This window comes from Bidens hawaiensis, unplaced genomic scaffold (genome assembly GCF_021521415.1).
Source record: "Bidens hawaiensis isolate Kalapana, Puna unplaced genomic scaffold, B.hawaiensis_p1.1 tig00002307_1, whole genome shotgun sequence".
NCBI lineage: Eukaryota > Viridiplantae > Streptophyta > Magnoliopsida > Asterales > Asteraceae > Bidens > Bidens hawaiensis.
Window position 1 is genome coordinate 3,359,018 of NW_027491124.1, and position 72,089 is coordinate 3,431,106.

Consider the following 72,089-nt stretch of genomic DNA (forward strand, 5'->3'; position numbering starts at 1 on the left):
GATATGCCGTACTCATGTCCAAGCGAGTTCCTAGCGCAAATTGGAGAGATTTCCAAAAGCGAGATATAAAACGGCCATCGCGATCGGATATGATGCTCAAAGGAGTACCATGGCGGCAGACAATTTCCTTGACATAAAGCTGCGCGAGTTGCTCAACACGGTAGTTTTCACGAATGGGCAGAAAGTGAGCAGACTTAGTCAATCGATCCACTATTACCCAAATGCTATCATGTTTGCTTGCTGTCAAAGGTAACTTGGTAATAAAGTCCATCGCTACACATTCCCATTTCCACGTAGGAATTTCTGGTTGTTCGAGCAAACCAGATGGGCGTTGGTGTTCAGCTTTCACTTTAGAACAAGTCAGACATTTAGCTACGAACACAGCAATATCCTTTTTCATACCGGGCCACCAATAAGTAATGCGCAAATCCTTGTACATCTTATCAGCGCCGGGATGAATAGAATACCGAGATTTGTGCGCTTCACTCAGGATATCTGCGCGAAGATTCTCATCAAAGGGAATCCAGATGCGATTAAGATAACAGAGAATTCCACTCAGATTAGGGACAAAGTGCGCTTCCGCGCCACACGCTAACTCGGCGCGAAGGTTACCATTACTGATGGATGCGCGCTGCGCGTCACGAATACGCGATTCAAGGTTGCTTTGAATCGGCGCGAAGTGAAGCTGGGTGCGCGGCAAGATACAGTTAAGCTGGCAGGGTTTTCGGCTGAGCGCATCGGCTACCACATTAGCCTTACCAGGATGATACCGGATCTCACAATCGTAATCGCTGATGAGTTCGTTCCATCGGCGTTGCCTCATGTTAAGTTCCTTTTGATCAAAGATATGCTGAAGGCTTTTATGGTCAGTGTAGAGGATACACTTAGTACCATAAAGGTAGTGTCTCCAGATCTTCAAGGCAAAAACAACTGCACCAAGTTCGAGGTCGTGAGTTGTATAATTCTTTTCATGAACCTTAAGTTGCCTCGATGCGTAAGCGATAACCTTGCCTCGTTGCATAAGAACACAACCAAGACCTTGGTTGGATGCATCGCAATACACGACAAAATCATCATTACCCTCAGGTAGCGCAAGAACAGGAGCTTCACACAACAAACGCTTGAGCGTTAGAAAGGCTTCTTCTTGCTTCGAGCCCCAAATATACGGTTTACCTTTGTGCGTTAGAGCTGTTAAAGGCAAAGCGATCTTTGAGAAGTTCGAAATAAATCGCCGGTAGTAACCAGCTAAGCCCAGAAAGGAACGGATCTCAGAAGGAGAGGATGGCGTAATCCAGTTCTTGATTGCTTCAATTTTGGATGGGTCGACATGAATACCCATCTTATTTACAACATGGCCAAGAAACTGTACTTCATCCGACCAAAATTCACACTTGGAAAGCTTAGCATAGAGTTGCTCAGCTCTAAGCTTTTGCAACACCAACCGAAGATGTTGCTCATGCTCGGCCTTGGTCTTAGAATACACCAGAACATCATCGATAAACACAATCACGAATTTATCCAAGAAAGGCCTACACACCCGATTCATTAGATCCATGAAAACAGCGGGTGCGTTGGTTAGACCGAAGGACATGACCAAGAATTCAAAATGGCCATAACGAGTTCGAAAAGCAGTCTTCGGAACATCTTCATCGCGGATGCGCAACTGGTGATAGCCAGAGCGGAGATCAATCTTCGAGAAACAAGAGGCACCTTGGAGTTGATCAAAGAGGTCGTCAATACGCGGTAAGGGATACCGGTTTTTAATGGTGAGTTTGTTCAACTCGCGGTAATCAATACACATGCGAAACGATCCATCTTTCTTTTTAACGAACAACACCGGAGCACCCCAGGGCGAAGAGCTAGGGCGAATGAATCCTTTAGCAGTCAACTCTTGAAGTTGGCTTGCCAATTCTTGCATCTCAGCGGGTGCAAGACGGTAAGGAGATTTAGCAACGGGGGAAGCACCAGGGACAAGATCAATACGGAACTCGACTTTACGAGCGGGAGGGATACCAGGAAGATCATCAGGAAAAACTTCAGGAAAATCACGCACAACAGGGATATCGCGAAGCTTCTTTTCTTCAGCAGGTTTAACCACATGGGCTAGAAATGCAATACACTTCTTCCGCATGAGTCTTTGGGCTTCGGCGCAAGACATAAGTTTAAGACCGCGGGAGGGTTTTTCGCCGTAAATGTGAAGGTCACCATTTTCTCGAGGAATGCGAATCAACTTCTTGGCGCAAATAACTTCGGCGCGATTCTTTGAGAGCCAGTCCATACCAATAATAACATCAAAGCTTCCAAGAGGCATGGGGATGAGGTCAATCAGAAAATCGTTTTCGTTAAGGTTAAGCGTGCAATCTTTAATCACCGAGTTAATTAAAACAGTTTCACCGTTAGCCAATTCAACTGAAAAATCTTCTTTTAAATCGTTGCGCGGTCGCGCAAGCTTCTGCTCGAAGGCGCGAGAGATAAAACTTCGATCGGCGCCAGTATCAAAAAGTACAGAAGCATAAAATCCGTTAAGCAAAAATGTACCATTAACTACGTCATTATTCGCTTGCGCTTGGTGCGCGGTTATGTTAAAAGCTCGTCCACGCGTCACTTGGTTTGAAATCTGGTTCACCGGATTCGCTTGTGTGATTTGCACTTGTAGTCTCGGGCACGCGTTCCGGAAATGACTGGGATCACCGCAGTTAAAGCACGATCTGGGTCGTGGGTTTTGGTAGATTGATTGTGGGTTCTGCGGGTAGACTGGTGGTGTTGGCGCAATTGGATTGGCGGGAAGGACTCTACAGTTCTCAGCAGTGTGACCAGTACGGCCACATCGGTTACAAAGTCGACACGGGGTTTGGGTTGGGTGGTGAAATCTACAGGTTGGGCAAAAGGGATGGTTTCCTGTGTAAGGTTTCTTAGTTGGCGGGGCAGGGAGTGCTGGATTGGTTAGGGCATAGTTGTGAACTACAGGGGGAGTTGGGTAAGCTGACAGAGGGTTAGGCGTGTAAACTGGGGGTTGGTATGCGGGTTGCTGGACAATGGGCGGGTTGGTAAGCGCATAGGCCTTGCGCCTGCGCTTGAGGTTGTTACGGTTTGAGGGTTCAGGTTTGGTTTCTGTTGGTTCAGGGACAGTCTTGGTGAGTTTGGTCTTTTCTGTTCCCCGCAGGAACAGGGTTCCTGCTCTGACATGGTTGTCGCTGAGCACAGCGGCCAATTCGATGGCGTCAGAGAGGGTAACTGGGTTTCTGGCCCATACAGAATCTTGAATTTCCATGGGGAGACCCCCAAGGAATTTCTCTATGGCTCGGCGGGAAGGGGTAACAAGGTGAGGGACAAGCAGGCTTAGTTCATGGAAGCGCGTCGCGTACTCGCGCGCTTCTCCGCTGTATTGCTTCAAGTTCCAGAATTCTTCCTCCAGGCGCTTAACTTCGTTGGGAGGGCAGAATTCTCGCGTAAGAATTTCCTTGAATTCCTCCCATGTCATGCTAGAAGCAGCCTCTGCGCCACGCGCATGAGCTACTCCATTCCACCATGTAAGCGCTCTGGATTCCAGGACACTGGAAGCATATAGGGTTCGTCTGTCTGAGGGGCATTGGGTATGGAGGAAAGTGTTTTCAATCTTTTCGAGCCATTGGAGCATCACGGTGGCTCCTTCAAGACCTGTGAACTTTGGAGGGTTACCCGCGTTAAAGGACTTAATGTTGTAACTGGAGGTATTGTTTTGGCTCAAGGCTTGGGCTATCGCGGCGGCCATTTCCTGGGAACGTTGCTGTCTACGCATGCGCGAGGCTTCTCTTCTCTGAAATCGGCGAGATAGCGGAGGCATTCTATAAAAGTTTTAATTTTAGTTAATATCTTGGTTTTATCGCAAAGTATAACTTTATAAAGCTTGGTTTCGCAGAGTTAGATACTATCAAAAGTTAAAGTAAAATAAATGACTTTAAATGCAGTCTTAATAAAGGTAACAAATTCGAATCAAAAATCGACAATTCATGTATCACCATGACTTTCCGAATTCCCAATTTAAAATATACGAGCAAACGAGTATTGGAGATTGACGATTCATGTATCACCATGACTTTTCAATCTTCAATATAAAACATACAAGAAAATGAGTATTGGAGGTTGACAATTCATGTATCACCATGACTTTTCAAGTCTCCAACCTCAGAACATAATCGTAAATGGAAATTGAAAATCAACTATTCATGTATCACCATGACTTTTCGGATTTTCAATCCCAACAAACGAATATGTAAGTAAAATCAATAAAAATCGAAATTCAGCAAAAATCGAAACATCGCGAAATAAAACATAAAATCATATACTGCGCAAGTGCGAGCATATTCATAAATAACGAGTAATTAACAATAAGCGTGCAAACATGAGATTTCTCTCATGCGCGAGAAGGGACTCTTAGGTATTCTAGGCCGTTACGTCTAACCACCTATCCTAAAGTCAACGAGCTCTGATACCAATCTGTAACACCCCGACCAAAGGCGGATTATACATCGGGGCGCCACATATTGCTTCATTACTCGCGACACTATTGGTGTCAATATTTATTAATACACATTTTATCGCGCACGCGCAGCGGGGAAAATAAAGAACATAAATCAAACATAAATCAATATATTATAAACTATAACATTCAAACAACATTAACTTGTCTTGATACATTTTAATTCTAGGTCCAAAAGTAAAAACTTCCTACGTGTCCACAAGCTCCAAAACAGCTACTGCAAACCTGAACATGTGTTAAAATAAACGTCAAACACTTGCGTGTTGGTGAGAAATCAAGTTTAATACAATACATAGATAACAATAAATCTGCGCGCAACATGTGTATGTCTGGTTTTCAACAAGGGTGTAATCTGATCGGGACCAACTCTAAGAGACAATACTGCCAGTGCTCACAATTGAGCTCACAAACAAGACTAACTGTGCAAGTGTAACAAAAGAGAAAATCATAAACGATAGTTCTCCCGTGTTCATCTAATGGTACCATGAAAACTGCGGAATAGACCGACAAGACGGTTAATGATCCACACATACAAATAAACAGCCAAGTCTACGTCCTCAACACATGGGATACTGCGCGACTAAAGTTCATAAACAAGTTTAAGACTCTAAGTTTGTATGAACACATGAACATCCCAAAACATTAAAAGCAAAAAGGGATTAGATACGAGATTACTCACTTGATAAACGATGCGGTGTAAGATAAAGCAAGAACCAACTTTAAACAAGCACAAGTTAACCTATAAATAAGATTATTGTTTTAACGATCGGTTTTAAGTCTTGATTACAAGTTAGCATAATTAATAAGTAAATTATTATATATATATATTACCGGAAAAGCAGGGCAGATCAGGGAGGAAGACGGAGGCAGAGAGGGAGGCGGCAGAGAGAGCAAGGAGGAGGTCAGGAGAGAGTAAGTGTTTTGTGTGTGTAGTGTTAGGAAAAATAATACTATTATTTATAGAGAAACCCTAGGAGACATAAATCCAGAAAAAGGGGAAAAGATTCCAAGACAAACAGAACAAGACAAAACAAAAGATAACAAAAGATATCAAAAGATATGGCAGCTGCAGGGGGCAAGATAAAGCTGTCAGGGAACAGTAAAAAAGGCATGGGCGGTTCAGATAAAGGTACTGGTCAAGCATGGCAAAAGCAGATCTCAAAAGATAATGTCAGTCACTTTTTCTACCAACCAATGGGGTTGGTACGCATGCTGCGCCGAAAGTAACTATTCAGACATTAGATAGGTTAGGTCAACAGCTCAGAAGAAAAGACATTACAAAAGCAAACGGCTAGAATAAACAGAAGACTAGACTAAAGGGTCAAGCGCGAGAAGGCTGAGTGCGCGAGCGCGAAGGCTGGCACAACAAACCTTAGCGTGCTGCGGGAAGAATCACAAATCCTTAGCGCGCTGCGTGAAGAACCTGGAATTCTAAGCGCATCGCGGGAAGAACATACATTCTTAGCGCATTGCGGGAAGAACATGCATTCTTAGCGCGCTGCGAGAAGAGTTCTCTTCACGCATCGCAGGAACAAGATGTCTTCACGCAGGCTTCCATGTAAGGAGTCTGGCGCGTGGAGCTGCAGACATCCTTAGGCGGGAAGAACCAAAGGACAAGCAAAGAGTTAGAAGAAAGAGGGAAACAAGGCGTAAGGGCGGGACGGCGACAAGAGGGAAAAGAAGGCGGAAAGAGAGAAGGAAGAGGGAGGGGACGGCGGAAAGAAAGAGAGAGAAAGAGGCGGGAAGGAAATATATATTATTATTATTAAAAATAAAATATAAGTATAAATAAATATTAAATCACAAAAGAAAGAGATCGGATAAGAGAAACGGGTACCTGGGTCGGGTCGGATCGGGTCAGATGTCACATATATTGTTTTTGAAATTTAGGAATAAATATATTAATAGGTTTAGTTGAAGGTGATATTAAAATCATAATAACTTTAAATATTTATAAATGCTTATTAAAAAAATCCTTTTTAATTAATGTAACATCCTAAATATTATAATGTTAAATAAAGAAAGTTACATTTAGTGATTTCGCGTTATTAATTAATTAATATCGAGTAAAGAACGGATCATGGACTTAGATTAATTAAGATGGGTTAAATGAGAATGGGCCTTAGGTCCATGGGCTTTAAGGGATATAAATATCCCCTAAACCACCATAAAACCCTAAACCTCATTTCATTCCATCTTAATCTCTACACACTTAAAAACACACACATACACTTACACCTACATACGGCCGGCGGCAGAGAGAGAGAAACGAGCAAGGTCCGAGAAAGATTAAACGTTAGTTGGTATTAGATCTTTATCACACGAGATCTAGAGTGCATAAACAAGTTAAACGAGATCCAAACGAGCACAAAAGGTATGTTCTTGACCTTTAAAGTTTATGTTTTATTGAACGTCCTTAAGCTTAAAGATCCAAGCTTTATAGTATATACGGGATATATATACGAACGAAACGGTTAGGGAACGTTAGTGGGTGATGTCGAACCATAACAAGGGTATTAAAATCGCCAAAATGCTTGATAAAAACCAAACCCGTAGCTGAACTGATAACTTCGCCTGCAAAAGCTTAACTTCGCCTGCAAAAGCTTAAACTTCGCCTGCAAAAGCTTAACTTCGCCTAAGGCTAAGTTCGCCTAATTGACAACTTCGCCTAAGGCTAAATTCGCCTAATTGACAACTTCGCCTGGCATAAGTTCGCTTAAGGTGTAACTTTGCCAAGTTTGAATATAAAAACCCAGCTCGACCCCAGCCAGGGGCTCTGCCCCTTGGACCCTGCTAGGGGCTGCCGCCCCTAGACCTCGCTGCCAGGGGCGCTGCCCCCGGACCCCCGTTCGTCGTGGGTTATATAAAGATAGAAATACAACATGAGTAGTAGTAGTTAATTGATACATATAAATATTATACAGTTAGCCGTGCACAGCTCAAGAAGGGAATAACGATTAACGGAGAGCGTAACAGGATTCAGGTGAGTTTCTAGCCCCACTTCTGTGTTATGTTTTCGGGGCTGTGTGCATACTCTATATGTTTGTTAATACACTTATCCTAAGTGATAAGTGTATGCCTTATATGAATGATGTGAAATGTATGAATGATTGCTTGTTAGTACGTGAACGATCTTCGGATATTGCACGTACTGTCAGGTTGTAACGCTATGTATAAGGTAAGTATGATATGTATGCTTATGTGTATGAATGTGATAAAGTTAATAAAAGAAGGAAAGGATGGTTGTATGGTTGTATGGTTACGAAGAGGGTACCGGGCCCTAATAATACTCGAGGTATGATGTATGGTTGTATGGTAACGAAGAGGGAATCGAACCCTACTAATATTCGAGAACTAGGGAACCGAACCCTACTAATATTCGAGGAAAGAGGGTACCGAGCCCTAATAATACTCGAGGAAGGAGGGTACCGAGCCCTAATAATACTCGAGGAAGGAGGGTACCGAGCCTAATAATACTCGAGGAAGGAGGGTACCGAGCCCTAATAATACTCGAGGAATGTAGGGCGTAATGCTCTTTATAACGTAAGATATGAAAGCAAGTTAATACAAAAGAAAGTATGAAAGTATGAAAGTATGAATGAAAGAATATAAGTTGGTGTGTATTGTATAATGTATGATTAACTAGAACTCACTCAGCGTAGCTGACTTTTAGTATGCACGCAGGTGAGTAGGATGAGGCAGCTCGCTTGAGGAGACACGTGGCACTGAATAAGAGGCTGGCATCGGAAGACTCAAGACGTTTAAGTTTAATGTTTCGGTTATTTTGAAAGACAAGAGGATGTTTTAAGACAAGATGTGTTTTGTTATGAAATGTTTTATGAAAGCTTTTATATTCCGCGAATGTTTTAATTAACTCTGATATTTAGAACTGCGTTTATGAGTAAATCCAACACGAAAATAGGGCTACCGGTAACGAGGCCTTACAATTAAGGAATGAATTTTGATAAGTTATTAGATGGTTTATAATTATGGATAGTATTACACAAATTTAAAAGTTTATCAGCCTCAATTATGAAATGGTTAAATTCATTAATGTTCGGTTTTGCATAACTGGTGAATATCAAACTATATTATCTTATTCAATATTTTATTTATTTATGTAAAATATAATATAAATAGAAATGATAACAAACTTTTACTTATATATAAATAGAATAATTGATGTTGTTACCTTAATCTATTTCGTGAATTTCTTTTAGGAAGTATGAACGCTAACTTGTAATTCTGTAAGATACATATAAATAGTAACAGCCTTGTAAAGTATAATTTTTTTAGATAATAAATTTGTAATTGCAAATCAAGGTAATATTTTTAGGAAAATTTTCAAATACCAAATTAACACTCTTCAATCTCGTTTAATTTTAAATTTTCGAATACCAGATTAAGATATTCACGTTGACTATCAAGTAATTAATTTCAAATAATTCAAATTAACTTTAAAATCGGTTTGTTTATAAATTATGGAAAGTCAAAGTATATAAAATTTGTTAATGGGACTCGAAAAGTGAAACCTTTCGTTAATATTAATATTAATATTTTTTAAGTAATTTTTGATATATTTATTATTATCTAAATTTATGATAAAAATTTTCAAATTAACTTATACCAAAAATAAATATAAGAATAATAGTTTTTAAATTATTTTAGTCAACATATACCAAAAATATATGGATACTTATTTTTCAAATTAAATTTAATATTTTCAAACAACTTACCATAATTCGATTAAATATTTACATATTTACTTATTTTCAAACGACTTATCTAAATTTACGTATTTACTTTAATAATAACATTTTAAAATTAATATTTGAAGTAACGGTATAACATTTGTAACAAAAAAATTGTAATTTATAATTTGTACCACGAAGTATGATTATATACCAAAACAATTATTGTTATAATAAAAATAGTTAATTAATATTAACGTTAAGTATAAAGTAATCAACTTGTAATTGGTAATTTGTACCACGAAGTATGATTATATACCAAAAAATTTATTGTTATTATAAAAATAATTAATTAATATTCACTTTGACTATAAAGTAATTAATTTGTAATTTGTAACAAGAAGTATGGTTATATACCAAAAATATATGGATTACCTTAATTCAAACGAATTTAAATTTATTATTCAAAATATATGGATTACCTTAATTACCAAGAAGTAATTAATTTAATGTATTTAAATTTAATATTCAAACGAATTACCTTAATTCGTATAATGAGTTACATATTTCCTTATTTAATTATTCTTTAATATTAACGTTTAAACTTTAATATTTGAACTAACAATATAACATTTTAATTAATTTATTGTTATTATAAAAATAATTAATTAATATTCATGTTGACTATAAAATAATTAATTTGAAATAATTCAAATATACTTTAAAATCGGTTTGTTTATAAATTAAGGCAAGTCAAAGAATATAAAATGTTTTAATGGGATAATTAAATTACAATATTTATGTTAATGAAGTTATTTAAAATAATAAGGAAAGTCAAACAAAATAAATGGTATTAATGAGATAATTCATATAATATTTGAACTAAGAATAAAACATTGTAACATCCTAAAAATTTTAATGATGAATAAATGAAGTTATGTTTAGTGATTTCGCGTAATTAATTAGTATCGGGTAGGGGGCGGGTCTTGGACGTGGATTAATTGAGATGGGTTAAATAAGAATGGGATTTCAGGGATATAAATACCCCCAAAATCCCAAAAATATCTTCATTTACATCTATTTCTTCACACACTCAAAACACACACATTCTAACCGATCAAGATTCGAAGCCGAGACCCGAGATTTTGTTGATAGATCTGAGTTGGTAAGGTAAGAACAAATCCAACAAAGCTAATATTACTGAAAATGGTTAGGATTGGATGGGTTAACCGGACCCGAAACCCAAACTGCCCAAATCGGACCCCTAAAACGTCGATTTTAGGCCGATTTGATGGTTGGGATTTGTAGGCGCCGATCATACGATTCCGTGGGTACCAAAATCGAGTTATTTGGCTAAGAAACGAAGGATTTATGGGCAAACAGATCTGCAGCGCGATAACTTCGTCTGCAAGATTAAGTTCGCCTGATGAACTTCGCCTTCAAGCGTAACTTCGCCTTCAAGCGTAACTTCGCCTAAGGATAACTTCGCCTACGGCCAAGTTCGCCTAAGGATAACTTCGCCTGAAGCCAAGTTCGCCTAAGGATAACTTCGCCTGAAGCCAAGTTCGCCTAAGGTTTAACTTCGCCTGAAGCCAAGTTCGCCTAAGGTTTAACTTCGCCTGAAGCCAAGTTCGCCCGAGGTTTAACTTCGCCTAAAGTGAAGTTCGTTTAGAAAATAAATTAAAAACCTAATGGAAAATGTGTTAAGACAGTTAATGGAAATAAAATTTTTCCAAGCTGACCTGGCAGCTCGACCCCAGCCAGGGGCTCTGCCCCTTGGACCCTGCTAGGGGCTGCCGCCCCTAGACCCCGCTGCCAGGGGCGCTGCCCCCGGACCCCCGTTCGTTGTGGGTAGTAATTAAGACTAGAAAGATGTTATAAGTAGTGATAGTTAAATTGATATGTATACTTGTTATACAGTCAGCCGTGCACAACTGAAGAAAGGGATTACGATCAACGGAGAACGTAACCGTGTTCAGGTGAGTTTCTAGCCTCATTTATGTGTTACGTTTTCGGGGCTGTGTGCATACTCAATATGTTTGTTAATACACTTATCCTAAGAGATAAGTGTATGCCTTATGTGGATAATGTGAAATGTATGAATGATTGCTTGATGGTACGTGAACGATCTTCGGATATTGCACGTACTGTCAGGTTGTAACGCTATATATAAGGTAAGTATGTTATGTATGTTTATGTGTATGAACATGATAGAGATAATAGAAGAAAGAAATGATAATGTATGGTTGTATGGTTACGAAAAGGGTACCGAGCCCTAATAATACTCGAGGTATGATGTATGGTTGTATGGTAACGAAGAGGGAATCGAACCCTACTAATATTCGAGAACTAGGGAACCGAACCCTACTAATATTCGAGGAAGAAGGGTACCGAGCCCTAATAATACTCGAGGAAAGAGGGTACCGAGCCCTAATAATACTCGAGGAAAGAGGGTACCGAGCCCTAATAATACTCGAGGAATGTAGGGCGTAATGCTCTTTATAACATAAGATATGAAAGTAAGTTAATACAAAAGAAAGTAAGAAAGTATGAAAGTAAGAAAGTATGAATGTAAGAAAGTATGAAAGTATAAAAGTATGAATGAAAGAATATAATGTTATGTGAATGGTATGATTATGTGATTATCTAGAACTCACTCAGCGTAGCTGACTTTTAGTATGCACGCAGGTGAGTAGGATGAGGCAGCTCGCTTGAGGAGACACATGGCACTGAACAAGAATCTGGCATCTGAAGACTTATGATGTTTTAATTTAATGCTTTAATGTTGAAAGACAAAGGATGTTTTGAGACAAGTTATGAATTATGTAAAGTTTTATGAAAGTTTTATTTTCCGCGAAAATGTTTTAATTAACTCTGATATTTAGAACTGTGTTTATGAGTAAATCCAACACGAAAGTAGGGCTACCGGTAACGGGGCCTTACAAACATTTTAACTAATTTATTGTTATTATAAAAATAATTAATTAATATTCACGTTGACTATAAAATAATTAATTTGAAATAATTCAAATAACTTTAAAATCTGTTTGTTTATAAATTAAGGAAAGTCAAAGAATATAAAATGTTTTAATGGGATAATTAAATTACAATATTTATGTTAATGAAGTTATTTAAAACAATAATGAAAGTCAAACAAAGTAAATGGTATTAATGAGATAATTCATATCGAATAAATTATAACACGCCGGAAAAAAAATATAGATCAAACTTATCTCGGATCTCCGATATACAATGGTATTTTATTTTTTGTAAATACAATAAGATGAATATACATGAATATTAACAAATTAACAAAATAAAATATACATCAACATTAAATTTAAAATCTATACATACTATAAACTCATAATCATTCCGTGAAATTAAATTATATGAGTCGACAATTACCTGAAATAATAAAAAAGAATATTAATATTGATATTATGGATTATTTTAATTATAACTAATAACAGGAAAATTTTAAAGGTGTTAACGGAAAAACGAAATTTAAAGATGTTACCGGAAAAAAGATTTTATAAGCTGTGACACTCACCGGAAAATGTTACCGGAAAATGTTACCTGAAATAATAAAAAAGAATATTAATATTGATATACGGAAAGTGTTACCGAAAAACTTACCGGAAATACTTACCGGAAAAACGTAACAATGGAATATAAGATTTTGATTAACAAACTAAAATGAAATCCTCAACAAATTAAACGGGTAAATAACCCGAAATAATGTAAAATAACCATTGTTATAGGTATAAAAAATAGCCGGTAAAAATTTAACGAAAAATCTTGTCGGAAATACTTACCGGAAAAACGTAAAACATCCACATATCACCTTCATGGCCGTTTATAATTTACAACCTAAACTGATTTTAATAAAATCAGTTAACAATGAGAATAAACATAAAAAAGTTAGCAGAAACAATAACCGGAAAAAAAAGGTTGCCGGAAAAAATAGATAAACAGTAGGAAGTTTATTATAAAATACAAACTTACCGGAAAATTGATACAAATGTTGAATGATATTCGCCGGAATATATTAATAGGTGAAAGAGAGAAAATGTTGAATATGGTAAAAAATTAAAAAATGTTATGGTTTAAATATAGGTTAGTGGGTTGAATGGATATCCAAGACCCGCGAGAAAATAAGCTTAAATGGGTTAATGGGTTAAATGTGGTTTAATTGCTGAGTTGGAATGATTAAGTAAGAAAATGGATGACACGGAGGTGAGGTGGCATCCTATGTGGACAGCCTAGAATGATGCTATGTGGAAATTGTGTCCTACTTTAATAGTATGTATAGATAAACGTATTTCTTCATATTCGATTTTTCAAATTATAAACTAACGGTTTATGAACACCAAGCATACGCCACCGTTTAACAAACGAATTAAGCAAAACGGTAAATAACTTTACAAGAGATCTAAATAATTCAATCCAATGAGTAGTCTCCCGATTCGATCTTGACTTCAACTTTGTCTCAAACAAGAAAGAATCACGAACTCACCTATAATCTTTCGCTTTGTCTTTGACGAGAACTTAAAACCGCGTCTTATATGATACTTCACTATAAGAATAAACAAACTGTTGTTGTTGACAGTTGTTGCTAAGGATTATTGTTTAACACGTGTCCCTTAAAACAGATTCCACTCCTCTACTTTAATTAGAGACGAAAAAACTCTAATCAAGTGACATAAAACACTCTGATCAATCATTAAGAAATAAAAACTCTACTCAAAATTTAGTATTTAATTCACTACATGAGGAGTCTCATCTAGTAATTTCATTATATTTCCAACGCTATGCTAAGGCTGTAAACGAGCCGAGTCGAGTCGAGCCAGAGTGTGCTCGAGCTCGAGCTCGAACTTAATCGAGCTGGCTCGAGCTCGGCTCGTTTTCTATATCGAGCTGAAAAATCGAGCTCGAGCTCGGCTCGTATAAAGCTTGAGCCGAGCTCGAGCTCGTCGAGCCGGACTCCTTTAAATTTTTTAATTTTTTTTATTTTTAATTTATTATTTTTTTATTTTATATTTTACAAATTTTGATATATAAAATACAAAAAATATAACTTTAACATACATATTATATAAAATTTATAAACTAGAGAATTTATAAATTTATTTGCTTTATTTTCGTTATTCTTTTATAAGGTTTTAGGTATCGAGTGACATAATATATGTATAATTTTTATTTATTTATTTCTTGGTATGATATTATTATATACAGATATTAAAATTTAGGGTTTAATCTAAACGAGTCAACAAGCCGAGCTAACGAGTCGAGCCAAGACCGAGCCACGATCCGAGCTAACCCTGGCTCGAGCTCATTTAGAATCGAGCTTTTTCGAGCCGAGCTTTTTTCGAGCGAGCCACGAGCTGCGAGCTTTTTGAACAGCCCTACGCTATCCACAGATGAACAAACATAAACAAGCAAAGACCAGTTAAAAGTAAGCATGAACATCAATCCAAACTAAATTGTAATCCATGATATTTTAACTTCATAGAACTAGAATAATCATATTAGACCTAAAATGTTAAATGACTAGTTTTGCCCTCATATGTTAACCACATGTCCTGATTTAACTTGAAACACCAACAGAGTTAGCCATAAATGATGAAAAGTGAAACAAAAGTTAAACGTAAAAGATTCAAACATAAAAGATGTTTTTTTTTCATAATTTTATCTTTGTTAAATAAACGAACTTCCCGCCAGACATCTCATTTGTACACCTAAAATATTAGGTTTGGCGAACTTTGTCTTTGTTAAATAAACGAACTCCCACCGAACTTCCCACAAGGAATGTCTGGCGTCAAATATAACCAATACAAACAATATTAATTGATATAGGAATTTAGTTTTGTTAACTTGCACTAGCTACTAGATACACTTATACCAGGTTCATGATCCAATTTAATGATCATGTTGTACTAAACTGCTAGACATTATCAATCAATTGAAGAACATTTTGATAGTGTTCAACTGAAAATAAGCTTATTAACATTATCATTATCAAACAAAACTGATCTACCTATTATAACTCAGGCCTTCTGGATTTCTTTCGCGATCCTAATACACTCTGACATGGGACAATTTGTCTTGATTGCATTGTTGGCAATATGTGATCTACTAACACTGTATCCCTCCTAAAATAACAATATGCAAGCATCTTATAAATAGTAAATATAAAAAAAATGATAAATAACAATATGCAATTATCTCACAGAAGTCAGAAACTACCTTCTTGATGGCACTCATTATTGTCACGAGACGAGGAGAATTGACCTTGGCTCGACTTGCTATCTATTACGCATATGAAAAGCATTATATCCCGCAACTTACAAAACTAAGAAAATAACATGTTAGCTGCTACAAATATAAAAATATATAATAACCTCATCAAGTTGGATGTAACCAAATAGTAAATTGGGATCACTTTCATCAATCATCCGGCATAATAATTTATCAAGATCATTTTTCACACCATCGCCCAACCACCCCCACTTAGACGTGCACAAATCGGGTTCAACTGGAAAACCCGAACCGGTTCGAAACCGGTTTTTTCACACCGGGTTGTAAAATGGCACCGGTTCCAATCAAGAACCGGTTCGGTTCCTGACCCGAACCGATGCTCAGATATGCTAACTTTTAAGAACCGGGTAGGGTATGAACCGGAACCGGTTTTTACGTAAAAACCGGTTCCACCGGTTTTTTTTGAAATTTAAATATCATAGCCGTTAGGAACCGGTTCCAACGGCTATATAGCCGTTTTTGACCGTTGGAACCGGTTTTTTAACTATAAATAGGTTATTTTTTACTCTAAATAGCAAGGTTTGTTTGTGTACTTGTTAAACCACTTCCAAAACTATAAAACACACTCCAAACCACAATTAACCTTAAACCGACAACAAATGGCAACTAATGATGACGTTGTTATGGTGATCGAAACAACAAGATGCCCCGATGTTTGGGTTCATTACGATTTGTGTCTCATGACCGACTCACATGAGTTGGCACGTTGCAAATATTGCTCGAAGTTTCTTAAAGCAGGGTTCAACTCGACATTACGAAAACATACGAATAAGTATTGTCGAGAGAAAAGAAGGTTGGAAGCTAAAAAAACGGAAGTGGGAGAGTCGTCCGGCTCTACAACCCAAAAATAAGTATTCCCGGATTAAAACGACGGACTTTGTTTTTTATGTTTTAGTTGTTATGTTTAGTATCGTTTATGTTTTAATAATGTTTGTAATAGTTATTTTTTAAATAAATAAAATGTTCGTCGTTATTAAAAAAGTAACAAAAATTAATCATGAGTAACAAAAGTAATTATAATAAAACAAATCAAAACTAAATATTAGTTGAACAAGTTACAAATAATTTTACCAAAACAAATAATTACAACTCTTCTTCGTCTTCATTCTCGTCTTCACCCTCGTCTTCGTTATCGGAAGAAACCCCGTCCTCCGCCTCCTCATCATGAATATGACGCTCTATTGGTATTTCGTCTTCAAAGTTCGCATTGTGTTGTACACGATCCACCGCATCCAAATGGTCCTTTAGGCAAATGCAAACCTCTAGAGACTCGGGAGTTAGTTTTGTTCTTCGCATAGATAACACCCTCCCACTAAGAGAAAAAACCGATTCGGAAGCAACCGTTGAGGCTTGTACGGCAAGCAAATCACGAGCCATGGCGGATAGAATGGGAAATTCGTTTTGTTTACCTTTCCACCAAGCCAACAAATCAATATTGCGAATTTCGTCGACCGTTGCGCCCTCAACATAGTTTGCTCCACTATATCGACCAAGTTCGCTACTTGGTGTGTTTCCTCTTTGCCTCTTAGATGCCGATTCACGAATCCCATTCATCAAGTTTATAAGTGGGTCATTGCACGGCCTACTAGTTGTTTTTTTCACAAAAGACGATTTCGTGCTTGGACCATACATTTGAAAATAATGGTCATAAAGGTCTTGAAGGTTTTTGTTGAACTTGTCCTTCGCTTCCGTCGACAACTTCGGGTCAATCTCGTGCATAACTAAGTTGTCGAATATTTCCTCAATCGTTGTTTCAACCCCATTAACATTCCAATAGGGGTTTAATGCGGCGGCACAAGTAAAGACCGGCGGTATGTTATCAAAATATTTTATGAACTTTTCTTTCATCACCGCAACAATATTTTCGAAGAGTTTGTTCTTCTCCGCAAAGCTTTTAAAAACACAAGACATATAGTACAATTCTTGCAAAACGTGCATTTCTGCTCTCCCACCAAAGCGTGCATTTCTGCAAGATATGACGCACAATGAAGTGGGCCGGTCCATAAAGGCCCAGAAACAATAAGTGAATCAGGCACCTGACTATCATATAATATTAGACCATATAAGGAAACTAATGATCTAGAATAACACAAAAAATAAACTTAAAAACCATACATCTGATCCACAAGGGCACTTAATATGACCAAGTTTATCCCAACAAATAGGTTGAGAGTGTCCACATGACTCACAGTAGCAAATAAACCTATAATGACTGATACAAAAAACATATTTAGATATATAATTAGTAAGCTTTTATGAAACTTTAATAACGTAAAGTAGAATAAATCAACAAACTGTAACCGACAGTACATGCCATGTGGCGATTTTCCACGGTTAAGGCGTAACAATACTCTAAATACGGGCCCGTGATACGAATAATATGAGAATAGTGGTGAAATGTAATATCCCAAAACCGAAGCTTCCCGCATTGCTCCACCTATAAGCATCCTCAAGCCGATTTCATTTGAGTATGGAAGAGGTTGGATATATGCTCCGTATGCTGCTAGAGAACTAAACAATAAAAAACAGGTCATAAATTTGACAAAAAGCATTTCAAATATGCTTGTGAACGAACCAAACGAACACGAACGAGGCATGCTCGTTCATTTAACTTTAACCGAACAAACGATCATACACAAATAATTGAACAAACAGTGTGTTCTTGTTCGTGTTTGTTCATTATGAAAATGAGCATGTTCGTGTTCGTTTATGTTCGTTTGTTAATAGTATAAACGAATGGTTCACAAACATAAAAGAACACAAACATATGAACATACATAAACAAACATAACCGAGTGAGTATCAATAAAAAGTAAACGTTAACATCAATTTGTTGAGCCTAAATTATAATATAACTAGACTAAATTGTAAGAAGTGATACTTTCATTTCATAGAATTAGACTAGCTGTAATGAGCAATTATTTCAAATGAACATAAACATAAATGAACATTCACAAAGATAAACGAGCGAACGAGACGTGTGTTCATTCCAAGTTAGTTCATTTAACTATATAAAAAAAATCATTTCAGTTTGTTTATTAAATTAACGACCATAAACGAACTTCCAGCCTAACGGTTGACGAACTGTTAAGTAAACTTTTAATTCATTTACAGACCTAATTTCAAATAATTACAGATCAATTCACTGAATCTTAAGTACAAGTTGTTGCTATCAAACATCAAGCATCATTATCAAAAACTCACTGGTTAGGCCGATGACCGCCGGAGGAAAAGCCGTCAGTCGACGTAACATAAAGCAATCCACCAAAATTCACAGTATCAAACGCCAATCTAAAAAAACTCGAATCACTCCCAAACGAATCAACATCAACAAAATCAAACAATTCCCTCTCCACATATCTCTCCGCGAGAACTCGATTCGCAACCGCATGACTCACTTTCCACCTCCGCTCATCCTCACTCGAAACACTCAACAAATTTGACACAATTACACTATTACATTCCTCATTCGCATCATTAGCCAATACAAAATCAGCCTTGGCCTCAGCTAAGTACCGAAGCGATCGAATTCCGCAACCGCACATCGCGTCGAGGACTCGGAGGTTATTGTTGGTTTTCTTGTATAGAGCGGCGGCAAGGACGCCTTCTTTCGTGGCGGAAGAAGGTGTTGCCGGTTTGGAATTGGAAGCCTCGTTCGGTTTCATGGTGAGAATTGAATGGTTTGTGGTTAGGGTTTTGGGGTGAATTGGGGGTTTTTGGGTGGAAAGAAGAACAAGATAGGGTTGTTAGATAGAGGGATCTCATGGCGGGAAAGGAAAAAGGGGGTTTATTTCATTTCAATGGGTTTTTAAAGGGTTTTTATATTCAAACACCGGCCCCTACTGTGTAAATAACATATAGTCCTCGATTATTGACATACGTACGGATGTTACAATGTGACAGCTTTTTGCATTCTATACGAATCGTATAGATTTACTTACCTTATCTGACCTATATGAACTTTATAAGGCTATACGACTCATATAGATAGCATGCCAGCCTGTACTTTGACATGAGATTTATAACTATTTCTTGGTCTATACAAGCCGTATAGATAGTATACGGCCCGTACAAATCATGCATAAACTTTTTTGCTCCAACCATGTAGTATTGGTGTGTTGCTTTGTAAGATTATACGAAAAGTTGTTTGTAGGTTGTTTGATTAGCAAAATATTTACTTTTAACCTACGTGTTTATATTTTATAATCAACTCGGATGTTATTTTTAATGTGTTGTAACTTTAAAGTAACAAAAAAGCCTATACGAGTCAAATAGCCTCTATATGAGTCGTATAACCCTATACGGCTCGTATATGGGTTATACGATACAAGGGAACAAGACCTGACACTCTCTTACAGAAAATGACATAACTCTACGCCTATACGACTCATATAGCCCAAATGAGTGGTATATGCTCTCATGGTGTTTGAATAACCTGCCTGGTGTGTGTATAACCCAAGCTTTTTTATAGAGGGCTACATAAAAGTGTAAAGCACGGGGTAGCTTGTATAGGCTACGCGTAACTAATAAATATACGCAACTTTTTGTGGCCTATATAGGGCTTTAGCAGCGTGTATAGAGCCAGACCAAAAACACAAAACCTATATGAATAGTATAGGATTTAAACAACTGGTATAGAACCAGTTAGCATTATAAATTTGTGTCTATAAGAGCAGTATACTTCTATACTATTTGTATAGAGCTATATGAGGCACCAAAAACAAAACTTGAAACATGCTGGCATAAATGACACGATTCAGGTCCTATACGACTCGTAGATGGCCTAGAGGCCTATACAAGGTTTAGAATACATACACACTAGGAATTAATATTTATGAAAATTATAAGGTTTAAAGTACATACACAATCATAAATATAAAATAAGAGTGCAGCTAAAAAGGGTATGGAAGGATTTTGGCCGGAGCCATTTGCCAAATCTTGAGAGACACCTTCACACTCGTACCCGTGGAATTGTTGAATAAGAACAACTTTGCATCTTCGTATATTGCCTTTGTCGGATACACCCTTGATGTTATAACCGTCCTTCCTCCTTGTGCAAACCCCTCCACTATCGAATGATCCACCTTTTTAATTTAAATAAAAGAATATATAATGTTCTCATTTTTCATATCATAAAGTAAAATTTTATGTACAAGAAACAATAACAAATTTTACTTACCAATACTCTCATTGTGAGTTCTTCATCATCTGGAAGAGGTACAGTGCTCCCATACACCACTTTCTCTCTATCATAATCCAATGTTGACCTGTACTTATATTTTCCAATCTAGAATTAACTAATTCAATTTAATATTGAAAAACAAAAATACTTGCATATGGAAATTTTCGTTTATGTTACCTTAGCTTATCTGTACAAAAATGCGTTAACACGCCCACGCTAGCAGTTTTAGCAATGTAGAAATAAACTGGAGTTAACTCCGAAAGTGTTCCATCGGCTAGAACCACAATACCAAAAGGTCCCAAACTTCCCCTTTTGGCTGCACCCGAGCTCGTGGTGCAATTATATTTATCATCGGTTCCACTTGCCGCTTCCAACGAATCTTTATCTACTTCAAATGTTGCAACTATGTCCAACTACAATCCACATACATTATGCTACTATTTTCTCAAAATAATGTTGGACCAAAAGTTTTTATAACATGTTACATTAAACAATAACTTATAATAAAAGTATAAAACATTAGAACCTGTGAGGCTGTTCCTATGTCGAGTGGAACGATTGATCCCGGCTCTAGTTCGATCTCTTTAAACTCCCGACCGTTGTATCTCAAACTCTCGATTTTTTCAACGGGCCAATGAAGTAAATTGGTCCCAGTTTTTCTATCTAGTACAATAGTTCTTGGAACATTCTATTAGTATATTCTTAACATCAGAACATTTGTCATCTTACTAAAATTAAAAGGGTCAATAAAATTGAAACATAACTTACATAAACAGTAGCCCATCCTCTTAACATGTCTAAGTCTACAGAATCTGATTCATTAACATAAGCCCAAGTGACCCTCCTTTTCTTTAGAGGATCAAAAAGACTCTTTGATGCAAAAAACATCCCGTAATCGCACCGCAACCCGATACCAACATCTAACTCCGGGTTATCAGGAGTCCATTTATCGTTTATCGCGTCATACGTCCCAATCGAATACCAATCCATTGCACGCCCCTCCCAACTTTCTTTAACCACGTGTTTGATCCCTGACCGATAGGCAGCGATATCAAGAGCGCTATCATTGGTCAACGAAACTGGGTAAAAGTCAACACATTCCCACATGTCTGTATTGGGAACCGAGTGCAACGGTTCATCCTTCAACATGTAGTTTGTATAATCCGTCGTATAGTAAATAAGTACAAGCCCCGTACTACCACGTTTAGATCCAATGATCATCCTATGCTTCCCATCAGGACCCGTCCAAACCACTGACGGGTCCCGATAATCCTTTAACCCAATCCATGGCGGAGTATACAGGATTGGGTTACCGTCATATTTAACCCACTCGACAAGGAGTGGGTCAGATAAGTTCACGGGTACCGCTTTGCATTGTAACTGAGAAAAATCATTAGCGTTCCCAGTATACAATGCAAATATTTGCCCGTTGGGAAGGACTGTGATGGACCCGGATAGCACACCCTCAATATCGTACCATTCGGTCGGCACCATAGCCATTGGTAGCTCAAACCAGTTAACCATGTCTTTCGACACCGCGTGACCCCATGACATATTGCCCCAAACCGGCGCGTAAGGATTATATTGATAGAACAAATGATACCAGCCCATGTGAAACAACAAACCTAAAGAATTAACCATTATTTATGATAATAACAATAATAAATTAAAGGATAATGACCAAAATGCCCATTTGACTAGTCAACGTTGACAAAATGTCCATTCGAGTAACCATTTCTCAAAATGTCTCCCCTAAAACTCATCCACCCAAAACACTTTTAACCATTACTCGACTAGGTATTTAACTAACCAGATTTTGTCACGCGTCATAACACTGTCGAGTTGCTAGATTTTTTATCGACGAAGCCGATGGAATTATTTAGGCGTCCAACAAAATTTATTTTGACATCCACAAGTTTTTTTTTTTCCTGACAAGCGGCTGAATCTAGTTTGTTAAAATCGTGTCGGGTAATGATTAAAAAAGTCAATGATTTTAAAGGTGAACATTCTAGGAATTGATTTGTCATTTTTGGCATTGGGCTTAGGCTGAGGGGTGTGGGGCTTCAACGGGGGCGCTAGAGCCCCTCCGCTCGCGCCCCTAGGCGCTAACACCACACCACCAGGGTGCTAGCGGGGGCGCTAACGGGGCGCTAACGCGAAAAACAATGCAGGCGTGAGCCGGTTAGCGGGAGAAGAGAGAGGGCTGCACAACTTTTGATGGTTTTTTGACCGTTGGGAGCCGAACAAACCAAAAAAAAAATATTTTTCATATATAATTATACCCCATTTCACCCATTTTTATACCAAAACTTCAAACCTTCACCCAAAATCAATTCATCTTCTCAACTTTTTTTTAAAAAAATGGCTGGAAATTGGTTCCCAAACCTTGATTCATATTATCTTGATGATGATTTATGGTCGTCACCGAACCAACCGATGTTTTATTCGGAGCCGCAAGAATCATCCGGCTTTCAACCATCCAACACACAACCGTCTCCTAACTTTGTTGTTCCGGAGACACAAGAATCACACGGTGAAGCTACGGGACCAAAAAGACTTCAGTAACCTAAATCCGGTCGATCAAATGCTAATGGAAAAGCAAAAGGAACGTATCCGAAAGAGGTTGATCGAAGAAGACCAAGCCGAAGAATAAGAAGAATGTTTTTTTTAGTACTTTAATTTTTATTTTATTTTTAGATATTAATGTGTTTTTTTATTAATGTGTGTGTTTTTTAATAATTTATGAGTTTTTTTAATAATACGTTGTTTGAATATATTTATAAAAAAAATAAAAAAAAAATTCGCTGGAGCCCCTGCTGGAGCCCCTCCACACCAGGGCCAGGGGCTCCAACGGGGGCTCCAACACCCCCCTTATCCAGTTTCTCTCTCTGCCACACGTCATAATATTATTGGTTGGAGCCCCCATTAAAGCCCCCATTAAAGCCCCCACACCCCTCAGCCTTATCAAATGTACATTTTGGATATTTTCTCATAAATTAATTATAACAGATAGTAATATGATTATTTTCCAAATGTAACATAATATTACATACCATTAGGATCTGAAAAATATAGCGTCCAGAGATGTACATTAACCATAATCATGAAACAATTAACGTGAAAAACAAAACAAATTAGACATGTCTAAAATATCGAAAACGTATCGAATTTAATCGGATAATTATGGTACCGAAAGGGAAATTCTTGGCGGGTTGGAAATGGAAAGCCGTTCTTTGCCACGCTTCGGCAAGGGAATACTGCCCGAATGATGGTGTATTGTTGGAATATTGTCCGTTGAAAAACATAGAGACCAAGAGGATGATACAAGACATAACAATGATAAATATGGGCTTTGTCTCACTCTCAACAGGCGGTGGTGGTGGTGGTGGTGGTGGTGGTCCCATAATAGGTCGGTAAAGGGTTCTGGAAGGTGTTTCATGGTGAAGGTAAATGTGACTGAGTTCCGGAGTTCACTTAAGTTGGTGCACCTTGCTTTCATATAAGTGAAAATTCTAAAGTTCTTTTTTTTTATTCTTACTAGATATCTTTATAACATTTTGGTAATCTGGTTGGTTGATTTTAAATATTTTAGTCCAATAGTTAACAATTTGAGTCATCAAAGTTTTATTGTGTAATGATTTCAGTCCAACTAACAAACGCCATCCAACTTCTCCGTTAAAACCCCTCACGTTTGCCCTACGTGAGAGGTATTTCGTCCACACATATTTCCCTCTTTATTAAGCTTACAACAAGTTCAAATATGTTATATATTAACTTCTTTTTTTAAAACATATAAATAAACTTTTGTGTAGCATTTCATGCGCATGACTATCATAAAGAGTGGGATGGAACATTTTGATTGAATGAAAAATAGGTTTTTGATTAATCAATGGAATCGAATCAATGATTTCACAAGAAACCTTATCTCTAAGCACATCAAAAACATTCATTCATTCATTCATTCATTCCCACTCCATGTTTTTTTTACATTCTCTCTTTCACCCTACTTTCTTTACACCACAACCACCTAGTCATTAACAACACCATTCCCACGAGCATCGCCACCTAATCATCACCATCACCTGACCACCACCACCACCACCACCACCACAGCGTTGTCGGCGCTACCCTGTCACCCCATCATGAGTGCCGCCTGAAGAGGTATGTACCCGCCTCAACACCAAGCAAGGCGGGTCAACCCACAAGATAAAGACATTATGAAGGCACAAAGCCAAAACCCAGGCGCATCGCGCATACAAAACATGCTCAGGCATCATATGCTCGCGCATCACATATGCGCGCGGCGCATATCGCATGCTCTTGCACATCACATATGCTCGCGCGTCACATATGCGCGTGCCGCACCAGAGCGCGGCGCATATCACACGCTCGTGCATATCACACCTGCGCATGAAATATCTGCGCGTGAGAATAAAAAGAAGACTTCGCGCATTCTCAGGATGGGCGCATATCACACGTACACATAATCAACCTCGTCCTTATCCAAATCAGGATCAGGGCAACCTTGATTGTGCACGTCAGACACTCTTCTAGAAGGCATCTTTTTAAGGAGTAAGAATATGCTGATGTTGACAGCTGCCAAATGAAAGGTCGACAACTCAGCATGACACATGTGCTACCACATGATTACAACCAACGAGAAAGCGCCAGGTGTCCCAGAGGACACGTGGCGCAGTGCGATTGGAGGAGGCCAACGAGGCTGAGCCCAGCCAGTGGAAACCCTAGCACTATAAATACAGCATCAACTCCACTTTGATGACACATTCATTCACACTCAATCATTGACAGTTACAAGCAGTGATATCACATTCAATCATATTGAATTATATTCACTCACAGTCAGTTAGAGAAAACACACAGTCACACAATCAAGAGTATTCAGCGATTCAGCAATACTCTTGAGATTTCACTGACTCACACTTTATTATCTTCTCCACAAAGATACTGATTCTCACGCCGGAGGGTTACCCCAAAGAGGACCCCTCTGTCCCTTTCTGAGGGGTAAGTAACGGCGCTGTTCATTTTGTAGGTGGAAGAACACGGATTCAAAGGAACCATCGGTGAAACAGTTTAATCATACCCGAGGAAAGTAGATCTGCTACCAGTGAGTAGATCCACGTTTCTTCACCGCCATTACCATGTTTTTTATTACGATAGTTTTTTTTAAACAAGGGTGTTTTTGTTATTTGTGTTGCATTCATCTTTTCATATCTACCAAACAATATAAAGTAATGATTTATTTTGTTAATTTTGTTGCAAAGTTCATTCGAAATTGTATTCAAAAGAATAAGTGTTTTTTTTCATTGTTATGTTATCAGTTAATGTAATATTTTGTGTCGAATCTAAACAATACTAATCATAAGTCGCAGTTTCTTTTTATTTGTGTCACACCCCAACCTAATGCGGAAATGCCGGGGCGTGAACTGATTGCCACAGCTCACAAGGTACTATCAAGCAATTGTAAAGCGACAATATCTAATTAATTTATTAATTGTCAACGAACATTTAATACAACAAAAATAGAGAAAATTACAATACAAACCAACTATTCTTGTTTATGTTTAACATCCTAAGGTCATCTCTACGTGAACTTCAGTTCGATAAGCAATCCAATCTATAACCTGCAAATGCGTACAAAATATGTATATTTGTCAACAACACATGTTGAGTGAGTAGATTCACTAGTTTTGACACGAACAAAATGATAATATATAATGATATAAATAATAGAGTAAAAATAAGCAAAACTGTTATCTGTGAGTATAAGCAATGAAAGTGTTAAACAAGTAATGAGTGTCGGTGAAACCATTGCCAATGCGATCGAGCTCCGGCCACTACGACGGCCGTATGATCATACTATAATGAGATTATGTTGGACCTCTCCGAATGCGATTCAAGTAAGCAAGTAAGCAAAAGCAAGTAACAAACAGTCATTCAATTGATACACAACACGAAGATCACAGTTTGCGTTTGAGAAATAATAAGATAAATATTTCGATAAACGGTACGCAAGTGTCCCCAAAACATTTGAAAACAAGTAAAATAGGGGAGTGATTACTCACCTGATCGGATGAACGAAACGAAAATGATGATGTGAGAAAATGATGAACCCTTCGGGATACACCGATAAGGATTCCTAGTTAAATATAAGTAATATGAATTAATTAATAATGAGACAACACGTATAATGAATTAAAGTGTCGAAGTGAATTGAATTATGGTTTTGATTAAACGTTATTGATTGAAAGATTGACCTCTACAGATTATTTGTTATTGCGAAAACAATATTATTAGTTATCATTTAATTACAAGAATCGTTTCCTTACCATATATTCTAATTTACGAATAATTAGTTTGCATAATTACGAGTTGCAATATATTATAGTAATAAACGTTTAAATAAATAATTATAAAAAGATTTATATTTTAGAATCTTTAACGAAACCCAAAGGAAAAATATAGTTAATTCGTCTAACACGTTTAATACGTTTTATTATATCTCCGTTTATAAAAGAATATTACAAATACATAATATATATATATATATTTAGGAAATTTGTTAAAAAAACGATAAATGACGAGAAAAGTCGATAAGATGTTCGGATTTTAGTAAAGTAACGTTCATCCTATTATTAGTATTTAATTATAATATATATATATATATATATATACTAAAATCTTGTAACAAAATTAGTTGACACGAAACGTTAACTTTATGATGTCGATTTAAGATAATGTTTATTTTATATTAAATATTAATTATAATACTCTATAAACATCTTTAATATATTTAAAACAATAAACAAAGAAACAAAAAGAAAATAAAAGGCAAAAGGGGTTGGCCAGGACTCGAACTTGAGACCCTGGCCGGCACCCTATTAGACAGACACCAAACTACCAGTTGAGCTAACAAAACAATTGTTTAATATCTGAAAACAATAATTTATAAACCACAGTTTATTAACCCCAAACTAATATAAACCCTAATTATCTAAATCGTTAAATCTGTGATGTTATAGGTTAATTAATGTTAGGGCTTTTGATAAGCACGTTAGCGCGAATTGATTACATGATTCAATTACCTCATATTATGATGGATTGATGGTGAGCGGCAGATTAAAGCGACGGCCAAAACGAGCAGAACACGATACCAGAACGCTGTTATGTAAGGCCCCGAACCCGGTAGCCCTACTTTAGCGTCGGATTTACTCATAAACACAGTCCTTCAAATCAGAGTTTATTAAAACTTTTCGCGGAATATAAAACATCAATCATTTGTTACAAAACATTAAATCTTTTCTTTGATACCATAACACAAAACTTTATATTCAAAACATCTTTACTTCTTTCTTCAGATGCCAGCCGTTCAATCCATGCCATGCGTCATCCTCTTGCTAGCTCTGTAATCGGCTCACCTGCGTGCATACTAAAAGTCAGCTACGCTGAGTGAGTTCTAGTTAATCAGGTATCATACAATTTATTCCCATATATTACTTCCCGTATCCGAAGACACATATTACTACCTTAACCTTGTATAAATATCCATAGGAGGATCGTCACGTAATATTTATTAAAAGAACCATTACCATTACCCTACCATATATAATTTCCATAGGAGGAACACTATACTATCCATAGAAGGAACACTTTACTATCCATAAAAGGAACACTATACCTTCCATAAAAAGAACACTATACCTTATTATTTAATATCCATGTAAGGAGCTAGTCACTTCCCTTGACGATACGTGCAATATCCGAAGATCGTTCACGTACCGTCAAGCAATCATTCATATATTTCACATTATCCATATAAGGCATACACTTATCTCTTAGGATAAGTGTATTAACAAACATATTGAGTATGCACACAACCCCGAAAACGTAACACATAAATGGGGCTAGAAACTCACCTGAATTCTGCTTCTTTTTCTGATAGCTGTAAATCCCTTCTCTAACTGAGCTCGGCTGACTGTACAAGTTACACGTATCAATACTCGTCTGATCTAATCTGGTGGCCTAGTATTAGCTTACTTTAACTTATCGCTTTATAATTTATTTTTTAATCAAACTTGGCTTCAGGCGAAGTTAACCCTCGGGCGAACTTAGCTCTAGGCGAAGTTAACCTTAGGCGAACTTAGCTTTACAGCGAAGTTGCCATCAGGCGAACTTGGCTTCAGGCGAAGTTGAACCTTAGGCGAACTTAACTTTACAGCGAAGTTGCCATCAGGCGAACTTAGCTTGCAGGCGAAGTTCATCGCGTTGAAGGCGAAGTTGCCCAGATAAAGGCGAAGTTGCCCAGACGGCCGCTGTTCGGTTTCTTTCAGCATTTTGAGCGATTTTAACACCCTTGCTATGGTTCAATATCACCCACTACGCTTCCCGACCATTTTTGGTCGCTTATACACTAAAAAGCTTGGATCTTTAAACCTCAAAGATCAAGAATCATACCTTTTTGAGCTTGTTTGGATCTCGTTTAACTTGTTAACACAACTAATCGCTCTCTCTCGGACCTGCCCGATTCTTCCCTTGGCTCAGCCGGTTCCGGCGAAGTTAGTGGGTATGTGTGTGTTAGGGAGTTTGGTGAAATATGAAAGATATTTTGGGGTTTATGGGATATTTATATCCCTGAAATCCCATGGACCTAAGGCCCATTCTTATTTAACCCATCTCTATTAATCCAAATCCATAACCAACGTCCATTACCCGACACTAGCCCGACCCATACCAACTCCTATTCTTTTATTTATTTCCTGATAACCCGAGTAAACTTTCCCTCTATTATTAAGTAATATAATTAATATTATCTTGAAATTTCGGGATGTTACAAGTCTTCCCTCCTTAAAGAGGTTTCGTCCCCGAAACCTAACTTATTCCCTATAAAAGGAAAACTTCTTATATTTACACGCTTTATTGAATCGCCTTCGTTTTCTGAGTTACCCTTCTTACTTCCGACTTTGCAGTTATCGAATGGTGGTCACGTGTATTAGCTATTTAAGGTAGCTTGTCCATGAGGCCCTCAATGTACCAAGTCTCGTTTCGATCTTTAAGAGGCTTTGTCTTATATCATATTAATGCTAAAGCCTAAGTCGACACTCTATCACAACACGTCAATTTATCATGACTAACATGCATTCAGACAATTCGTACCATAATTAATAAACACCAGTCTAAATTTCAACATAAAACAACACGCATCGAGTCATCAATAAGTTACACATAGATTTAATACTTATGGCTAGCATCTAGCCTTCTTGAATGTCTTGTCTAAGCATACGGAGGAATCTGTTAAACCTCAAGCACTCCTCTCTCCTTCATGTCCTCCCTTTGGCTTCTTGCAATCCCTTGCTAGGTGCCCACGTCCTCCACAGTTGTGACACCTATGGTAATCATTACATTTCCAAGAGGAATGTCCTGCTCTTCCACACCTGTAGCAAACACCTAATCCCTTTCTGCACTCTCCGGGGTGTCTCTTCCCGCATTTTTCACAAGCAGTGAACCCCTCTTGCCTTGCCTTCTTTTTGCGTGGATCCACCTCATTGGCTTCCTCTGGTTCTGGGGTTGGGTTCTTTTTCTTCGGTTCCATCTTCTCCCCTTCACAGTTGGCAAGGTCCTCATAAATCATCTCGGCCAATTCCACGGCCGAGTCAAATGTTGCGGGCTTACTAGACTTAACCAAAGTGCGAACATTCCGCGGAAGTCCCCTTACGTAACACTTGATCCTTTTAGCTTCGGTGTTCACCGTGTCAGGTACCAACCTAGACATGCGGTTGAATTCAGTAGTATACTCCCGTTGTGTCATCTCTCCCGCTTTCAAATTCAGAAACTTCATCTCCACTCTTTCAACTTCTGTATCAGCGCAGAACCTCTTCATCACCATGTCCTTTAGGTCATTCCAACTCATCGCCTTGATCTCTTCACGGGTCTTCCTCTGCTCCACACTCTCCCACCAATACATAGCCTCATCTTCAAAAGATTGAGTGGCATAACCGACAGCTTGGTCAGGACGGCACTCGCTAATGCGGATAACCTTATCCATGTCGGTTATCCACTGAAGAGTAGCGATTGCGTCTCCTAAACCAGTCAGCTTAGGCGGGTCACAACCTTTGAAGGACTTATAGTTGCAACCGCCTCGGCCCCTCTTCCTATCATCATCTTTCACAGACTTTACCTCACTCGAGTCACCCCTTTCCCTCTCGTCATCCTTTCTATTATTACCACCTGCCCCTTCAACGGTTCGTTCATGGCTTCCAGCAGATCCTTCGGGATTCAGGTTCTTAACAGCAGCAACTACAGCTTGAACAATGGCTGCTTGAACCGCAGGGCTAAGTTGAACTTCTTCGTTGTTGTTCTGGTCTCCTCCAGCGGCGCTCCCTTCATCTTCGGTGTGGGAAACTTCTTCTACCGAGGGTTGCCGGACAAGACGAGGCCTGCCACGACGTCCAGTGCGACCCCCAGTTCCCACAACTTCTCCAGCTCCAGCCATCAGTATTCTTAAAGGGACAACACAAACATCATCACTCAAGGAACTATTTAGTACAAGGATAGCAAGGCTAACAGGTAATAACAGTGGCCAGCTGTGACTAGCTGATCACGTTGCTTTCCGTGTCCTATTCGCTTCCCTTTATGAGTCTATTTGTGCTGGTTCTACTTAAGCCGTTAGTCAAATCAAACAATCAATTACTTCTATCCTTATCGTTCACGTATCTTTTCTTTCTCATTAACATATATCATTTAATCATACACCTTACCTTTACTGATTTTTTGCTTGAGCGACACATGGCATTCTTGAACTGGCATCTTCTTTCTTTTCTTACTTAAATCCCATTCTCTGTTCGAGTCTAAGCATGTAGGATGCTTAAATCTCTCGAACTTATGCTCTGATACCAACTTGTAAGGCCCCGAACCCGGTAGCCCTACTTTAGCGTCGGATTTACTCATAAACACAGTCCTTCAAATCAGAGTTTATTAACACTTTTCGCGGAATATAAAACATCAATCATTTGTTACAAAACATTAAATCTTTTCTTTGATACCATAACACAAAACTTTATATTCAAAACATCTTTACTTCTTTCTTCAGATGCCAGCCGTTCAATCCATGCCATACGTCATCCTCTTGCTAGCTCTGTAATCGGCTCACCTGCGTGCATACTAAAAGTCAGCTACGCTGAGTGAGTTCTAGTTAATCAGGTATCATACAATTTATTCCCATATATTACTTCCCGTATCCGAAGACACATATTACTACCTTAACCTTGTATAAATATCCATAGGAGGATCGTCACGTAATATTTATTAAAAGAACCATTACCATTACCCTACCATATATAATTTCCATAGGAGGACACTATACTATCCATAGAAGGAACACTTTACTATCCATAAAAGGAACACTATACCTTCCATAAAAGGAACACTATACCTTCCATAAAAGGAACACTATACCTTATTATTTAATATCCATGTAAGGAGCTAGTCACTTCCCTTGACGATACGTGCAATATCCGAAGATCGTTCACGTACCGTCAAGCAATCATTCATATATTTCACATTATCCATATAAGGCATACACTTATCTCTTAGGATAAGTGTATTAACAAACATATTGAGTATGCACACAACCCCGAAAACGTAACACATAAATGGGGCTAGAAACTCACCTGAATTCTGCTTCTTTTTCTGATAGCTGTAAATCCCTTCTCTAACTGAGCTCGGCTGACTGTACAAGTTACACGTATCAATACTCGTCTGATCTAATCTGGTGGCCTAGTATTAGCTTACTTTAACTTATCACTTTATAGTTTATTTTTTAATCAAACTTGGCTTTAGGCGAAGTTAACCCTCGGGCGAACTTAGCTCTAGGCGAAGTTAACCTTAGGCGAACTTAGCTTTACAGCGAAGTTGCCATCAGGCGAACTTGGCTTCAGGCGAAGTTGAACCTTAGGCGAACTTATCTTGCAGGCGAAGTTCATCAGGCGAACTTAGCTTGCAGGCGAAGTTCATCGCGTTGAAGGCGAAGTTGCCCAGATGAAGGCGAAGTTGCCCAGACGGCCGCTGTTCGGTTTCTTTCAGCATTTTGAGCGATTTTAACACCCTTGCTATGGTTCAATATCACCCACTACGCTTCCCGACCATTTTTGGTCGCTTATACACTAAAAAGCTTGGATCTTTAAACCTCAAAGATCAAGAATCATACCTTTTTGAGCTTGTTTGGATCTCGTTTAACTTGTTAACACAACTAATCGCTCTCTCTCGGACCTGCCCGATTCTTCCCTTGGCTCAGCCGGTTCCGGCGAAGTTAGTGGGTATGTGTGTGTTAGGGAGTTTGGTGAAATATGAAAGATATTTTGGGGTTTATGGGATATTTATATCCCTGAAATCCCATGGACCTAAGGCCCATTCTTATTTAACCCATCTCTATTAATCCAAATCCATAACCAACGTCCATTACCCGACACTAGCCCGACCCATACCAACTCCTATTCTTTTATTTATTTCCTGATAACCCGAGTAAACTTTCCCTCTATTATTAAGTAATATAATTAATATTATCTTGAAATTTCGGGATGTTACATGTTACACTTCAATTGAACTGGAGGGTTTGATTCGAGATATTGAAATGCATGTGTACGTATGTTTAATTGTTTTTTATAATGTTTACATAGCTATACACAAGTTGGGTATAAGACGGTGCGTTTAAATTAGAAATTCGTATCAATCAGATCGTTTGACATAATTACGAGTGTCGGCATCGTTTATTAAGGTAAGAAGATCATAAATCACAACTTGATTCCTATATTAGAACGAGAATTGTGGTTCAAGCAAAAGGTTTGGGTATCCGGGTTGCGATATGGGTCGGATAAACGGGTTTGGATAAAATATTATAATAATGATTTTACATATTTGCTATTTAGCCCCTATAGTTTCGAAATGGATACATTATCTGTTAAAGTTTGGTTTGGGGTTCAAAATACATATAAATGAAAGTTTGTTTATATATATTTTAATATTAGATATATATAATAAACAATTAATGATATAATAATGATTACTCCATTAACGCGGTATGTATTAATAAAATTTTCCGAACATAAAGGCATGTCGGGTAACGGTTAATAAAGTAATAATATAAAACTTCGATTTGTTACAGTCTCCCCTACTTTAGGGAATTTCGTCCCGAAATTAAAGAATACATTAACAAAACCATTAAACTCTAAGAAAGAGAAAATTTTAAAGTAACTAAAAAGATTTTGAAATTCATCGTAACACAGAATTTTGAATAGTCAAAATAACGCTCCAAATGAAAATCTGATAAGGGCACTTATATATAGGATGTACCAGCGGCGTATCCACCGTGTCTTTATCATCTTTACATTTGTACCATTATCCCAACTACTTTCGATTCTATATTATGACACACAATTGCACGCATTATGATTTCCATGCGAGGACTTCGATAATTATGTAGGCCTCCATAATTACCTAGATCGTCGAATGGACCACATAACTCGTCCCATCATGTGGGTTACAAAATATTTGAAAGACATGATTTTGTGAGAAAAATTATTAATTTATTATAAATACTAGGAAAGTGTTAACATATTATAAGATCATTGGGAGTTGATTTATTATAAGTGTAAAATCAAAAGATTATATAAAATATTTCTAATAACGGAATTTAGGTGAACTTTCAAGTTTGATTAATGAAATTAGTGAAAATTTTAAAGTAACTAAAAAGTTAAAAGAAACGGAAACATTGAAGTTGGGATATATGATGCGTCGACCAGATCGATTGTGAAGAAAGAGGGTGGGATACGAGCCAACTAACAAATTTACGTGAACTTACCAAAAATTCTATGATTGCAAGGATAACATCAACAAAAGTTTATGAAGGAACTAATTGATAATTATAGACAAATAATAACCAGTGAAAATTTTAAATATTGCAACATTCGAGGTAGAATTTATAAGACCGTGAGTACAAATTTGAACGAGATTAAATGAAAAATTTGAGGGATTTAGTTTAATTAAATGAGAAACTCATGAAATTTAAAGAGAACTTTATACAACATTGAAATATCGCAATTGTGTATTTAAGGTGAGGTAACTTATAATATTAAAGTACCGGTAGTAGTAATTGAGAATGCAAAAATATTAATGCAAATATTTATGTATACAAACAAACTGTAAATGAAATTGGGGAGCGGATATTCACAAATCACCGAGATAGTCCTATTCCAATTAAATCATCATGGGAATTCAATGAAATTCATATTTTTTAAGTGTGAAAATTAACTTAAAGAATGGAAAATAAGATTCTATAGCAGAAATAATTTTGTTTAAATAATGACAAGTTTAATTAATAATAGAACTATAACAATTCAATTTCAACGATAAAAATTTATAAGATGAAAGGTAAATTGTAATTCATGAGATCAATAAACACACGACGTACACAAATGTTAAAAATCAAAGTTGAGAGTAGAAATTGACACGTTGTCAATAATTTAATAAGCAAACAAGGTAAATGAGAAAATACAAATTAAATAATATGGTCAACTAATAACTGACTGTCGAAATTGTGTCTTTTATAAATAAATAAATAGATAATAAATAAATAAAACTTATTTCGATTTATGAGGATCTAAATATTTTGATCAGTTGACGAAATTTTAATGAACCAAATCCTATAATTTTTTATTAAGTAAAACCAAAAGTATAGGTAAGTACGACAACCAACGATATTGATCTTTGAAAAGATAAGAAATTTTATTTTATTGTACGCGAAAAGGAAAACACTTAAAATGATGGATTTTTCAAGTTGGGTTTGTTCCAAAATAACTAATTTAGACAAATAATCGTTTAAGGTATAATTGAATACAAAATACGTTTAGACGAAAATGATGAAGACGATAAAAATCTTCTTTGTGGAAACATAACTACGATTGGTTTAATTCAAACACCTTTGTTAATTGAGCTTATGAAAACTTAAATAATTGAGATCGAATGATTTGGGGCACCTTGAATTGGTTTGTGAAAACGAGGTTTGACTAAGGTAAGCTTGATGAAATTAAGTCTTGCGGGTCTAGAATCGAATAAGCGAGAACGACTTTGTTACATGAAGAAAGCCTGAGAGACATAGGGTTGGTAGGTTTAAGCTAAAGAGCATGGGTAGTATGGTACGGTGCCGGTATAATTTGAACTCAACGTGAATTAGTAAAGAACAATGTGTTGCGTAGGTGATTAGGGTCTCCATAATTGTAGAAGGCATGCGCAACAGGTATATAAAGCTAAGTCGACGACATAGACCGTTGTGGTATGTCTTGTAGTACGTAGCAAGTATGAACAAGATAACCGAACGATTACATCGGGTACAAAACGATATGAGGATTGGATTGAATTGAATAGTGATAGTTGCAAGTGAAGCGTAACAAGTGGAATTTGACGTAACGTGTTTTGTTTGAGACGCTATGATTTTGTTGAGATTGATTGTTAATTTTGATTGACAGCATGTAGTTGATGTTTATGTTGGAATCGATCTGCCCAAGACACATATTAGAGTTGATGTGGCTAGTACGTATTGATCCAAGTCGGGTCATATCCAATAACAAGCTAGACAAACGCCATGATATTTATTATTAGTTATGATCTAGTTAATAAATATCAACACTTATAATATTTGAAAATGGTTTTCTAAATATTTGCATTTGTGTGTTAAATAAATTATATAGATAATTTATATTTTGAGAGATGTTATTTAAATTGGTTAAATAACATATTGCATGTTACTTATGATATGTTTTATAACATAAATATTATAAGTAAATAATTGTAAGTAACTAAAAGGGGATTTGAAATTTGGGTGGGAAAATTCCTCCCTCTTCTTTCTCCTCCTTTCATTTCTTTCAAGACATGCAAGAGATTCTATTGGAAGATCATTATTCTTGGGTGAATAATAATTTACACCTTCTCTCACACACACATCTCTTCTCTCTTTCTCTCCTCATTTGAGCCGTGAACAAGAAGAAGAATAAGAACAAAGGTTGTTCTTGCATTTAGTGTTAGGACCCTAGCAACCAAGGTGTTTGTTGGAGCTCGTTGGGTATACAAGCTTGAGGTTTCCTCCATTGGAAGCTTGCCATTCATATTTCATCCTCTTTATCTTTCAGACTTGAATGTATGATTCATGGAACACCGTATGGTTGTTTTGATAGCATGTATTTCGTATATGGATCCGAGCATTGGGTTAATCTATATAAAATCGGTTTTATATGTATTGGTAAACAATATTTAAAACTAATTATTTTCGCTGCGTTTTTCTATATAATGGGTTATATGGACTTTGATAATCTTGTTAAAACCCAACAGTTTAGACTTGTGTTTGTTATGAGAATGAGTAGGGGTAAATGATTGAATATATTAGCGAAAAGGTTAATGAACAAGGTTGCATTTATGTTTTAAAAATTGAGTTGGTATTTTAGAGATCGCGGGAGCTATCTACTTGACTAACATGTGGCCGTGAAGTGGTTATATAAAATAAATGATGTGCATTTGGATGTGCATTTGGATGTTCATAACCTAGCCATTTTGGTCGAAAGTTTTATGGGTAAGAGGGGAACCATTTTGGTCTTCTAAGACCTTGCATATTTGGATGTGCATTTGGATGTTCATAACCTAGCCATGACCTTTGGATGTGTGTTTGTGTTGTGGTTTATTCAATATTCAATTTGGTTGTAATATTATTTTATTTGGGTTTGTAATCTATTTATTCATTCATATTGGTTTGTAATAATAAGTAGATTAGTTGTATTTCTTTTACTAGAAAAATGTATTAGGATATATTTTTTGCAAAAGAAGAAGCAACAAAGTTACGATTTTGATTTTGGGCCTTAATGGACTTCATAGTCCAAAATGGGATTTTAGCCCAATGGCCAAAGCCCAAACTTGGAGGCCCATGGAAGCTAGGAGCTGAAGTTGGAGACCATATAATGTGACATCTGCCCAATCCGACCCGACCCAGGTACCCGTTTTCGAATCCGATTCTTTTTATGATTTAAAATTTGATTATTAATCTTTGTAAATTTAACATTAAATAAATTATATATATTTTTATATTACTTACTAATAATAATAATTTCTTTTCCGCCGTCCCGCCCTTTTTTCTCTCTTGTCGCCGTCCCGCCCCTTTTTCTCTCTTGTCGCCGTCCCGCTTCTTTTTCTCTCTTGTAGCCGTCCCGCCCCTCTGCTTAACCCTTGAGCCTTGAACCCCCCTTTTTCTCTTAACTCGTTGCTTGTCCTTTGGTTCTTCCCGCCTAAGGATGTCTGCGCAGCTCCACGCGCCAGACTCCTTACAAGGAAGCCTGCGTGAAGACCAGCTGTTCCTGCGATACGCGAGGCGAACTGTTCCCGCAGCGCGCTAAGAATGGTAGTTCTTCCCGCGGCGCGCTAAGAATGGTAGTTCTTCCCGCGGCGCGCTAAGGATTTGTAGTTCTTCCCGCGACGCGCTAAGGATTGTAGTTCTTCCCGCGGCGCGCTAAGGATTGTTGTTCTTCCCGCGGCGCGCTAAGGATTTGTAGTTCTTCCCGCGACGCGCTAAGGATTGTAGTTCTTCCCGCGGCGCGCTAAGGATTGTTCTGTCTGCCTTCGCCCTCGCGCACTCGAGTCTTTTCGCGCTAGACCTTAAGTCTTTTCTTCAGTTTAGGTCAGCTTGTATGCTTTTGAAATATCTTATCTTTTGTATGAGCACTTTAGGTCAGTTCCGACATCTGTCCGAAAAGCCACTTTCGGCGCAGCATGCGCACCAATCCTATTGGTTGACAGAAAAAGTGACTGGCATAATCTTTTGAAATCTTCTTTTGCATGTATTGAACAGTGTTTTATCTGACACCTACCATGCTTTGATCTGTAACCTGTCAGCTTTTCCCCATCCCCTGCAGCTGCCGGCATATCTTTTGATATCTTTTGCTTTTGGTTTCTTGTGCTTTTAATATCTTTTGCTTGATTTGATAAGATCTTTTCCCCTTTCAAGGGATTGTGTTCCCTTGGGTTTTCCTATAAATTAAGCTAATTTCTTGTTTATTAACACTACACACACTACACTTAAACACTCCCCAAATCTCTCTCCCTTTTGCTCTCTGCCGTAGTTCCTCTGCAACGCCACTCCTCTCTTTGCCTCCGTCTTCTCTTCTGTTCTGCCCAGAATCTCGGTAAATATGAATATATATATAATTTTATAATTTGTTTGACTTACATATATTCAAGACATAAAAACCAATCGTTAAACCAATAACCTCTTATTTATAGGTTAACTTCGCTTGTTTAAAAGTTGGTTCTTGCATTATCTTTCAACACACCTTTTACAAGTGAGTAATCTCGTACTTAATCCCCTTTTATTTTTAACGTTTTGGGATGTTCATGTGTTCGTACAACTTGAGTCTTAAACTTGTTTATGAAATTTATGTGCGCAAAACCCCATGTGTTATGGACGTTTACTTGGCTGTTTATTTGTATGTGTGAATCATTAACCGCTTTGTTCGGCCTATTCTGAAGTTTTCATGGATCCATTAGATGAACACGGGAGACCTATCGTTTACGGTTTTCTTGTTTTGTTAGCACATGCACGTATGATTATTTGTTTTTGTGCTCGATTGGGAGCACGGATTGAACTATGAGCTATGATCTATTTAGGCTTGATCACAATCTGATTACACCCTATGTTAAACCCCAGTTAAGCACATGTTGCGCGCAGTGTTTGTTATTATCTATTTATATCTATTAAACTTGATTTCTCACCGACACGCAAGTGTTGACGTTTTATTTTAACACATGTTCAGGTTTGCTGTAGCTGCTTTTGGGAATCTCAAGGACACGTAGGATGTTTTCCTTTTCTTTGGACCTAGATTAAAATGTAACAAGACAAATTATGTTATTTGAATATTTTGAGTTATGATATGATTTATGTTACTTTACGATTTGTGTTCTGCGCGTGCGCAATGAAAATGTATTTATTAAATATTGACACCCAAATAGTGTCACGAGTAATTAAACAATACGTGGCGCCCCGATGTATAATCCGCCATCGGTCGGGGTGTTACAGATTGGTATCAGAGCTCCGTGACTTTAGGATAGGTGGTTAGACGTAACGACCAAGAATACCTAAGAGTCCCTTTTCGCGCATGAGAAATATCTCATGATTGCGCGCTAATTGTTAATTACTCGATATTTATAAAATATGCTTGCGCATACGCAGCACATGATTTCATGTTTTATTCGCGATCTTTCGATTTTTATTGTTAAATTTCAATTCGTTTCTTTACTTACATATTCGTTTGTTGTTGGGACTTAGCATTGAAAATCCGAAAAGTCATGGTGATACATGAATAGTTGATTTTCAATCCCCATTAACTTTATGTTCTAAAATTGAAGAGTTGAAAAGTCATGGTGATACATGAATTGTCAACCTCCAATACTCATTTACTCGTATATTTTAAATTGAAGAGTTGAAAAGTCATGGTTATACATGAATTGTCAACCCCCAATACTCATTTGCTCGTATATTTTAAATTGAAGATTTGAAAAGTCATGGTGATACATGAATTGTCAACCTCCAATACTCATTTACTCGTATATTTTAAATTGAAGATTTGAAAAGTCATGGTGATGCATGAATGGTCGATTTTCAATTCGAATTCATTACCTATATTAAGTTTGCATTTAAATTCATATTTTACTTCAAAATTTGATAGCATTTAACTCCGCGAAACAAGCTTTACAACGATATACTTTGCGCTAAAACGATTTCCCATACCAAAATATTAACAAAAACTAAAACTTTTATAGAATGCCTCCGCTATCAGCTCGCCGTCATCAGAGGAGAGAAGCCGCGCGCAGACGTATGCAGCGTCGTTCCCAGGAAATGGCCGCCGCAATAGCCCAAGCCTTAAATCAAAATAATACCAACCCCTCCGGATACAATATTAAATCCTTTAATGCGGGTAACCCTCCGAAATTCACAGGGTTTGAAGGAGCCACCGTAATGCTCCAATGGCTCGAGAAAATTGAGAACACCTTCCTCCATACCCAATGCCCTCCAGACCGACGAACCTTATACGCCTCAAGTGTCCTAGAATCAAGGGCGCTTACTTGGTGGAACGGAGTAGCTCACGCGCGTGGCGCAGAGGCTGCTTCTAGCATGCTCTGGGAAGAATTCAAGGATCTTTTGACTCGAGAATTTTGCCCTCCCAACGAAATAAAGCGCCTTGAGGAGGAATTTTGGAACTTGAAGCAGTACAGTGGCGAAGCGTGCGAGTACGCTACGCGCTTTCACGAACTAAGTTTGCTTGTCCCGCACCTAGTTACCCCTTCCCGCCGAGCCATCGAGAAGTTTCTTGGGGGTCTCCCCATGGAAATTCAAGATTCTGTATGGGCCAGGAACCCAGCAACCCTCTCTGATGCCATCGAGTTGGCCGCTGTGCTCAGCGACAACCATGTCAGGGCAGGAACCCTGTTCCTGCGGGGAGCCGAAAAGACCAAACTCACCAAGACTGTCCCAGAACCAACAGAAACCAAGCCAGAACCCTCAAACCGTAACAACCTCAAGCATAGGCACAGACCCAATCATCAAGCCTACGCGCTTACCAACCCGCTCGTTGTCCAGCAACCCGCCTACCAACCTCCAGTATACGCTCCTAACCCACTGTCAACCTACCCAACACCCCCTGTAGTCCATAACTATGCCTTAACCAATCCCGCACTCCCTGCCCCGTCAACTAAGAAACCTTACACAGGAAACCAACCCTTTTGCCCAACCTGTAGACTTCACCATCCAACTCAAGTCCCGTGTCGACAATGTAACCGATGTGGCCGTACTGGTCACACTGCTGAGAACTGTAGAGTCCTTCCCGCCAACCCAATCGCGCAAACACCACCAACTTACCCGCTAAACCCACAACCAACATACCCTAATCCACGACCCAGGTCGTGCTATAACTGCGGTGACCCCAGTCATTTCCGGAACGCGTGCCCGAGACTGCAAGTACAAATTACGCAAGCTAATCCGGTTAACCAAATTTCAAACCAAGTGACGCGCGGACGAGCTTTTAATATAACCGCGCACCAAGCGCAAGCGAATAATGACGTGGTTAATGGTACATTTTTACTTAACGGACAATATGCATCTATACTTTTTGATACTGGCGCCGATAGGAGTTTTATTTCTCGAGCATTTGAACAAAAACTTGCGCGACCGCGAATAAACTTAAACGAAAACTTTTCAGTTGAAATGGCTAACGGTGAAACAATTATAATAAACTCCGTGATCAAAGATTGCACGCTTAACCTTAATGAACACGATTTTCTAATCGACCTCATTCCCATGCCTCTTGGAAGTTTTGATGTTATTATTGGTATGGACTGGCTCTCGCAAAATCGCGCCGAAGTAATCTGCGCCAAGAAGTTGATTCGCATTCCTCGGGAAAATGGTCAAGATCTTCATATCTACGGCGAGAAACCATCTAACGGTCTTAAACTTATGTCATGTTCTGAAGCCCGAAGACTTTTGCGGAAGAAATGTGTCGCGTTCTTAGCTCATGTGGTCAAACCCGATGAAGGAAAGAAGAAACTTTCTGAAATCCCCATCGTGCGTGACTTTCCTGAAGTCTTCCCCGATGATCTTTCTGGTTTACCTCCCGCTCGGGAAGTCGAGTTTCATGTCGATCTTGTCCCTGGTGCATCCCCCGTAGCCAAATCTCCTTATCGACTTGCACCCTCTGAAATGCAAGAATTAGAAAGTCAACTTCAAGAGTTGACCGATAAAGGATTCATTCGCCCTAGCTCTTCGCCTTGGGGTGCTCCGGTGTTGTTCGTTAAAAAGAAAGACAGATCGTTTCGCATGTGTATCGATTACCGCGAGCTGAACAAGCTCACCATTAAGAACCGGTACCCCTTACCGCGTATTGACGACCTCTTTGACCAACTCCAAGGTGCCTCTTGTTTCTCCAAAATCGATCTCCGTTCTGGCTATCACCAGTTGCGTATCCGCGAAGAAGATATTCCCAAAACTGCCTTTCGAACCCGCTACGGTCATTTTGAATTCTTGGTCATGCCCTTCGGTTTAACCAACGCACCCGCTGTCTTCATGGATCTAATGAACCAGGTGTGTAGGCCTTTCTTGGACCAATTCGTGATCGTGTTTATCGATGACGTCCTGGTGTATTCCAAAACCAAGGCCGAGCATGAACAACATCTTCTGTTGGTGTTGCAAAAGCTTCGAACCGAACAACTCTATGCCAAACTCTCCAAGTGTGAGTTTTGGTCTGACGAAGTACAGTTTCTTGGTCATGTTGTAAACAAGATGGGTATTCATGTCGACCCATCCAAAATTGAAGCAATCAAGAACTGGATTGCACCGTCCACTCCTACCGAAATCCGTTCCTTTTTGGGCTTAGCTGGTTACTACCGACGATTTATTTCGAACTTCTCAAAAATCGCCTTACCTTTAACAGCATTAACGCACAAAGGCAAACCGTATATTTGGGGCTCTAAGCAAGAAGAAGCCTTTCAAACGCTCAAGCGAAAGTTGTGTGAAGCTCCTATTCTAACGTTACCAGAGGGTACTGATGACCTTGTCGTTTATTGTGATGCCTCCAACCAAGGTCTCGGTTGTGTACTTATGCAACGAGGCAAGGTTATCGCTTACGCGTCAAGGCAACTCAAAATTCATGAAAAGAACTATACGACTCACGACCTCGAACTTGGCGCAGTTGTATTTGCCTTAAAAATCTGGAGACACTACCTCTATGGTACTAAGTGCATCATTTACACCGACCATAAAAGCCTTCAGCACATTTTTGATCAAAAGGAACTTAACATGAGACAACGCCGATGGAACGAACTCATCAGCGATTACGATTGTGAGATCCGATATCACCCGGGAAAGGCTAATGTGGTAGCCGATGCGCTCAGCCGCAAACCCAGTCAACTCAACTGTATTTTGCCGCGCACGCAGCTTCGCTTCGCGCCGATCCAAAACGATCTTGAATCGCGCATTCGCGACGCGCAGCGCGCATCGATCAGCAAAGGCAACCTACGCGCCGAGTTAGCGTGTGGTGCAGAAGCGCATCTAGTCCCTAACCTGAATGGAATTCTCTGTTATCTCAATCGCATCTGGATCCCCAATGATGAGAATCTTCGCTCTGTCATACTGAGTGAAGCACACAAAACTCGGTATTCCGTTCATCCTGGCGCTGACAAAATGTACAAAGATTTGCGCCTTACTTATTGGTGGCCCGGTATGAAAAAGGATATTGCTGTGTTCGTAGCTAAATGCCTAACTTGTTCTAAGGTAAAAGCTGAACATCAACGCCCATCTGGTTTGCTCGAACAACCAGAAATTCCTACGTGGAAATGGGAAAGTATAGCAATGGACTTTATCACCAAGTTACCCTCGACCGCAAGCAAACATGATAGCATTTGGGTAATAGTGGATCGATTGACCAAGTCTGCCCACTTTCTGCCCATTCGTGAAACCTACCGTGTTGAACAACTTGCGCATCTATATGTCAAAGAAATTGTTTGCCGTCATGGTACTCCCTTGAGCATCATATCCGATCGCGATGGCCGTTTTATATCTCGCTTTTGGAAATCTCTCCAATCTGCGTTAGGAACTCGTTTGGACATGAGTACTGCATATCATCCTCAGACTGACGGACAGTCTGAGCGAACCATCCAAACCCTTGAGGATATGCTTCGATCTTGTGTTCTTGATTTTGGAGGTAATTGGGATTCACACCTACCTCTGATCGAGTTCTCTTATAATAACAGCTATCATTCCAGCATCGATATGGCCCCATTTGAAGCACTTTACGGTCGAAAGTGCCGCTCACCGATTTGTTGGAACGAAATGGGTGAAGTTCAAATCACAGGACCCGAACTAGTTCAAGAGACAACCGATAAAATCGCCAAGATCCGTGATCATCTGCTGACTGCCAGAAGCCGACAGAAGAGTTACGCAGATCGCAGGCGGAAGCCTCTCGAATTTCTAGTTGGTGATCTTGTTCTCCTCAAAGTGTCGCCCTGGAAGGGTGTTGTCCGCTTTGGGAAGAAAGGTAAGCTTGCACCTCGTTATGTTGGTCCGTTCAAGATTCTCGCGAGAGTGGGAAAGGTTGCTTACAAGCTGGACCTGCCGCCCGCGCTCAGCAATGTGCATCCAACGTTCCATGTATCCAATCTCAAGAAATGTTTAGCTGACAAGAACCTCCACATACCACTTAATGAAGTTCAAGTTGATGAGTCTATGCATTTCGTTGAGAAGCCTGTGGAGATTATGGATCGCGAGGTAAAGCAAACCAAGCGCAGTCGCATCCCTATTGTCAAAGTTCGTTGGCAGTCCAAGCGCGGAGCCGAGTTCACTTGGGAAAGGGAAGATCAAATGAAGATCAAATACCCGCACCTTTTCTCTGCGCATCCTACTTCGAGATAAATTTCGGGACGAAATTTCTTAAAGTAGGGGAGACTGTGACATCTGCCCAATCCGACCCGACCCAGATACCCGTTTTCGAATCCGATTCTTTTTATGAATTAAAATTTGATTATTAATCTTTGTAAATTTAACATTAAATAAATTATATATATTTTTATATTACTTACTAATAATAATAATTTCTTTTCCGCCGTCCCGCCCCCTTTTCTCTCTTGTCGCCGTCCCGCCCCTTTTTCTCTCTTGTCGCCGTCCTGCCCCTCTGCTTAACCCTTGAGCCTTGAACCCCCCTTTTTCTCTTAACTCGTTGCTTGTCCTTTGGTTCTTCCCGCCTAAGGATGTATGCGCAGCTCCACGCGCCAGACTCCTTACAAGGAAGCCTGCGTGAAGACCAGCTGTTCCTGCGATACGCGAGGCGAACTGTTCCCGCAGCGCGCTAAGAATGGTAGTTCTTCCCGCGGCGCGCTAAGAATGGTAGTTCTTCCCGCGGCGCGCTAAGGATTTGTAGTTCTTCCCGCGACGCGCTAAGGATTGTAGTTCTTCCCGCGGCGCGCTAAGGATTGTTGTTCTTCCCGCGGCGCGCTAAGGATTTGTAGTTCTTCCCGCGACGCGCTAAGGATTGTAGTTCTTCCCGCGGCGCGCTAAGGATTGTTCTGTCTGCCTTCGCCCTCGCGCGCTCGAGTCTTCTCGCGCTAGACCTTAAGTCTTTTCTTCAGTTTAGGTCAGCTTGTATGCTTTTGAAATATCTTATCTTTTGTATGAGCACTTTAGGTCAGTTCCGACATCTGTCCGAAAAGCCACTTTCGGCGCAGCATGCGCACCAATCCTATTGGTTGACAGAAAAAGTGACTGGCATAATCTTTTGAAATCTTCTTTTGCATGTCTTGAACAGTGTTTTATCTGACACCTACCATGCCTTGATCTGTAATCTGTCAGCTTTTCCCCATCCCCTGCAGCTACCGGCATATCTTTTGATATCTTTTGCTTTTGGTTTCTTGTGCTTTTAATATCTTTTGCTTGATTTGATAAGATCTTTTCCCCTTTCAAGGGATTGTGTTCCCTTGGGTTTTCCTATAAATTAAGCTAATTTCTTGTTTATTAACACTACACACACTACACTTAAACACTCCCCAAATCTCTCTCCCTTTTGCTCTCTGCCGTAGTTCCTCTGCAACGCCACTCCTCTCTTTGCCTCCGTCTTCTCTTCTGTTCTGCCCAGAATCTCGGTAAATATGAATATATATATATAATTTTATAATTTGTTTGACTTACATATATTCAAGACATAAAAACCAATCGTTAAACCAATAACCTCTTATTTATAGGTTAACTTCGCTTGTTTAAAAGTTGGTTCTTGCATTATCTTTCAACACACCTTTTACAAGTGAGTAATCTCGTACTTAATCCCCTTTTATTTTTAACGTTTTGGGATGTTCATGTGTTCGTACAACTTGAGTCTTAAACTTGTTTATGAAATTTATGTGCGCAAAACCCCATGTGTTATGGACGTTTACTTGGCTGTTTATTTGTATGTGTGAATCATTAACCGCTTTGTTCGGCCTATTCCGAAGTTTTCATGGATCCATTAGATGAACACGGGAGACCTATCGTTTACGGTTTTCTTGTTTTGTTAGCAGATGCACGTATGATTATTTGTTTTTGTGCTCGATTGGGAGCACGGATTGAACTATGAGCTATGATCTATTTAGGCTTGATCACAATCTGATTACACCCTATGTTAAACCCCAGTTAAGCACATGTTGCGCGCAGTGTTTGTTATTATCTATTTATATCTATTAAACTTGATTTCTCACCGACACGCAAGTGTTGACGTTTTATTTTAACACATGTTCAGGTTTGCTGTAGCTGCTTTTGGGAATCTCAAGGACACGTAGGATGTTTTCCTTTTCTTTGGACCTAGATTAAAATGTAACAAGACAAATTATGTTATTTGAATATTTTGAGTTATGATATGATTTATGTTACTTTACGATTTGTGTTCTGCGCGTGCGCAATGAAAATGTATTTATTAAATATTGACACCCAAATAGTGTCACGAGTAATGAAACAATACGTGGCGCCCCGATGTATAATCTGCCATCGGTCGGGGTGTTACATATGAAGCCCAAATAAAGTGGAAGAGTCACAACATAAGATGGACACTTGAAGCATATGGATGCGGGATCAAGTGGGAGTTCACCGACACATGTCTTGTGTCATTCTCGTCCCTTAGGAGAGACCTTTTGGCACACTTGTTTCGGTCAACAAGTGTTGTCATTCTAGGTGGTTATGGTTATGGACATGTGCTTTTTATTTTATGCTTGTATGGTTGTTTTAATTTTATTGTTTTATCATGTTTGGATGTTAACAATTAAAATCGACAACTATCATAAAAGTGATTCCTTTGAAATTATTAATTGATAAAAATTGGTTTTATTAACTATTAATGATTTCATAATAAAATGGGTTTTGTTAAAAGGAATTTGAAAATTGGTTTTCAAAGGTACCATACATTTGAATGCATGCAAATGGAAGGTACATTAAATAGTTTTCCAATCTAGAATTTTGAAAACTAAAATTCCTTTTAAAACAAGTTGAACACCATCCTTTTATACGACACTTAAGTCACTTGTAGACTTGAATCGTGGAATAGGGTCACCTAACCACATTTAAGAAAACTTGTGATCTTAAGGTGGTTTTACAATACTTGTGCAATGAGGGTCACCTAACCACTTGTATGTGTAAACTCACACGTGTGTGTAAGTAGGACGACTTGATTTGAAACCATGTGAATAGGGTCACCGGCGCATGGCGTTCAAAGATGTTGATGGGATTAAACGTGCCAACTAAACATATGATGTGTAACCGATCCCATAAAACTAGAAGTTGCAAAGGGTTGCAATTGTCAAACGTTGACTACCTTGTTAATTTGAATAGTAGGATAAAGGTCACCTAACTACTATTTGAATGAAACGTTGGATTCTAGATTTTTAATCAATAATTGTCTTGGAGACATTAAAGGGTATTAAAGATTAAAATTTATTGATATCGAAAATACTAAATTGAACTTTGTTAAATTCTTTATAGATGGCCGCAATCAACAATCAACAGAACGCTATTATCCCTCGCGTGCATAATCTATCACTTAGATCCATTCTGTATAAGGATCGTCTAAACTTTAACAACTTTATGGACTGGTATCGAAACTTGAGAATTGTTCTCAAGCAAGAGAAGAAGTCTTATATATTAGACGATCCTATTCCCGATTAACCCGATGCCAACAACTTGGATGCCTATGCGGATTGGCTGAAATACACCGAGGATTTGGTGCAAGTTTCTTGCCTCATGTTGGGAACAATGATTCCCGAGATCTAAAAGGATTTCAAGAATCATGGGGCGTATGGCATGATAACCCAGCTTAAGGAAATGTTCCTTACTCAAGCAAGGGTGGAGCGCTTCGAAACGGTTCGAGCACTTCATGCATGTCATATGGAAGAAACCCAATCTATCTCATCTTATGTGCTTAAGATGAAAAGCCACATTGATCGGCTTAAACGGCTTAACTGTCCCGTCTCAAAAGAGTTAGCCACGGATTTGATCCTAATCGGCTTAACTAAAAGGTTTGAGACATTCGTTACGAACTATAACATGAACGGATGGGACAAAAGCATTGGTGAGCTTCACGCAATGCTTAAGACAGCCGAAGCTGGAATGGGTAAAAAGGTTTTACCCGTTCTCACGATCAATGAGGGTGGCTTAAAGAAGAGGCATCATCCGGAACCAAAGGCAAAGGTTGTCGTTGGTAAGGGGCGTCAAGAAAGGGTTCAAAGGAAAGGCAAAGGCAGAACCCAAACTCAAGAAGCTAAAGGTTAGCGCTGAGGATCCGTGCTTTGGTTGTGGGGAGATAGGTCATTGGATGAGAAACTGTCCGACCTATCTCAAAGAGTTGAAAGCTAAGAGGGATGCGGCGCAAACCTCAGGTACAACATTCATGATCCATATTGATCTTAATATTATTTCTTCTAACACATGGGTATTGGATACCGGATGTGGAACTCATATATGCAATTCATTGCAGGGATTCAAAATAAGAAATGATTTCAAGAAAGAAGATATAAGTCTCCTCATGGGTAATGGAGCAAAGGTTGACGTCCAAGCCCGAGGAGATTATGTTTTGAAGCTTCCAAATGGTTTGGAAGTTATTTTGAAGAACATTTTGTATGCTCCTAGTTTGACTAGGAACATTATCTCCGTTTCTCTTTTAAGACAATTTGGTTTTGATTTCAAGTTTGTGAACAATGGGTTTTATGTTTTCATGAATGATGTCTTTTATTTTAAAGCTATGCCGTTTAATGGCATTTATGAATTGGTTCATGACAATACATCTGATAACTCGTTGTACCAAGCAAGCACCAAAAGACTCAAATTGGATTTGAGTAAAACATTTCTTTGGCATTGTCGCCTTGGTCATATAAACAAGGAACGCATTCATGCACTTCGAAAGAATGGTCTTTTGAAATCAAGTGATGATTCATTTGATGAATGTGAATCTTGTTTATTGGGAAAAATGACCAAAGAGCCATTTAGTGGAACTAATGAAAGGGCGAAAGACTTATTAGGTATCATACATTCGGATGTATGTGGTCCTTTTAGGACAATGACAAGGAATGGTGAAAGATACTTCATTACCTTTACCGATGATTATAGTCGCTATGGGTATGTGTTCTTGTTAAGGCACAAAGATGAAGCCTTTGAAATGTTCAAAGTCTTCCAAACTGAAGTACAAAATCAACTCAACAAAAAAATCAAAGTACTACGTTCCGATAGAGGAGGTGAATACCTCAATGATGCATTTCTAGAACATCTTAGGAGTTTTGGGATTGTCTCACAACTTACTCTACCTGGAACACCACAACATAATGGTGTGTCCGAGAGGAGGAATCGAACTCTATTGGATATGGTTCGATCCATGATGGCTAGAAGCACATTACCTCTATCATTTTGGGGTTTCGCACTGATCTCTGCTGCCCGTATTTTAAATATAGTACCAACCAAGAAAGTGGAAAGGACACCTTTTGAAATATGGCATGGAAAGGTTCCATCATTATCATATTTAAGGGTATGGGGCTATGAGGCTTATGTTAAGATCTACACCCCGGACAAACTTGAAAGCCGATCCACTAAGTGTATCTTTGTAGGATATCCCGAAGATTCGATGGGATATTACTTCTACAATCCAAATGAGCATAAAGTGTTTATATCTCGCAAGGCTAAGTTCTTGGAAAGAAGGTTCCTTATGGAAGGAACTAATAGAACTATGAAACTCGAAGAGGATCGAGAACCACAAGATGATACACGTTTGGTTGACACTAGCAATCAACAAAAGGTTGTTGATGATGATCAAATGGTTGATCAAAACACACAAAATGTTCGCAAATCTGGTAGAATTAGCACCCCACCTGAAAGATATGGATTTTTCACGGATGGATGCTATGTGGTCGATTCCGATGAACCAACCACATACCGAGATGCAATGTCACAATCTGATTGCGATAAATGGTTGGAAGCCATGAACGTTGAGATGCAATCCATACATGACAATCAAGTATGGGTCTTTGTTGTACCACCTCTTAATTCCAAACTAGTTGGAAGCAAGTGGGTTTTCAAGAAGAAAACCGATATGCATGGAAACTTGGATACTTATAAAGCTAGACTTGTAGCAAAAGGTTTCACTCAAACTCAAGGGGTTGATTATGATGAAACTTTTTCGCCCGTGGCAATGCTAAAGTCTATAAGAATATTGTTTGCCATAGCCGCATATTATGACTATGAGATATGGCAAATGGATGTCAAAACTGCTTTTCTAAATGGACATCTTGAAGAAGATGTCTATATGGTTCAGCCTGAAGGTTTTGTCGATCCACAACATCCTAATAAAGTATGCAAGTTGAAGAAATCAATCTATGGATTGAAACAAGCATCTAGGAGTTGGAATCACCGTTTTGATGATGAAGTTAAGAAATTTGGATTCATCAAAAACGCTGATGAAGCTTGTGTGTACAAGAAAGCTAGTGGGAGCATCATTACCTTTCTGGTATTATATGTCGATGACATATTACTATTTGGAAATGACGTTCCAACCTTGGAATGTGTAAAAGCCTGGCTTGGAAGCTGTTTTTCCATCAAGGATCTTGGTGAGGCCGCCTATATTATGGGAATAAGGATCTATAGGGATAGATCAAGGCGGTTGATAGGTTTGAATCAAAGTGCATACATTGACAAGACCTTGAAAAGGTTCAAGATGGAAAACTTTAAGAAAGGTTTGGTACCTATTCAAAGAGGAACAATATTGAGTGCTTCTCAAAGTCCAAGCTCAAAGGATGAGCAAGACAAAATGAATGGAATCCCATATGCATCTACTATAGGATCCATCATGTATGCCATGATTTGCACAAGACCGGATGTGTCATGCGCTTTGAGCATGACAAGTCGATACCAACAAAATCCGGGAACCAGTATGCTCGGTGAACCAACATAATTTTCAACATAATTTGCGCTTTGAGCATGACAAGTCGATACCAACATAATTTTCATGAACCGAGTCTCGCTCGCATCGACTAAGTCGAGATTAACGGCTTTCATTGCCCAGTATGCTCGGTGCTCCAATTCCACAGGAAGATGACAAGCTTTTCCATAAATCAACCTAAACGGTGTGGTACCGATAGGAGTTTTATGAGTGGTTCGCAAAGCCCATAATGCATCATCTAGCTTTTCAGACCAATTCTTGCGATTTTGCCCGACTGTTTTCTCAAGAATACGCTTAATGCCCCGGTTAGTGACTTCAACTTGCCCACTGGTTTGTGGGTGGTATGATGTTGAAAATCTGTGGTGGACACCATAGCGAGACAAGGCTTTTTCCATTTGGGCATTGCAAAAGTGGGTCCCTCGATCACTAATTAAAGCTTTTGGGGTACCGAATCGTGAAAACAGCTTCTTAAGGAATTTGACAACTACCCTAGCATCGTTGGTGGGTAAAGCCTGAGCTTCTACCCATTTTGAAACATAATCGACAGCAACTAGGATATACCGATTTCCAAATGAAGTCAGGAATGGTCTCATAAAGTCAATCCCCCAAACATCGAACACTTCACAAATTTGTATGGCCTTTTGAGGCATTTCATCTATTGCAGAAATGTTTCTTGCGCGTTGGCATGCATCACAAGATTTTACAAGGTCATGAGCATATCGAAAGATAGTGGGCCAGAAGAAACCGGCATTAAACACCTTCTTTGCGGTGGATGTGACCCCATGATGTCCTCCTGTGTGTCCTTCGTGACAATGTTGGAGGATTTTGGTTGCTTCATCTCCGAACACATATCGACGAACGACTTGCTCGGATCCGATCCTGAACAAGTGTGGGTCCTCCCAAAAATAATGTTTGACATCGGAAAAGAATTTTCTTCTTTGTTGATGTGTCAAACCTTTAATCATGATCCCACTTGCGAGATAGTTGGCAATGCCAGCAAACCATGGACATTCCTCCTCGTTTGTTTGGATATACATAAGAAGTTTGTGGGGGAAATTGTCATTTATATGGGACTCCATAAATTCTTGTGAAGCTGGGCATTCCAAACGTGAGAGGTGGTCGGCTGCTACATTCTCGGCGCCTTTCTTATCTTTGATTTCAATATCGAATTCTTGAAGAAGCAGAATCCTTCGGATTAAGCGAGGTTTAGCATCGTGTTTGCTAAAAAGATATTTAATGGCTGCATGGTCTGTGTAGACAATGGTTTTGGAAAGGATAAGATAAGAACAAAACTTATCAAATGCAAATACTACTGCCAACAATTCCTTTTTAGTGGTGGTGTAGTTTTCTTGAGCATCATTGAGAGTCTTGTTGGCGTAGTAAATAGGATGAAAGTGCTTATCTTTTCGTTGACCCAACACTGCCCCAACTGCGAAATCACTTGCATCACACATAAGTTCAAACGGGAGTGTCCAGTCCGGAGCTACCATGATTGGGGCATCAACAAGCTTATCCTTTAAAAATTGGAATGCTTTTAGACATTCCTCTGAGAACACGAAGGGAGCATCTTTTTTCTAGAAGTTGTGTCATTGGCCGGGCTATTTTTGAAAAGTCTTTTATGAATCGACGATAAAAACCCGCATGACCAAGAAAACTCCTGATTGCTTTGACAGATGTTGGAGGTGGGAGTTTGGAAATTGTTTCAATTTTTGCTCTGTCAACTTCAAGTCCAGCTTGAGAGATCTTGTGACCGAGAACGATGCCTTCACGAACTATGAAATGACATTTTTCCCAATTAAGAACTAGATTTACTTCTTCACATCTTGTCAACATTTTCTCCAAATTCTTAAGACAATGATCAAAAGAGTCTCCAAAAACAGAAAAATCGTCCATAAAGACTTCCATTGAGTGCTCGATCATCTCGTGGAAAATGGCTACCATGCAACGTTGAAAGGTAGCAGGTGCATTGCAAAGCCCGAAGGGCATTCGTCGGTAGGCAAATGTACCATAAGGGCATGTGAATGTAGTCTTTTCCTGATCTTCAGGAGCAATGGGAATTTGAAAATAACCAGAAAAACCGTCAAGGAAGCAATAGAACATCTTCCCAGACAAGCGTTCAAGCATTTGATCAATGAAAGGGAGTGGAAAATGATCCTTCCTTGTGGAGTCATTAAGCTTGCGATAATAAATGCAAACCCTCCAGCCTGTGACAGTTCTCATTATAAGTTCATATTTCTCGTTCATTACCACAGTCATTCCTCCCTTCTTGGGTACAACTTGAACCGGGCTTACCCAAGGTGAATCAGAGATAGGGTAGATTAACCCTGCATCAAGGAGTTTGATTACTTCTTTCATCACGACATCTTGCATGTTGGGATTCAGACGCCTTTGATATTGAACTACAGGTTTGTAGTCTTCCTCAATGAATATTTTGTGGGTGCAGAAAGAAGGACTAAAGCCTTTGATATCCATAATTTTCCATGTGATGGCTTTCTTATGAAGTTTGAGAACATCGAGCAACTTTTTCTTCTCGTCAATCGACAAGCTAGCTGAGATGATCACAGGGAGTTGAGATTCACCTTCCAAGAAACCATACTTTAGGTGATCTGGTAGTTCTTTTAACTCCAAGGTTGGTGGTTCCTCAGTGGATGGTTTAGCTTTGGTTTCAATTGTGAGATCGACAACTTCAAAAACTTCTTGTGGTGAAGACGTTTCTTGGTCCTCCAATTTGATGACTTCTTCGACGATGTGATCCTCTCGAATGGGTTCAGAGATAGGTTTTTCGAGAATTTGTGTATCAAGAGCATTCGAGATGGCGGAATTCCTCCCGTGGCAACTCACAACAGAATCAATAACATCGATGCAATAAAGTGAATCATCATGGTGTTGTGGGTGCTGCATGGATCTACCTATGTCGAATGTGACTTGCTCATCATTTACTCTAAGAGTTAGTTTGCCCGTGCAAACATCAATGAGTGCTCTAGCCGTGGCTAGGAACGGTCTCCCTAATATGAGGGGAACATTCTTGTCCTCATCCATGTCGAGGATCACAAAATCTACTGGGAACACGAACTTGTCAATTTTGACTAACATGTTCTCAACAATGCCCCGAGGGTATTTTATGGAACGATCGGCTAACTGGATGCTCATGCGGGTGGGTTTTGGTTCACCTATCTCTAGTTTTGCAAAAACCTCATAAGGCATCAAATTGACACTAGCTCCTAGATCGGCTAGGGCATTGCTAACAGACAAACTTCCTATTAGGCAAGGAATAGTAAAACTCCCTGGGTCAGTCATTTTCTCTGGAAGCTTGTTTTGTAGAATGGCTGAACATTCTTCGTTCAACGTGACATGAGATAGCTCCTCCAACTTCCTCTTATTGGTAAGAACATCTTTCAAAAATTTGGCATAATTTGGCATTTGTGAAAGTGCTTCAACGAATGGAATGTTGATGTGGAGTTGCTTGAATAGCTCGAGGAATTTTCCGTATTGAGCCTCCAACCTTTCTTTCTTCAAACGCGCTGGATAAGGAATTGGAGGAATATAGGTTCTGACTGGTTCCTTTGGTCGTGCGGTACTTGCTGCGACTAGCCTCTCTTGCCCCTCTTCAGGAATCTCAGTCTCCTTTTTCCGTGGCCACTGGTTCTAAGGTTGGTTCGGTAACCATAGTGGTTCTTCCACTCCTCAAGGTGACTGCATTTACAGCTGCATTCGGGTTGTTTACTGTGTTGCTTGGAAGGCCACCGGGTTGTCTTTCAGAAAGCAACTGGGCTAGTTGACCCACTTGATTTTCGATGTTTTGTAAAAACGCCTTCTGATTCCTTAACTCCGCCTCATTCTTCTGGAACCTTTCTTTGGTCAATTTGTTTGAAGTTTCAGTACTGGCTAAGAGTCGTGTTAAAAGAATCTCTACATTATCCCCACTGTTTGGGTGTTGACTGGTGCTTGGCCCTTGGCTGTGGTATTGAGGTTTTGGCTGGGCTGGATGAGTTTGGTTAAAAGGACGCTTGTCAAACCCAAGTGGTGTTTGATTGTTTGCTCCATCCTTCCAGCTGAAATTAGGATGATTCCTCCAACCAGGGTTATATGTGTTCCCGAAGGTGTTGTTTTGTCGGCTCACAAAATCAACATCTTCAACCATCATGCTTTTCTGGCAATATTTCGTTTTGTGTTCGCCCCCACAAGTGTTGCACTTAGTCTTTGCTTTCACCAACTCTGTTTGTAGTTGCTCAAACTTCTTTGAGAGTGCTTCGAGTTGTGCAGTGACAAGAGTGTTGGAGTCAACTTGGTGCATACCCTTGTGTGATGGGGTTGATCGTGGTGGGTTGTATGCGAAGCTTTTCTTGGTTGCTTTCTCTAGAACCTCGAATGCTTCGTTGAGAGATTTGGTTCCGAGATCTCCACCAGCGATTTGATCAATTGCCTGCTTGTTTTGGCTAGATTGGGCATCGAATAACGTTTGAACTTAGAGCCATTTGTTCAACCCATGGTGTGGGCATCTTCTTAGCAAGCCCTTGTATCTCTCCCAAGCTGCATGCAGTGACTCGTCTTCATCGGTTCTGAATCCGGTGATGCTGGCTCGGTACTTTGCGATTTTGTCTGGTGGAAAGTATTTTAGGAGGAACTACTCTACCATCTGGTCCCAATTGGTAATTGTGCCAGATGGTAGTGATTCTAGCCAATCCAAGGCATGGTTTCGAAGGGAGAAGGGAAAAAGTTTGAGCTTAATTTGGTCCTCAGGGCAGTTTTCGATTTTGAAATTACCGCATATTCGTAAGAATCGAGAGATATGAGACAAGGGATCTTCATCGAGAAGCCCATGTAATTGAACAGAATTTTCCACCATATGAATGATGCTGGATTTGATTTCGAAGTTTACAGTGTTTTCCGGTGGTGCTACGCCACTTCCATAACCTTCGAGGGTCGGCTTGCCGTATTGGTTCATGTTAGGTTCGTTTTCTGGGTAATTGGGTGCCGCCATGTTTTCTTCGGTACTTACGTCCGCAAATGCCTCGTTTTCGATTGTCTTTGCTACTACACGTGAACGGTTGCGTAACCTTTGGTGAAGGTGACGTTGGGGTTCCGAAAGTGGTGAAACAAGCTCAGGTGCGGGCGTGGTGGACATTCATTACTTAAGAAAATATATAAAGAAAACTAAACAACTAAAAGTGAACTACAACTAAAGCGAATTTTTTTTTGGACTAAAACTAAATAAACTAAAATGAACAAAATTTAATTATTTTTTTTTTGAACAATTATAAACAACGGTTAAAATAAAAAAACTTAGATTAGTATTAAAATTGTACCGTGTCCCCGACAACGGCGCCAAAAACTTGATGTGTGTGATATATATATATGTTTTTATTAAATATTTTTCACACTTTGTCGGGTTTTAAAAACGGGTTTTCACTTAAACTTAATAAAACACACACAAATTGCAAGTGTACCAATCGTGTAAGTAATATAGTCGCGGTAAGAACCGAGTATCAATCCGTGGACACATAAATTTCAATATTAAATCCTTGCATTTTATAATAACCGTAGGAAATATCTTAAAAATTTTAGTTTTTAAAAGTAATTTTTAAAGCGACTTATAACAATAATATAAAGCAAGCAAAAATATGATAATGGAAAGATTCAAGATTTAAAAGTTATTACCTTAACTAATCCACTTGACTTCTTATGATGGTAAACTCAAATATATGACAAATTCACTATTTTAATTTGTTTATGGAAAAGAGTAGTCACTAGTTATAGATAATTATTCCTTTGATTTTTTGGAAAACTAGTATGAATTATACAAACTAATCACCTCAAATCATAATTGTAAGTGAACCTTTATGTTTAAATTTAAGAATATAGATTATCATTCAATTACGAAACTCAAATCTAACAACCGTTCGGAAAGATTACATGAAAAACACCTAATCCACCTATGGTTGATTAAAGTAGAAAAAGTTCAAGTATTCCTTTAATTTATGAATTTTCAACCCAAGTGTAATATCAAAATAGTTGTGTTAACAAAATACATATAATATTACTTAACAAGAATATCAATTCATAACAAATGTTCAATATTTTCAAATCTAAACATGAGGATATGTGTTTAACCAATTTTCATGTTAATATGCAAGAATTATTTTAACTATTTCTAGATTAAAAGTTATAAGGTTGCAAGAACAAAATTTATAAATAAATGATAAAATCAAGAGTCTTTCAACATAACAAGACATACCATTTATAATTCTTGTATATTAATTTCAATTGTTTAAACACAATATTTCATCAAAGGATAACCAAGAATTAATCATTATTTCAACATAAAATTACCATATATTATTTCAAACCATCAAAAGTTATCAAGTTTCATCATAAGTTAAGGTGATATGAAGAGTTTAGCTCATGATAATAATGAAATATACATCAAAATAAAAGAACAAAGCATTCATAATTAACTTTAAGATAATCTAACCCAAGAACCAAGCTAGATGATTATGTGAATGCTAGAACTCCTTCTTGATGTTGTATGGATCTTCAAGAGCTTCTTCTTGCCTTCAATCTTCTGGAATTATGATGATAAGGGAGTGTTTTTGTGTATGAACTTCGGGTGTGTCTATAAGAGAACACAAAAGGCCAATTTATAGGTAAACTGATGCAGGAGGCACAGGGTATGCCAAATTCGGCACAGCCCATGCTGGTCCTCAAATCTCTGACAGAATATCTTTGTACTTGAAGCATGTGCACACATTTGACCATCGGGTGTGCCAAATCAAGCATGGGCTGTGTGAACCCTTGTTGGCCGAAAACAGTACTTTTTGCTTCCAACATGTTAGGCATCGGGTTGTGCCAAAGTGAGCACATGACTGTGCTTGACCTTGCTAGATGACAAATTGTACTTTTCTTTTTGTTATGTAGACATCAGGTTGTGCCTGAATGAGCGCACGGTTGTGCCTGACTAAGCATTGGCTGTGTCTTCCTGGGCATGTGGCATGCTTAGCGCTAGAAGTTCATTTCATCGCCATTTCTTCTAGAAAATTGCTCGTTTCTCTTTTATTAGCTCGTTTATCCCTGGAAATTCAAATTAAACAAGTTAAGTATCAATTCTAACTAAAATTCCCAAGAAATACCGTAGATTGGAGCGTATTTGATGTATTAAAGATGTATAATTTTGTGTGCATCATTCACACTGATCAAAACATTGCGGATCCACTCACGAAGCTCCTTGAAAAGCCGAAGCATGAGGGTCATACTTGCGCCTTAGGACTTCGATATTCTAGTGATTGGATTTGATCTATTTTGTATTTGGATATCGGAACAATTGTTATTTTGGCTCATTCATATGATTATGGTTTATGATTATGCTTTTGAGTTATGTTCCATTTTAGCATGTTTAAATCCGTGAATAATTGAATTATTCTAAACGTCCGTAGTCGATCATACTTGTGGGAACAAATATGAAAGTAAGACTATTATGAACTTGGATTGGTAGATATTCATGAGGTATAAATATAGCAAAGGGTTTGCTGCCATGGTTCATAGATATTTATGGGATTAATATTGGACATGACCCGCCCTCAAATTTTATTGCATGGAATCCTTATGATTTGTGATCGTAAGTAAATTTGAGTAAAGGCGAACATCATAGTATCCTTCGACCTGAGATACATATTGGGTCTTGATTTTCATCGACTATTATACTTTGACTTAGTTCTTCGTTGCTCTGAAATATGTCAGTACATAAGGCTAAGCTCAAGTGTAGTACAAGGTGATAGTGAGAGACTTATGTAGTCAATAGGGGATTTGTCCCTCTTATTCGTTGAGAGTTAAATGACTAAGGCCTAAAAAGTTAAATCAACAGAGAATGATCACTCTTTGTCTCTGGATTTAACATGACATTTGTGGCAAAAGGATATTTGATAGTTTCACCTAAATCATTTTCAAGTATGGGACTTGAACGGGATGATGTTATTGAATGGCACTTCGTCATGCGTATTAGGGATAGTAAACCGTTGTTAGGCGGTATTTGCTATTTGCATCAATCTTCTATGTATCTTGTGCAAGTGGGAGATTGTTGGAATCGATCTGCCCAAGACACATATTAGAGTTGATGTGGCTAGTACGTATTGATCCAAGTCGGGTAATACCCAATAACAAGCTAGACAAACGCCACGATATTTATTATTAGATATGATCTAGTTAATAAATATCAACACTTATAATATTTGAAAATGGTTTTCTAAATATTTGCATTTGTGTGTTAAATAAATTATATGGATAATTTATATTTTGAGAGATGTTATTTAAATTGGTTAAATAACATATTGCATGTTACTTATGATATGTTTTATAACATAAATATTATAAGTAAATAATTGTAAGTAATTAAAAGGGGATTTGAAATTTGGATGGGAAAATTCCTCCCTCTTCTCTCTCCTCCTTTTATTTCTTTCAAGACATGCAAAAGATTCTATTGGAAGATCATTATTTTTGGGTGAATAATAATTTACACCTTCTCTCACACACACATCTCTTCTCTCTTTCTCTCCTCATGTGAGCCGTGAACAAGAAGAAGAATAAGAACAAAGGTTGTTCTTGCATCAAGTGTTAGGACCCTAGCAACCAAGGTGTTTGTTGGAGCTCGTTGGGTATACAAGCTTGAGGTTTCCTCCACTGGAAGCTAGCCGTTCATATCTTTCATCCTCTTTATCTTTCGGACTTGAAGGTATGATTCATGGAACACCCTATGGTTGTTTTGATAGCATGTATTTCGTATATGGATCCGGGCATTGGGTTAATCTATATAAAATCGGTTTTATATGTATTGGTAAACAAGATTTAAAACTAATTATTTCCGCTGCGTTTTTCTATATAATGGGTTATATGGACTTTGATAATCTTGTTAAAACCCAACAGTTTAGACTTGTGTTTGTTATGAGAATGAGTAGGGGTAAATGAATTGAATATATTAGCGAAAAGGTTAATGAACAAGATTGCATTTATTTTTTAAAAATTGAGTTGGTATTTTAGAGATCGCGGGAGCTATCTACTTGACTAACATGTGGCCGTGAAGTGGTTATATAAAATAAATGATTGATGTTGTTTGATGTTGAGAAAACATTCTTTTATTGATAAAGATGTGATTTAATGAGAAGGTTGGATAGTTGTGTAGATTTCATATGAGTTATTGTGTAAAACGAAACTTAAATATGTTATGCTGATGGTTATTCACAACTTAAGGATAAGTTAGAATTTAAATTGATAATCAATGAGTTGATTTGATGAGAGAAAAATTTTATAAAAGTTTAATATGTTATTAACAAATTAGAATTTGAGGTTAAATGCTTGAAATATGTTTAATAAGTTATACGTAATACATGTGATACCATGAGTATAAGAAAGCCATTTGACTCTTAAATTGTGCGATAATATTTAAATTAATTGAGGTATTGATATTATAATAATGTGATAAGATGAATAGATGGAACCGATTTCAATGAGTGTAAATTGTTTTGTTTGGCTCGTGGTAACCGAATCCAGATAAGCAAAGAATTTGTATCCGATCGGGGAATAAAAATGATTTGAGTTTATGAGTAGATCGAATCAATAAATCTTGATCAAAAAATGATTTAGTAAATAAGGAATTGAATAATTTAATAATAGAATAATATGATAATTGAATAGTTAAATCAAATCATAAATTGTTTCGTATAAAATTAAACAAATAAAACAATTAACGAATGTTCTTCGAGGTGTTGGGTTTTCCATGGCATTTTGTTTCCCCAACTTATTAGCATACCAAAACCAAAACAAATGAGTGAGTTAGCCTCCCATGAGCGTTACATGGCAATTTGAATGACCCAACTCAATTAACGCATTAACGAATCAATTAAGTTTGTAGGCCCATGAGCGTTACATGGCGATTTGACAGACCAAACTAAATAACGAATAAACGAACTCAAGCAAAAGTAGTTGAAACATCTAGTGTATCACCATGGATGATAATGTTCCAACAAAATATCGCAAATCCAACAAATTGTGCAAATGTACAGCCGGCGTGTCCATGGCGTCCCATGGGTTTTACACCCGCCTAGAATTTTAAAAATAATAAAACACAATAAAGGGTGTAACCGTTTAGCCGGTTACGTTAAACGTTTAAAGTATCGATCGCCTGACAATTCCCACAATAGCGGGGAATCTGGTCACACTCCCTAATTCTAAACAAAAAGAGCAAATACAAAGTAAAGAAATTCTCAAGAAAGTTTTCAACAATAAAAGACAATCTAATAAAATTCAATAGAACTATTAAGTTTGAGACATAGCCTCGAGGTTATAAATATATTTTGAGGATGAGACATAGTCTCGGAGTAATAAAATATTTTGAGAGTGAAGCGTAGCTTCGGAGTCGTGTGTGTGTGCATGACAATAAAATAAACAATTAACTAAGCAGTTAAATTAGTACCTAATCTAGCAAGGCAATAACGTAAGCTGTAAACAATCAAATAGAACACATTAGGTAAACAAATAAGCACGTATGGGGTTCCTAAGCATGTTACTAAGGCACCACTAACGACCTATCTTAAACCTTCGGCTCTGATACCAATCTGTCACACCCCAACCAACGGCGGAAATGCCGTGGCGTGAACTGATTGCCACAGCTCACAAGGTACTATCAAGCAATTGTAAAGCGACAATATCTAATTAATTTATTAATTGTCAATGAACATTTAATACAACAAAAATAGAGAAAATTACAATACAAACCAACTATTCTTGTTTATGTTTAACATCCTAAGGTCATCTCTACGTGAACTTCAGTTCGATAAGCAATCCAATCTATAACCTGCAAATGCGTACAAAATATGTATATTTGTCAACAACACATGTTGAGTGAGTAGATTCACCAGTTTTGACACGAACAAAATGATAATATACAATGATATAAATAATAGAGTAAAAATAAGCAAAACTGTTATCTGTGAGTATAAACAATGAAAGTGTTAAGCAAGTAATGAGTGTCGGTGAAACCATTGCCAATGCGATCGAGCTCCGGCCACTACGACGGTCGTATGATCATACTATAATGAGATTATGTTGAACCTCTCCGAATGCGATTCAAGAAAGCAAGTAAGCAAATAGCAAATAACAAACAGTCATTCAATTGATACACAACACGAAGATCACAGTTTGCGTTTGAGAAATAATAAGATAAATAATTCGATAAACGGTACGCAAGTGTTCCCAAAACATTTGAAAACAAGTAAAATAGGGGAGTGATTACTCACCTGATCGGATGAACGAAACGAAAATGATGATGTGAGAATGATGAACCCTTCAGGATACACCAACAAGGATTCCTAGTTAAATATAAGTAATATGAATTAATTAATAATGAGACAACACGTATAATGAATTAAAGTGCCGAATTGATTTGAATTATGGTTTTGATTAAACGTTATTGATTGAAAGATTGACCTCTATAGATTATTTGTTATTGCGAAAACAATATTATTAGTTATCATTTAATTACAAGAATCGTTTCCTTACCATATATTCTAATTTACGAATAATTAGTTTGCATAATTACGAGTTGCAATATATTATAGTAATAAACGTTTAAATAAATAATTATAAAAAGATTTATATTTTAGAATCTTTAACGAAACCCAAAGGAAAAATATAGTTAATTCGTCTAACACGTTTAATACGTTTTATTATATCTCCGTTTATAAAAGGATATTACAAATACATAATATATATATATATATAGGAAATTTGTAAAAAAAACGATAAATGACGAGAAAAGTAGATATGATGTTCGGATTTTAGTAAAGTAACGTTCATCCTATTATTAGTATTTAATTATAATATATATATATATATATACTAAAATCTTGTAACAAAATTAGTTGACACGAAACATTAACTTTATGATGTCGATTTAAGATAATGTTTATTTTATATTAAATATTAATTATAATACTCTATAAACATCTTTAATATATTTAAAACAATAAACAAAGAAACAAAAAGAAAATAATTTGTAAAAGAAACAAAAAGAAAATAAAATGCAAAAGGGGCTGGCCGGGACTCGAACTTGCGACCCTGGCCGGCACCCTATTAAACAGGCATCAAACTACCAGTTGAGCTAACAAAACAACTGTTTAATATCTTAAAACAATAATTTATAAAGCACAGTTTATTAAACCCCAAACTAATATAAACCCTAATTATCTAAATCGTTAAATCTGTGATGTTATAGGTTAATTAATGTTAGGGCTTTTGATAAGCACGTTAGCGCGAATTGATTACATGATTCAATTACCTCATATTATGATGGATTGGTGGTGAACGGCAGATTAAAGCGACGGCCAAAACGACGAGCAGAACACGATACCAGAACGCTGTTACACTTCAATTGAACTGGAGGGTTTGATTCGAGATATTGAAATGCATGTGTACGTATGTTTAATTGTATTTTGATAATGTTTACATAGCTATACACAAGTTGGGTATAAGACGGTGCGTTTAAGATAGAAATTCGTATCAATCAGATCGTTTGACATAATTACGAGTGTCGGCATCGTTTATTAAGGTAAGAAGATCATAAATCACAACTTGATTCCTATATTAGAACGACAGTTGTGGTTCAAGCAAAAGGTTTGGGTATCCGGGTTGCGATATGGGTCGGATAAACGGGTTTGGATAAAATATTATAATAATAATTTTACATATTTGCTATTTAGCCCCTATAGTTTGGAAATGGATACATTATCGTGTTAAAGTTTGGTTTGGGGTTCAAAATACATATAAATGAAAGTTTGTTTATATATATTTTAATATTAGATATATATAATAAACAATTAATGATATAATAATGATTACTCCATAAACGCGGTATGTACTAATAAAATTTTCCGAACACAAAGGCATGTCGGGTAACGGTTAATAAAATAATAATATAAAACTTCGAGTTGTTACAATTTGTACCGTGGTAGGTAATAAGACTTACCAAACACAAAACAGTCCGACACGATGCGCCAGGTAAAAACCTAGTTTAGTATCGAACCGCAACGGGAATTAATATTTAAGAAAAATAATAAGGTTTAGAATACATAAACAATAATAAATAGAAAATAAGAGTACACAACTAAAATGGGTATGGAAGAATGTTGGCCTGAGCCATTTGCCAAATCTTAAGAGACGCCTTCACACTCATACCCGTGGCATTGTTGAATAAGAACAACTTCGCATCTTCGTATATTGCCTTTGTCGGATACACCCTTGATGTTATAACCGTCCTTCCTCCTTGCGCAAACCCCTCCACTATCGAGTGATCCACCTTTTTTATTTATATAAAAGCATATATAATTTAGTTCCCATCTTTTATATTATAAAGTTAGAACAAGAAAAAAAAAACTTTTACTTACCAATATTCTCATTGTGAGTTCTTCATCATCTAAAACAGGGACAGTGCTCCCATACACAACTCTCTCCTTATCATAATCCAATGTTGATCTGAAATTACATTTTCCAAATTGAAAATAACTCATTCAACTTAATATCGAAAAATAAAAGTACTTGCATATGAAAGGTTATGTTTATGTTACCTTAGTTTATCGGTACAAAAATGCGTTGAAACACCCCCACTAGCATTTTTAGCAATGTAGAAATAAACCGGAGTTAACTCTGAAAGGGTTCCATCGGCCAGAACTGCAATACCAAACGGTCCCAAACTTCCCCTTTCGACTGCACCCGAGCTCGTGGTGCACTTATATTTATCATCATTTCCACTTGTCGCTTCCAATGTGTCTTGATCCACCTCAAATGTTGCAACTATGTCCAACTGCAATCCGCACATGTTATGTTACTATTTTCTCAACATAGTAGTCCACCAAAAATTTTATAACACGTTACATTATATAATAACTTATAATAAAAATAAAAAATTAGAACCTGTGTAGCCGTGCCTATGTCGAGTGGAACGATTGAACCGGGCTCCAGCTCGATCTCTTCAAACTCTCGACCATTATATCTCAAACTTTCGATTTCTTCAACGGGCCAATGAAGTAAATGGGTTCCAGTTTTTCTATCTAGTACAATAGTTCTTCCAACATTCTGTTAATATTTTCTAGACATTAGAACATTTGTTATTTTAAAACTAAAAAGGGTCAAATAAATTAGAATGTAACATACATAAAGAGTAGCCCATCCTCTTAATATGTCAAGATAATCAGAATCTGATTCTCCAACATAACCCCAAGTGACCCTCCTTTTCTTCACCGGGTCATAAAGACTCTTTGATGCAAAAAACTTCCCGTAATCGCACCGCAACCCAATACCAACATCTAATTCCAGGTTATCAGGAGTCCATTTATCGTTTATCGCGTCATAAGTCCCAATCGAATACCAATCCATTCCATGTCCCTCCCAACTTTCTTTAATCACGTGTTTGATCCCCGACCCGTATGCCGCCATATCAAGCGCGCTATCATTGGTTAACGAAACCGGGTAAAAGTCAACACATTCCCACATATCAGTATCAGGAACCGCGTGCAACGGCTCATCTTTCAACACGTAGTTCGTGTAATCCGTCGTATAGTAAACGAGCACAAGCCCGGTATTGCCACGTTTAGATCCCATAATCATCCTATGTTTCCCATCGGGACCCGTCCAGACAGTTGACGGGTCCCGATAATCCTTTAACCCAATCCCTGACGGAGTGTATAGGATTGGGTTACCGTCGTATTTAACCCACTCAACAAGGAGGGGGTCTGATAAGTTCACCGGCACAGCTTTGCATTGTAACTGGGAAAAATCATTAGCGTTCCCGGTATACAATGCAAAGATCTGCCCATTGGGCAATACCGTGGTGGACCCCGATAACACACCCTCGATGTCATACCACTCGGTTGGAACCATAGCCACTGGTAACTCATACCAGTTAACCATGTCTTTCGACACCGCGTGACCCCACGACATATGGCCCCAAACGGGCGCGTAAGGATTATATTGATTGAACAAATGGTACCAACCCATGTGAAACAATGGACCTAAATATTTAAACATCAATAATAATAATAATAATAATAATAATAATAATAATAATTGAAGGGATCAAAATGTCCATTTGAACGGTCAATCTTGAGTTCCATTTGACCAACCACCAAAATGTTCGCCCTTAAACTCGTCGACCCGATCACCTTTTAATCAATATTCGACGGGCCAGATTTTGCCACGCGCCATAAAAACGTTGGTTTCTAGTTTTTTTTAATTGTAGGAACCGCCGGGATTGTTTAGGCATCCGACAAGATTTATTTTGCCGCATGACAATATTTGTTTTGGTTTATGACGAGATTTATTCAGGGGCGGACCTATGTTAAGGGTAGGGGCGCGGTCTCCCACCTTAATTTTTTTTAGTGTTATTTGTATGTGAAAATCCCGATCGCCCCCCATAAAATTAGTGTTAAGTTCCGATGTCGCTCCCCAAGAATATAATTCCTGGGTCCGCCACTGGATTTATTATGGCTTCTGACTTTATTTATTTTTGCTCCCGAAGAGATTATTATGGCTTCCAACATGGTTTTTTTGGATAAGTAATCGAATCAGGTAAGTTAAAAAGCATGTCGAGTAATGATTAAAAACATCGACGGTTTTTAGGGAACCAGACGTTGGGTGAATTGAATGGTCAAATGAACATTTTGTCGACGTTGACTGATGAAGCAGACATTTTGATATTTTCCAAATGTAACATACTATTAACATACCATTGGGATCTGAAGAATATAGCGTCCAGAGATGTACATTAAACCATAATCATGAAACAGTCAACGGGAAAAACATATTAGAAACGTCGAAAATTACAAAAACTTATCAAATATGATGGGATAATAATGGTACCGTAAATGAAATTCTTGGCTGGCTGGAAATGGAAAGCTGTACGTTGCCACGTCAGGCAATCGGGAATGGAGTACTGCCGGGACTTTTGTTGGTTAAAAACAATGAAAAACAAAGACACAAAGGTGACACACGACAAAACAATACTGATGAATAAGCGTTTTGTTACAACAGGTGGTGGTGGTGGTTCGTGGTGGTCCAATAATAAGTCATGTTGTAGGTCAGTAATGGGTTCAGGAAGGGTTTTCATGGTGAAGGTAAATGTGAGATAAGTGAGTTCAGTTAGTTACTTAACTTGGTGCACCTTGATATAGATATTTTGGAATTTTGGACTAAGTTTAATTATTTGATAAAAAATGATTTTTCAAAAAGAATTAATTCTGGCCGTTTGTTTGGAGTAAAAGAAGTCATAATTGCATATTTGATTAAATGTTAATTTGGTTCGCCAATGGTAGATCTAGAGTACGTACCTTTCATATGTTTTTCATTTTCCCTTTGTGATTATAGATATACTCAATTCTACACTTGCAACTTTTACTTTTTACATTTTTACTTCATTTCTAAAGATTAAAAAATATATGTTAAATATTGTCTTGTTTATTAGTTTTGAGTTTTTATTAAGTTTTATGTGTATGATATTATAACAATTTTTTTTAAGTTTTAACGGATTTATGCAGTAGTCGTGGACGTTGATTACGAGACATTTCTTTATTCGTGGCGGCTAGTTGATTAGGGATTTTGCTCGTCACGTTTATTTTATGGTCACGTGACATGTTTTGATTGGCTTTGCAAACTACTAGTATGTTAACATAATCTACTCGTCATAGTTAGTTTATAATACATATTATTGAATATTTTTTTACAAATTATACCTAAAACTTGATATTTGTTTTTAGAAACTTATTTTGAAAACTTTCCCTATAAACATATGCTGTCTCCATCGAAGTACTAAAAAATTGTAATCATGAATGTTCTCTCTGATCAAATTTAAAAAAAAACAAATAAACAACCAATTAATGCGTGTAGTTTCTTGAATATATTTATGTTGTTTCTATTAAAGGTTTGTATGGTTTGTTGAGAGATTATGGAATGAAAGGAGATAAAGAAAGAGAAAAATAATGAGGGTTATAGAGAGAGCTTATTTGAACTTAATAAATTTAACATGAACCATGATCCAACTGTATAAATAAAATAAACGCTACACTTTTTTACTTTAATTTGGAGAGTTGTGTGGTTAACCAACTAGTGAATGTCACATGATATTCAATAACTTTTTTTTTTAGCGTTAGTGAATCAATATACATGCATGCCCAGAGGAATGCTAAATTGAAAAACACAGGTGGTGTGGTGGAAAAGATGTTTGGGACCAGTGACGGATCTAGGATAAATTTTGAGGGGTAACCCAATTTTTTTTTTATCATAAATTGATATAGGGCCGTCACCGAGAATTCAAGAGCCATCAGGGGTCCGTCCTGTACGAGTGGAAAAGTGGGCCCCTAATTTTCAAATGTTAATGAATTCATATTCTAACTCTAATTGGTTGTAACATATTGACCTGACTCATTTTGAAAAAAAAAATTACATCGAAACGTAGAACTAATTATTCTTACTAAAATTTATATCGGAACATACACAAAAATAAACACATCGTAACAACTTATTTCAAAGATAGAAAACACCATATTTTAAAGTTATACAAGAATAACAATAAAAAAGATATGTCAAACCGTGGCCTAACAAAAACATAATATATATTTATTTATATTGTTTACCTGTGAATTAAAAATGTATTGAACAACTTATTTCAAAGATAGAAAACACCATATTTTAAAGTTATACAATAATAACAATAAAAAAATATGTCAAACTGTGACCTAAACAAAAACATAATATATATTTATTTATACTTTTTACCTGTGAATTAAAAATGTATTGAACATATAAATAAAACCATAAAGTAAAAAAGTTAAACAAAATACAATTAACTAAATACACTATGCCAGCAAATATATAAATAAATAATACGGAGTATTTAGAAATCCAAATTAAAGATGAAGCGTTGAACTTCAGTGTTTCCTATTATTAATATTAAATATTTTACGTTTATAATTTAACAAGTAAAAGAAGGAAAGGACACTAAAGGACAAAGGGTAAGTAACTTATTTATATTATCTTCTTCTTCTTGCAAATTGCAACTGTACAAGGCCGTCGGAAAAAAAATCCGATGACTTCTTCCTCACTTTCTCTCTTTACATTTTATCAAGGGTATCCTTATATTTGTTCAGGGGTAACTTAATACACAGAATGTAGAACAGAAACAAAATTTTGCACTAATTTTACACTTCACCCGGAAAGTTGAGGGGTAACCCGAGCACCCCTGGATAACCCATAGATCCGCCATTGTTTGGGACAAGCTTGATTGCAAAAATACCTCTATGTGACGAGACTTACACGTGTTATTTAGTGTGCATGATTTCAGTGAGTTCATCGTGATATTAGCAGTTGGGGAGGACGGATCTCATAGTCTACATTAGTCTATCTATTCTAATAAAAGCCTACCATTTTTGCCACTTGTCAATCCTATAGCCTTTCTTACCTTTTTTCAACCAATTTTCATATATAGTCATTTTCTTTTAAGTCATTTCAATATATGATATTAAAATTATACGTTTATTCTAACTAAATCCATTACAACATATAATAAGTATTCTCTATATGGATTTACAAGAGACGATTAGTGAATTTTGAAGTGTTAATTAAAGTGTTTATTATGGTTTATATTCAAAATAATAAACATTCGATTCATAATATGTGGAATGAGAACAACCGACTTGGACTAAATCCTGATAACGTCACGGCTAAGGCTTAGCCTTTAATACCTAAAAATACACATGATTTTAAAACTAAAATTTCGGGTTGACCCGAAACCTAGAATTCGGACCCAAGAACCAACCCGAATTAGTTCGGTTCAGGTTCGGGTTAGTATTTTAATGGGTTCGAGTTTCCCAGGTCGGGTTAGTTTGGGTCCAGGTACAGGTTTTCTTGGGTTGGGTTTCATGTTACGAATAAAAGTGACAACCCTACTTTCAATGATTATAAATAAAAATCACTACATTCACTTTATGCAACTTTAAATCTTCTAATATTCTTTTAACTTAGAATAATCACTATTATTTGAACATGGTTTTAATGTTAGTGTGTATTTTTCATTTTCCTGTCAATTACATTCATATGAAATAAACAAATCATTTTGTTATATTTAAATTTTTAATTTTTATGTTGCTTGATTATACAATTTTTGTTGTAAAATATTAAGTCAATTAAAAATTTGTCATACACAGAATATTAATGACAACAAATTTATCATGAGTGTCGAAGCACGAAATGGAAACTGACCTGACCCATGACGGAGCTTCCACGGATTTCGAGATGAATGAACCGCATCCTGGTCTGCTGATCCTCTCCTCCGGCTGCTCGCGATCTGCAGTGGCGTTTTGGGGGGTGTGGAGGTGACCGCTAAGATGATCTTGAAGATCTCTTGTTCACAGACACAAAAACTGGTGGTGGCACCTACTGAGCATGACCCCATGATAAGGAGGTGAAGACCTCCTTATATAGAGTCTCATGGCCACCATCATGATACCCTAATGGGCCTAGCCCAATTAGGGCTACCTCTACAAACCTCCTCAGCCCAATAACAAATGTATTAGCCCATATAATAAAACAAACCAAATATAATAAATTTAGGATTGTAAACCGGGTTTAATACCATACCCCTACAATGAGCAATCAATTTCAAATTGTAAATATTTTAAGGATGATTATATCATCAACTCATGTATATGGTTTTTGGAATAATCATGTTTTTTTGGATAAACATGAGCAGGTGTTCTCAAATGATATCATATTAATTGATTAAAAGCTATGATATTTTATGTGTATGAGTATTTTTTTATTAGTATTATGGATTTATATTATAATTTATCTAGAGTTGGTATGTATTTGGAGAACCTTTTTTTGTCACAGGGACAACTATATACAGCTATATCAAGAGTTATAAGCATGCCTATATGTTACTTTATTAAGAGTTACAAGCATACATGGATAAAAGATCTTGATTTTTGATAAACAATGAATACCAACTAATACGATTACAAATGTAGTGTAAAAGAAAGTTTTTACATATTTGTAACATATATGTGTAATCTTAATTATGTAATTTCTGTGATTTTAATTTAATTGTAATTGTATTAACAACAATATATAATCAATTTGTTGACTATATTTCACTTAATGGTCAAAGTTTAAAATTTTCAACAATTACCAGTGTAATACACGGGCCTCAAACTAGTTTATTTTATAAAATATAAAAGGAGTACAAAATGTATGTGAATAGAAAGGCACGAGATATTTGAGGCTTGGACCAACCTCATAATGGAAGAAGGTAACGGCCTACA

At 37.6% G+C, this 72,089-nt stretch overlaps 2 protein-coding genes and 1 pseudogene across 4 annotated transcripts; all 3 read right to left on the minus strand.

The window, feature by feature from the left end:
* Positions 1-14,866: 14,866 nt before the first annotated feature.
* Positions 14,867-19,337, minus strand: LOC143616846 (tRNA (guanine(26)-N(2))-dimethyltransferase-like; annotated as a pseudogene). Its single transcript, XR_013150731.1, has 7 exons — positions 18,736-19,337; positions 17,842-18,042; positions 17,647-17,743; positions 17,477-17,567; positions 15,615-15,724; positions 15,460-15,522; positions 14,867-15,365 (listed from the first exon to the last, which is right to left on the minus strand). The product of XR_013150731.1 is annotated as a tRNA (guanine(26)-N(2))-dimethyltransferase-like (transcript).
* Positions 19,338-20,423: 1,086 nt separating this feature from the next.
* On the minus strand, positions 20,424-22,523 carry LOC143617022 (beta-fructofuranosidase, soluble isoenzyme I-like). Its single transcript, XM_077089699.1, has 5 exons — positions 21,482-22,523; positions 21,240-21,401; positions 20,891-21,126; positions 20,711-20,798; positions 20,424-20,615 (listed from the first exon to the last, which is right to left on the minus strand). The coding sequence occupies exons 1-5, from the start codon at positions 22,352-22,354 to the stop codon at positions 20,424-20,426; spliced, it is 1,551 nt and encodes a 516-aa protein (XP_076945814.1). The 5' UTR covers positions 22,355-22,523.
* A 42,211-nt stretch (positions 22,524-64,734) lies between these two features.
* Positions 64,735-67,538, minus strand: LOC143617005 (beta-fructofuranosidase, soluble isoenzyme I-like). Of its 2 annotated transcripts, XM_077089690.1 has the most exons (6): positions 67,503-67,538; positions 65,932-66,788; positions 65,692-65,853; positions 65,346-65,581; positions 65,166-65,253; positions 64,735-65,077 (listed from the first exon to the last, which is right to left on the minus strand). In XM_077089690.1, the coding sequence occupies exons 2-6, from the start codon at positions 66,772-66,774 to the stop codon at positions 64,886-64,888; spliced, it is 1,521 nt and encodes a 506-aa protein (XP_076945805.1). In that variant the 5' UTR covers positions 66,775-66,788; positions 67,503-67,538; the 3' UTR covers positions 64,735-64,885. The 2 variants fall into 2 exon arrangements, with proteins under 2 accessions (XP_076945805.1, XP_076945799.1); XM_077089684.1 differs by lacking the exon at positions 67,503-67,538 and having other exon boundaries at positions 65,932-66,837.
* Positions 67,539-72,089: the final 4,551 nt, after the last annotated feature.

Excerpts from the sequence above, each read along its gene's own strand:
- LOC143617022 (XM_077089699.1), bottom strand. The coding sequence starts at position 22,354 with ATGGTTAATTCTTTAGGTTTGTTGTTTCACATGGGCTGGTATCATTTG. Across the intron at positions 21,402-21,481 it reads GAGGATGGGCTACTGTTTAT|AATGTTCCAAGAACTATTGT; the intron begins GTAAGTTATGTT and ends ATATACTAATAG. Across the intron at positions 21,127-21,239 it reads ACATAGGAACAGCCTCACAG|TTGGACATAGTTGCAACATT; the intron begins GTTCTAATGTTT and ends TGTGGATTGTAG.
- LOC143617005 (XM_077089684.1), bottom strand. The coding sequence starts at position 66,804 with ATGTTTAAATATTTAGGTCCATTGTTTCACATGGGTTGGTACCATTTG. Across the intron at positions 65,582-65,691 it reads ACATAGGCACGGCTACACAG|TTGGACATAGTTGCAACATT; the intron begins GTTCTAATTTTT and ends TGCGGATTGCAG. Across the intron at positions 65,078-65,165 it reads AACTCACAATGAGAATATTG|GTGGATCACTCGATAGTGGA; the intron begins GTAAGTAAAAGT and ends TAAATAAAAAAG.